Genomic DNA, 68435 nt, shown 5'->3' with positions numbered 1-68435 from the left:
AATCTGGCCCAAAGGGTGAAGAGTCGGTTGAATTCGTTACGGCTCGGTACGCGCCGTTCGGGTAGGTGTAGAGAGTGTACCTAGATTGTATGCATATCGCTCGATAATTTTTAAATAAATTTCTATCCTCAGACATATAAATAAGAAAAATATACTATTCTTCCGCAATGTGGGCACTATACCTACCGATTTCCAACGACCGACAAAATAGTTAGTGTATAGGTCTGCATAAGATATAGACGCATTTTCTTTATACCTGTGCAGGACCAAGTAAAATTTTAAATTATTGTGATGGCTAAACGGAAATAAGCATTTTTTCTTCGATTTGTGTCACCTCCACTTTAACATCTGTGTAGACATATTATTAAGGATCTTGGGTTTCCCAAATCAAACTGTCTTTGAAATATTTTTAGAAGGAATCATTTTGGAAACATTTTGAAAAATATCCTAGGAAACCCATTATGTTTTCAAGTTTACTGTTTTATGTAAATATATATATGTTGGGCGCAAAGCTCGAAAACGGCCGATGGTCGTTTTATTTGCCGAATGTTAGGATTGGGCTATTTAGAATGACCAAAGCTCGAATTGTATTTCAATTTCGGGCTTTGGCCGCCTCGAAGCAGTCAAACCTAAGATTTAGCAATTAGAAAATAATCAAAGCTTGACACACATTTTTAGTAACTGAATAGAAATTCGGTAACATTAGAATACGTGGAGGGGCAACCCATAAATGATGTAACGCAATTATTAAAAAATTTTGATCCCGTTTCCCTCTATGTAACACTTTTGCCGACCCCCTCAAAATTGCATTAACACTTTAAAAACCAACCCTCCTTTTTATATGCAAAAAGTTTGCACAATTTTTTTATTTTGATTTCATTTAAAAAAATAGTTAAAAAGTGTCGTTCCGGAGAAATTTTTTGGCATAAATTTGGCAATAAATGATTTGTATGGAGAGATCACCATAAAACGGACAATTAATTTTTACGTATGTATAAACATGATACATAGCATGGGTATATAAAATAAAAATAAATGAAATAAGTAACAAACATAACAGCATAAACTTTTATGTCAAAACATACATATATAATTATATGAATATATAGAACTAAAGAAAACAAATAGTCGTATTGTTAATTAATTATTTATTTCTGCAATTTGATGATGAGTGGCATTCTGAGTTGCATCTCACTTCTTTCTTTAAACAATTGCATGTTCTGGTTGCGCAATTATTTTTACAATTACATTTCACAAAACCTTGCTTTCACTGAGAGTGTTTAACAGCGACAGTTTTTAGTGTTAACTTTGTTTCTGGAACTATCCTTTATGTCTATAAACCTATGGTCAACCAGTGGCGTAACTACAATGTCTCAAATGTACACAATTAGGACGGGCTCCGACTTAAAAGGGGCCCTGGCAAAAATTTAATTTATAAAAAATCTGAAAAAAATTGAAAGTTTCCTAAGATTGGGAAAAAACGACCAATGATCGGGCTTTGCGCTCAACATTATATAAGGTTTACATGAACAGTGCAAGTGATATATTAATTACTTAAGTAATATTAATTCAAGTTAATTCAAGTTAATCAATAACTAATTTCCTGAATGATCCATCGATCCCAAGTTCATTATCTGTAGTCTTGGGCATGCCAGTTCGGAGACTTTCGTTTGTCTTATATTTAGTACCATCTCGAAACCACTCGCTGTAGGACTCCATTTTCTTTTTCCATATGACTAGAAAATACGTTTATTGCTGCACTTGAAATTGATTACCCACCTCCCAGTTCCTTCATTGAACCATTCTTTCCACCGTATTCTATGGGCATTAGTTCCAGCGGAATTTCCTTCTTCAAACCGTTTGGGTTACTGTCCGCGCTATAGACGTGCAACTGAAAATGGGAGTGGAAACTACATTTACCAACAATTTTGTAAGTCAGACGTACCCGTTTACTAATTTTCCCATTTAAGTAATTTCTAAGAAATCTCACCGCAGCTTCCATGGCCGCCGGGCAATTCTCGACCTGTATACCTTTGAGTCTCAAAGGGTACCCAGTTTCCATGCAGTAGACGTGCTTCGATATGTAAGACGGAGTAAACTGTAAGATATAATTAAGAGCGCATTTCGCCGGATCTGACAACAGATAAACACCGGATACAACAGTGTTGAGGTCTTCAACCATTAGTATATCCAAAAGCATGAGGCATGCTTTTATCAACGTTGTGTACGGTACGAGATCAGCATCATAATCGAATGCAAAGAGAATAATTCTAGGTCCACAATCACCAATTGTGTTTGGCAATGGAACCATGGTACTTTAATAATACCTAATAAATAGTACCTCTAGGGGACTCTTTGTAACTTACCCCACGCGTAATAGTTCTTGTATATCAGGAGCGAAAGGATCGCGGTTGGCAAAAAACTCTGGAAGCAGCGTGACCATTGAGTAGTAATTGTCGAGTTTTTCTTTGGCACGTTGAATGCTGTATTTCGAGCTTCTCAAAAAGATTAAAAGGGATGCATCATCTGAAATATTTTGATAGCTAAGCTTTTGGGTGGTTTAGGAAGACTTACCCTCTCGAACTTTTAGATGTGGTTGTTTCCTTAACCAATCGCGAATCATCTGCAAATCATTCCCAATGATTTTAGGATCTTCATTTAGATCTGTTTCCTTGCAACACTTCATGTTATTTATTTCACTTGCGTCCATCGTTTTGCCGTGCACAGGGGAAAGTAGAATGTGGTCCGGGTTGCGGTGCTATGATAAGGGTTTTCATTCTCCATTTGCATACAATTCGCTGTTAAAGCGTGAGAAATCTTTATTGTTTTAGGTAATTTGAGATAATACTACGTGTAAATGCATAGATTAAGAATGTTCGCTCGTTAACGCAGTTTTTTTATTATAGACATAAGGTCAAGTGGAAATGGTGCTACCAAAACAACATTATTGCTTCGCAACGCAACGATCTCACAAATAATGTTGAATATTAGAGCAAGTGCAAAAGCACAGAATCTGTATCCAGAATATTCTTCTCCGGAAAGATCGTTGCTGGAATTCCTTCTCCGAGATTTCGCTCCCATGGAAATCGCGCGCAAGGAAACTTAACTCCAAAAGCAAACTCATCTCAAGCTAAATTTTCCCTCGAGTTATTCGCGTTCAAAGAAATTCTGCCTGCACCGGAATATCCAGCGCCAGAGAAAATTTAGCCCAATCAACTTTACTATATTGGGCCTTTGTGCCGATACTAAAGAGAGAGGGTTCATACACATTTTATTAGTTTACACAATTCTGGAAAACATAAATTGAGTTGTTATTATTGCTGTTATAAAAAAGTCAAATTCCGAACTACACAAAACATCGCTAATTTCTTCGCTTCATATTGGAGATTTTTCAACGTAAACTGACGGAGATTAGTTTATTGAACGCGCGCAGTGTAACAACTGAGTTAATATATCGCTTGCGATGATAACAGTTGAATATGTTTACGCCTGCACTAAAGCAAAACGTCTTTATCGGAATTTCGTTAACATTGAAACTGCGTTACGTATTTCGCTTTCGACTGGTTATTTGCGCAATTTTGTACACGAGTTTAACTAGGGCCCCTGCTCCACTTCAGACCCACAGACGCTTTACTATTGTTCCGCGATTTACAAAATTTGCGCGGACGATTTTTGAATTTCTCTTGAAACCACCCGCTGGAATTTGCGTGATCGCAATTTGAACTCAAAAACTTACAAGGAATTGCGATTGCGATTATGTATTATTACTATATTATTATGTCGTTATATTATTTAGTTACATTATTTCCTCAATGGGAACGACATTTTTGCTCTACATTTTTACTTTTTTGTTAGAAGATTTCTTTTATCACAACATATAGACAAATCGAATCATTGGCTCTACGTAGGCTTTTAGGTTCCCTCTTATAATAGAACATATTCTTGAGTCGTATGCTAGAAATTCGCTATCAGAGGATTTTCGAAATAATGGATACGAAATCATTTTAATATTACGTCCTCAGATCAGGAATTGTAGTCAAATCATTAATGATTCAATGATTTTCCTGTTGGACAAAAGACCCAGGCAGATTGTCGTCACTACCTATCTATAGATGCACCCCCTTGAGGTAGTTGGAATGCATGTAAAGAAAACTAAAATTAAAAAATGTTTGAATGAGCCTTTGTCGAAGCAGTTTCCTTTGGATACCTATATACATAACTAGAGCTAAATACAGGAAGTGTATGTATCTACGTTAGTCAATGTCTAACTTTCTAAAAGATCCTTCTACTCCAAAGACGTCAGAATCTAAAATTTGCTGACATTGTCGCAATTTTTCGTTGGACTTTCGCTGCTCTTCTTCAATAAAGAAATCTCGGTAGCTTTCAACTTTTTTTTTCCATATGCCTAAAATATGAGAAAATGATTCCTTTTTTAATATATTAACCGGTGTTGTTACGTACTGGTTAGTTCCTTTACTGATCCATTTTGACCACCAAACTCCTCAGGTAATGAAATTTGTGGGATCTTCGTATAGAATTGGTGAAGGTTATACTCACTATATAGAAAAGTCTGAAAAGGTTAGTAGCTTTCTAGACCTGTCGGTAAAACAAATACGTACTCGGTTGGTAAGTTTCTTTGAGAAAAACACCTTCACAATATTGTATATAAACTCCAACAACGCGGGGCAATTTTTTGTATATATTCCTTGAACCCTAAAGGGAAATCCGTTCTCTGTAACGCACGTTGCCTTCTTTAAAAAAGAAGGTGTGACCTGTTTGGAAAATTCAGAAGGGCAACCTTTACATTCCGCCCAAGTCTTTAAGCCATTGACAACCACATCGTCGTCCTCTCGCAACAGAATATCCAAAACCATACAAATCACCTTGACAATAATGCTGCAATGCATCGTATTGGCGTTGAGGTTGGATCGATAGTTACATAGAATTATTTTACAACCATCTTCATCGCGATTGGGCAGGGGAAGTACTACGCTGTAAGTAAACCACGATTAATGTGTGCAGAAAGCCGTTGACGTATACCCGGCGCTCAAAACGGCTTGTATTTCTGCAGAAAATGGATCACGGTTACATAAAATCTCTGGCACAAGTGTCCTCATAGTATAATAGTTGTCAATTTTCTGTTTAGTGCGTTCAATGCTGAACTTGGTGCATCGCAAGAAGGACAAAATCAGTTGGTCATCTAGAAAGGCGAAAATTTTACAGTCTAAGAGCAAGTATTGGGTTACCCACCAATGGGAAAATTTAAATGCGGTTGTTTCCGATGCCATTCATGTATAAGATGAATGTCGTGCTTCGCCCTTTCTGATGCTTCATTTAAATTATCTTCCGAAAGCGTTTGAAGCTCTCCTGCCAATAAACGGCAACACTGCATTTTTATTTCAAATCAGCAACTGTGGTTTGGCGATTCTCTCGAGAACTGTTCAGTTTGGACAGTAATTAGGTGGTCTTGGAAGAAAGAGCAAAAGTTTTACTTACCTTAGGATCAGTGCACTATTTATGCACTTGTTTTCGTAGTTTAGTTTACAGTAAAAGACAATCTGTACACTTTGTTCGAATGGAACAGATACTGATGTTAAATATTTGGAAGAATGATTATGTGTCATATAGTTTAAATAACCATTAGACAACAAAATTCCAGCTATAATTTTCTAAGAAATTGAGGTATTAATTAAAAACACATTTCAATTAGTTTCTAATTTTTCCTTAGCATAGGAAAAATTCAGTACTCCTTACATATTTTCACAGTAGATGGTAAATCAGCCGTTTAAATAAAAAAATTTCCCACTAATTCAGAAAAAGAAAATTGCTCGTAATTACATTGTGTTCTGAAACCTACAGCTGCGGATCAATTACGTTTCTTTGTGTCGTATGGTCCTCATTTTGAATTTTTAATTGCAAAAAAATACTCTGGTATATAGTGGGTACCTATGTACTAACATAACACGCACAGAGGATACCCTCAATCAAGGTCATGATCAGTTCTTTACTCAGTATAGTACAAATCGATTATTAAATGCGATGTACTGGTTTATCTCTACAGAAAACGTATGGTTTATGACAATGTTTTGACTCCACCATGGTCCAAATAGATTTCAATAAACTGTACCTTTTCTTGAAAGCTGATTGTAAACAGGAACACAACGGGCCAATGGTAAAGACGAAAAAAAGATTGTCTTGGCGAAAAAATGTTAAAAACGCATAGAAATTATTCTAGAGTACCGCGATTTTCTGTACTTGAGGGTGGTTGCAGTACGAGGTGCTGGAGATATAGATAATGCGATGCTGAATAGAAATTAGTTGGTATAATAATTGATAATAGGGGTACGGTTCGGGTTGCATCAGGCTTTTTGCCGATAAAGGGGTTGAGCATCCCTTCTTGAAATAAAATTTTACTTTTAGATTAAGACATCTACTTTATCTCTAGTTACAGCGACATCTCGTCTCCAGACATCCGGAACCCATTATGAAAACAACGCTCTACAGGAAATTAAAAGACGCAGAAAGGACAATCTTCAATTCCCCAAATGTTTACAGTTTTTTTTCTTGAAATTTACCTATCACTATACAATTCGAAAAAATGAATTCCAAATTTTTGAACTACCGTTACAGGGTCTTTTACCAGTCGCAAAGGGTTCTGTTTTGATTTGGGAGAAAAAATTTCAGACTTTTCGCTTTTATCGTTAAGCAAAAGTGTAGAGCAGCTGTTTCGTTTATTTTATTAAGCGCATTAGCTCAAGGATGGGGTCGCAGACTCTAGAATGATCTCGTGTGTTTATTTTTTGTATACTCTCGGATAATTAACGGATCGAGGGGGCAGGAGAGTTGTCTACGCGATTATTGCGAAATCTAGGAGTGGTATAAATAAGGGTTTGTGTGATTTATATTATTAAGAAAACGTATCACACCGCGTACTTTATGGTTGGAGGCACCTCGATCGGAGGGAGCATTTTAAACACATGTTGTAAACAACCCTTGACACTATTGAATGGGTACATAGCGGCTGTCACTTGCCTACAGTGATGTAGAAATGTGACACCATTCGTGACTCTGCAGACGAGAAATTTTGAAACGAAGCTTACTTAAAAACATGCCTTATTTCGGTATTCAGTACCTTTTGTAATAATTTGTTATAATTTTTTTCTAAAATAAATTATTTAACCTTCGGCCAGTCCCAAAACAAATTCAAACGGCTTTACCTTACGGATGTGTGCTTTTTTTTCAAAACCTGACGACCTGACGAACTATATAGTTTGCTGCTATTTAAACATTAATAACAATTTTAAAAAATGGCAACCTTTATACAAAAATACACCTTATGGCCAACAAGAAAAGGAACTTATTTAAAGAAATAACCTCATTTTAAATGAATATACGATGCCTAAAAAATGAAAACAGCCACAATTCCTTGAGATATGTTCAAATAATAGATATGTCTTAGAGTAACAATATTTAGTTTTATATTTCCACCTTGTATATCGTTTGCGTTAGTTTTATGTAGTTATTTAGTTTATTTAGTTTTTCCAATACGTAATCCTTCATATATTATTTCTATCTTTTATAACTATTGTAAGTTATATATCTCATAGTTGTTTGACTCACTTACGCACTGCTCTCCACGTTTCATTTTTCTTATATGTATTAATGTGGTTTTTTTCTCTTTGTTATATAATGGGCAACCGTAAATAAATAAATAAATAAATAAATAAATAAATAAATAAATAAATAAATAAATAAATAAATAAATAAATAAATAAATAATAATTATTAACTAATAATATACAGACTGGTTTCGTGCGCGGTCAACTTACACCGATCGATTCCTTTAATAATATCCTGAGTACTTTAAATAAAAAATTCGCAATTTCTTCGAAAGAACCAATCACAACTTTTTATACAAACAAAAAGATTACGTCACCTTAATTAAAGCGTTTTCTAGAATCAGTGGCTTCTCTAGGGCACAGCCCTTCCTTGAAGAGGTGGCGCCTTACAGCTGGACCGTATAAAAATGATAAAATCGGAATTCCTTGGCAAAATACCGATAAATACAACCATAAAGTTGACTCGAATCTTCGTACGATTACGCTTAGTTATGTAATGGGGCAATGAAGTTTTTTTGTTTATCTCGACTTCATTCAAACTGACATTAACTTCCGCCATACGGATTATTATTGGAGCATACTGAAAGTGGTTAAATTGTCGCTTTGAAATAATAGCAGTTTCTTTTAATTTTCAGGGAGTGCCCCTGAACAGTGCGCTAAAATATTGAATATTGAATGATTCTGCATTTTTTCGAAACTCTGCCAATCTGTCCACTCACGCAAAATTTTGACTTATAAAAAAATGAAACACAGAACGCAAAAAAGGTGCAGTTTGTACACCTCTGGTGGAGCAAAGGGTAAAAGTACCATGGTCTCAAAATACGGTTGATGTTTTTTTATTTGTGTCTTCATACATTAGCACGTTAATTGGTTTCCCATACACTCGTAAAATGTTTTGCAAACCACTTTATGTGCTATTATGACAAAAAACTGCTTTCCAACTTTTATGATGGTAATAAAGCTATGTACGTTGATGTGACATATTTTATGGCTGTAAAACACGCCAATGTGATTCAATTTTATGGCTGTTGGTAGATAATTAAAGTCTTGTTCAAGGGTTTATTATTTACACAGGTAATAAGGTGTGAGTAAGTTTTTAATTGTATAGTGTACACATGTTTCTCATGTAGAATATAATATTCGTATTTGAATCTCCAGTACAGCCCACAAGGTCACAACTTGTGAGCTACTGCGATAATGGCATCAGGTTCTGCTGTGTCTTCCCTGACAAATATTGTTCGTAATGACTGTGGTCATTATCAAAGCGTCATTGTTTTTTTTTAATTGGCTCCAATCGTCAGACTCGCCCGGGCGCCTGAGATAGGGCTTCGTTTACATCGGTTTTAATAGGGATATAGTATCACATTAGTGTGCTCATCATGAGATAAAACCACTAACTCGAGAAACGCTGATCGCGTTATTGTTGGAATAGATTCACGACCTTAAGGTCATCTAGGATTGGTAGTAAGAAAGGCACTAACCAATGAGAAATTAGACACGACCATTTTAAAGGTAATCCGCCATTGTGGGTGTCCAAAATTTTGCTCAGTAATTAAGAGGGGGTTGGTTTTTGAGAAGATTTTCGTTCTTCTATTCGCCGCGATCAGTTTACACAAAAAAAATAAAATCATTTAATTACAAAAAGTTGCTACAACAAACTCAGTTTTTCTATCCTTGGCTTTAGCAAACAGTTGTCTGGCGTGTAACAGGCTACTTACATTTACAGAGATTCAAGACCCCACTTGCATAAAATAAAATTAAATCTCCACGGTACTGGCGGAAATCCCAATATAACAGTTACTTTTTAATTGACTCACGGTTATGTCTGTAATAAAAATGTTTTTATACTCCTTACCTTGCCCAAGTTTGGCATCTTATCGAATATATTAATAAACACAAATACGATCGTATTCCGTGTTCCGTTTAATCCAACCAAAGGAATAGTATTACTGAAATTAAATGCAAATAAAATTCCCAATAACTGAACCAAAAATAACCAAAATCCTTTGTTTTGATCTGACCACTATCAATGACTGAAATATACAGAATCTCTTTATACAAACGGTTCTCATATGTCCATTTCTTCAGGAATATCAAATTTCACTAAAATCAATATGCAAATTCTTAAAAATAACCGTAGGCTGTAGGTAACTTAGTCTTTTAACGACGTTTGATAATGAACATTTGGGATATCTCCGTTACCGATTGTGCAGAAAATTTGCATTATACGGCAAGAAATGGCTCAAAATGAGCACAAAATAATGGGATTCTAATATTTTGAATTCGACTCCAGCGTGAAGTTGGAGATACCAATCGAAACTTTTGAATATCTCCGCTACGGCTTGAGCACAAAGTTTGCTATATACGGCAAAAATTGCTACAAAATGAGCACGAAATTATAGCGTGTCGTTGGCTTGAATATCTTCATGTGGTACTTCCAACTTCACGGACCGTAAATCAATGATTATTTTGTAGAAAATTAAAAAAATATGTGATTATTCAGAAGTATTGATTAACCATGATTCTGTCATTATTTTAATCAGCGGGATTGTGCTATTGTGACTATTCTACACAGTCAAAACATCCTGTAACCCGAATGAATAGGACTGTATCTGCTTAGTATGCACATCAATCATTGGCCATATTCAATTAATGTATTTCAATTCCATTAATTTATTGTGTTCAAATGCCTCACCTCGTTTAGACAACGGCGGTGGTTACGTGCGCGTAGACCTTGATGGAGTTTAAAAAAATTAACAAAATTGACTAACGCCATTATTTCCCCACGCTTCATTAAACTAATAAAAATCATTATTTCTGGAATTACAACTGTTTTGTAGTATTCCCGCTATGTATGTTATTTTACATGTGAACTTGTCGGGTTACGTACGGAATGTGCTCTAAAGGTCTGCGTCAATTAGTTAATTAAATTTGTGGTGCCCAGCCATGAGCCCTAGTAAAAAATCGCCGCTCAGGTAATTTACAAAATTGATTTTTTTTTAAATTTTTAGTTAGCAATTATTTTCATTCCGGTGATGGTCAATATTAGCTATTTATTGGAGGAATTTCATTTCAAAGACCTGCTTTATGTCAGCCTGAGCACAAATACTCAGCCGGGTAACTTTCTTTGCAATGCATTTTTCTTATAAATTTATAAATATGAAGATCAAGTTCCAATAATATCGTATCGTATAGTAATTATAGGTATATGTACATCAGTAATAACTACCTATTGCGTAACAAAAGTATATTTCCATAATCAAAGGAAATCAACAATTATAGTCGTTCTAAGAACATCTTCGGCTATACTAATTTACAACCACCGACTATAATCTCTAGAACTTCCCGTTTTTCATACATTAACTGCTACAATAACATCCCACGTAATTAAGTTCTAGAGTTATTAATTCGGTTAATTTGTCGTTTCGTACACAATCCTACAATTGGCGGAAACGTGCTTGAATCATAACTAACTTTGTTCCATGATACAATTTCTGAAATTTAACTTTTTCTCTTTATTTTTTTTTAGAATCGAATGGTTGGAAAGGAAAAGCAATTCCGAACGTCATTTGATCCTATTGACGGCCATAGTATGTGTGGTGGCCGTGGCTTTGGCTATAGCGCTTGGGGTGGTTGTCTGCAAAATGAAAAGCGATGCAGAGTAAGTACCTACCATCGTGACCGTGCAAAAATGATTCTTTACTTTTATGGAAAATACAATGTGATAATCTATCATTTATGCTAACTGTATGGTTGTTGTAATTACGTCTGCTTGATCAAATTTAGGGGATGGTTTTAAATTTTTCTTCTATGCAATTTCATTTTTCTATTTGATTCCGAAACGTATAATCATCAATCAATAACTTGACATTTCCTGTACGTTTACTTTGTTTGCATATGAAGTGTTTTATCCCGAATTTCGACAAGACCTCCTAAAAATGTTGTTATGAAGTTCACACGAAAATATCTATTAAAATTGGCTAGGTGAACTTTAAAGAAGACTTGTGAAATGATCTTTAGTAAACTTCCTATAGGCAAATGAGTTTAAATTTACCAACAGACTTTCTCGGGCGGTTTCTAAGGTCGTCTAAACTAACTTTTGTAATGGTACCTCACTGTAAATCCACATTCTGGGGGGTGTGGGTAAAATCCGTACCCGGACCCGGACTCGGACTTGGTTGGTAAAACCGGGACCCGGATTCGGACCCGGGTGGGTAAAAGCCGGACCCGGACTCAGACAGGGCTTAGTTAGTAACCCCGTACCCGGACCCGGATTAAGTTTGAAATTTGGTTTACAGCCATAACCGACCATTGCGAATTGAAATATAAAATAATTTCAAGATGGCGGTCCTTCCATAAATACCAGAAGTGGTGCCATCTTTGTGTTTTTTAATAGAAACATAGCATTTTCTATTTTCTTCTAAATGCGTTATAGTTTATTCTGACGCTCCTGCCATAAATACCGGAAGTGGTTGCCATCTTGGTTTTTTTAAATAGAAACATAGCATTTTCTATTTTGTTCTAAAGGCGTTAGTTTATTCTGAATTGAACGCAATTAAAATTTAAGTAGGTACACTACCTATCTGTCATAGTTTTTGACATGTCAATTTTTCTCGAAAAATTTGAAGATGCATGAGTCCATTCACCGTTTAACATAAGTGATCGTCCTATTTAATAGTGAAATCCTTAAAGTGTAAGGAATTTTTTGAGTGGCCGCCGAAAGTCTTGAAAAAGTTTCCAGAGCTGCTGCGATGTTTCAGTTACCAATCAAAAAATGGCAAAACTTCAGTTTTTCAAATTACAAGTTGCAACTACTATTTCTGACGCCAGAAATGAATGTAGAGGTAAATTTTAGGGCCACTTTTATTAACATTCTGTATGCCCATATCGGGTAGTTATTGAGCTATTAGTTTAAGATTTTTGAATGAACCCTCCCTTGCATTGGCAAATTGTTAGAGAACAGTTGACGTTATGTTATATTTATCGATGTTTCTTGGTAGATGATTAATGGAGAGGGGATTCTTTACACATAAACAGTTAAAGGCCGCCTGGCATACTTTCAAAATGTATGCTATATAATACAAGATCTCTTCTCCTTAGAGAAATTCTCCGAAATATTGCATTTTCTGCGGCCGCTGTTAAAAAGAGTATTGCTCACACGGACTATCGGTCGGAAAATAATAAAACTGTAAAGGATCACTACAAAAAATCCATAAAAGTGATCCCTGACCGTGGCTTAGTTCGGGTCCGGGTCCGGCTTTTACCCACGAAGTCCGGGTCCGGGTCCGGATTCGGGTTTTCCCGCACCCACATTCTGGCGGTATATTCTATTGGTAGTTACAATTTTAAGGCCTCACCTCGGAGCGTCATATTATAACGTTGTTTTCTTTATCTTCTTGTTTTGTAGCACGCTTGGGGACCTACCTTTCGTACATCTACTTGCTACCTAGCTCAGGTAAAAATGAGTTACAAAAGGGACAGAATTCAATCAAGTTCTTTCTCACTGAAAAAAATACTAACTCGAGATTTGCTACTCTAATATGTTTATACAACTTCCATACTGAGATCTAAAACTTTTTTACTTCCTCTGTAGGACCACTCTAATTCCAAAAAGCGCATTACATATGAATACTGAACCCGGTTAAAAAATTAGACAAAAAGAATGAATCCTTAAAACCTCTCTAAATCGAACAAAAACCTATTCCTAACTGCAAGAAAATATTCCTGTAAATCAATAATAATTAATTTTATATTAGAAATTAGTCTAAACGGTGCCCCAAATGAACAAATTCTGATAATCAAATTTAAATGACGAAATAATAGAAACAAAAGTTATTTGTGCGTCGGTAACCGACGAAACCATACCTTTGTTTCTATTCCGAGTAGCAAACATTTTGATTTATGAAAGTATTTAAAAGAGACTTTATATATAAACACCAAAAATATAAGTAAAACTCCGTGAATTCCTATGATATGAAATGCTTATGTTGTTCTATACTTAGAAGTTCAAACATTTCTAACTTCGCAACGAAATTTCGAAAAAATTTAAATGCAAATTTAGAGCTACCGTTACGTTTTGTAGAAACCCCAGCTTAAAATTGGAATATAATTTGAGACGCTAATTTTCCAGGAAAGTTTGTGCTCTATAACCCTGTTCTAGAATTCTTCAAGTTCACAATTGCAAAGCAGTTGGAGCTGTCTAATACTTTTAGTTTCGACTTTGTATATGTAATAGTCAGTTTGATGTGTAATTTCCCCAAATCTCTTAATTTTCTTTACTGTATCCATGTGTATTTTTGCGTGCTTGGAGATCCCTATTTCTTTTTATCTCGCCGTGGGATTGGTATCTGCTAAACAAATATGAATACGTACCTACCTAAAATAACTAAGTTTCTTTGGTTTACACTTCTGTCAAACTTGTGTGTAAGGGGGGTTGCATGACTGTCACTCATACTGACATTGAACATAGGAGATTTGTATGTTCCGTGTGACAAAAGGTTAATTTTTTAAACCACATTTCTTGAAACATGTATGCTTTGATCTTTCCGCAAAATAAGCACGTCAGGTTTCTGTTTTAGTGACGTATGTTTAACACCGGGCTGCATCGCGGCGGCAGCAACAGCGATGTCCTACATGGACACCACTCAAGACCCATGCGACGACTTCTACGAGTTCGCCTGTGGACATTTCATCAAAGAAACTATAATACCGGCGGACAAGTTCTCCGTTAGCACATTCTCGCAACTAAGCGAAGTGGTCAGAAGTCAATTGCAATTGATCATTACATCGGAAGTTGAAGCAAATGCCTCGAGACCGTTCAAACTGCTAAAGAAATTCTACGATATATGCATGAACACCACTGCAATAGAGCAAGACGGTCTGAAAACGATCAAAAGAGCTTTGAAAGATTTAGGAGGCTGGCCAGTGTTGGAAGGGCCACTTTGGAATGAAGGTGCGTTTGATTGGAAGCTGTCCACGTATAAATTTAGGAAGTTTGGTTTTAGCACCAGTGCGTTTCTTTCGTTCTACGTCACAAGCGACGACAAAAATTCGTCAAAGAATGCTATTACTGTAAGTATCGATTTGAATTATGCACAATTTGACAGTCCTCACATTCAAAGATTGATGAAGCGAGCTTGGGTTTAAGTAGGGAGTATCTCGTCAAAGGTTTGGAAGACAAAATAGTGAAAGCGTACTATGAGGTATTGGTGGACATCGCCGTAATATTCGGCGCGGATAGGGCGTCAGCTGTTCGAGAAATAAAGGAAGTGGTAGAATTTCAAATAAAATTGGCAAATGTATATCTGCACTCTAATGTTTGATAATACCGTAAGTTTTTAGATCTGCCTTCCTCGAGAAAAACGTAGAAATGCAACTGCACTCTACAATATCATGACAGTAGAAGAACTGCAGCATGATTTCCCCTTTCTGAACTGGATGGAGTACCTTCAAAACGTCTTTGACGTCCCAGGAATTGAAATTCCATACGATGAACCCATTATTGTAACCGTTCCTAAATACTTTCCTGAGTTAGAAAATTTACTTGGCAAAACTCCCAAACGGTGAGTACCAAACCACTAGCTTACAGACTAAGACCAAAGTTACAGAGTTCTGTCAAATTACATGATGTCGAAAATTGTACTTCCTTCAACCCACTTCTTGACGGCCCAATTAAGAGATCGCATGACTGAATACCATAAAGTGCTTAGCGGGCAGTTAGAAAGGCCGCAAAGATGGAAGGAATGTACTGCTTTTGCATCTGGAAGGTTGTATCTCGATTGAAGTCACCACTTCATTCTTAAATTTCAGCGTTTATTTAATATCTTCAGCTTTGTACGTTAAAAAATACTTCGCGGAAAAGTCTAAGATGCACGCGGAGGAAATGGTGTCCGACATTTTAGTCGAGTTTAAGAAGATCTTAAAAAGCGTAGATTGGATGGATGATGTTACGCGGGAGAATGCTCTGGCTAAAGCAGACTCAATTACTACTCACATTGGATATCCTGACGAGCTACTCGATACCAAGAAAATAGACAAGTTTTATATGATGGTAGTGCATAACGGGATAACCGACACAATCTAATCTCCCTTTTAGTTAGACGACTCCTCTGATAACTATCTGCTGACAGGAAAAGCGATAGGACTCTTCTTTCTGGAATACCGTTTGAAACAGTTAAGAGAGCCTGTCAATAAGACTCTTTGGATTGATCACGCGAGAGCAGCAGTGGTCAACGCATTTTACTCGGCTAGCGAAAATAGTATCCGTATGCATTGAATATTTGAAATAATTTGTGACGCACAATTATACTTTGCAGAATTTCCCGCTGGTATCTTACAGGGTATTTTCTTCAGCGATAGTCGACCGAACTATTTAAATTACGGAGGGATAGGTTATGTAATCGGTCACGAAATTACGCATGGTTTCGACGATGAGGGTCGTCAGTACGACAAGGACGGAAATCTGAATGGCTGGTGGGGTGCATCGACGCAAGAGGCGTTTCTGAAGAAGGCCCAGTGCATTATTGATCAATATGCTAATTATTCCGTGCTAGATCAAAACGTAATCGATTGCTAGCAAAGATCAAACGTTATATCACATTCATTGTAGTTAAACGGGGTGAATACACAAGGGGAAAATATAGCAGATTGCGGAGGGGTGATTGAGGCATACTTGGCATACATGAGTTGGGTCGAGCGTAATGGTCCCGAGAAGAAACTCCCCGGGTTGCCGTACACTCCTAATCAGATGTTTTGGGTGTCGGCAGCACACTCGTGGTGTTCCGTAGAAACAAAGGAATTCCTTAAAATGCAGGTAACTACAGGTGTACATTCACCTGACAGGATCAGAGTGCTTATTCCCTTTAAAAACTCTGAATATTTTGCTAAAGATTTTAATTGTCCCTTGGGATCCAATATGAATCCTGCTCATAAATGTAAGGTATGGTAAATAATACATTTTTGATACTAAATGTAGTTTGTGTTAAATCCTTCCCCATAAAATTTGAATTAATTCCCTGCGCGTCTCCTAATTTTGGCAGAATATTTTCCTTTTATATGCTAGCAATTACTCATAAATTTCGTTTTTGGAAAAAATCGCGCATTATTATCTCTTTTTTTCGACGTTCAACGCGTAAAACCAAAAATTTTCACTCTGTGTTGTACTGTTAATGCTTCCACAGCCCATAAACGAATTACTCTTGCGTTTAGTGATCCAAATAAACTAATATTTTGGACCACGCTCTCAACTATCGCGTAGCCCAAGACCGAATACCTGCCAAATCTCCCCATAATGATCCCTACTTCCCTTTTTGATTTACTGCCACATACAAAATGGCTTCCTATTTGCGTACGCGAAGTCCCGATTCCGAAGAGAAATAAGCCCCGTGCCGTATGTCAAGCGTAATTTTTAAAAAATCGATTGTTTGACTAAATAGCATGTTAAGGTTACGACGAAGAATAAACATTGTTAATCACTGAGGAAGTATCTATTTGTGTTGGTGGATACCCGCAAAAAAAATTGTATCCGTCAATCGTATGTATTTCAGTGCACGGTAATTCTTCGCAGCGCATCGGTTTTTCGTATCGGAAAATATTTCCTACAAAAACTTCAATTACGGAAAATCAAATTTTTTTGTAATTTAGAATAATAGGCTGCGCACATTCACACACGCGGCGCTCGTTACATAACACACGCCTTGTGTTCTGTTGAAATTACTAAAAAATTTGTGTGACGTCATATATGGTTCGTATGTTATCGTACATTGCGTCAATATGTGTGGGCGCATTATTTGTCAATAGAATACAAAGAGTGTGTGAGTGTGGCTTGTGTCTCAACGTGCACCCAGGTTATAAAGTAAAAGGAAGTTGTAGTATAAATGAATTAATATAGAAAATTGCAGTATTAAAAGGATAAAATAGCCGTCTAATATAATCGCCATAAACTTTTCAAAACAGTGCGTATATTTAAGAAAGTTCATCAACATCGCAAAGGCGAACTTCTCCTTTAATAGCATTGACTCGATTACATGCTGAGATTACTGAAACGTGGGTTTAAAACTATTTAATCTTTTCCATTTCCTGCAAAGAAACTGCACATACCAAAGAACGCTGATACTGTCCTAGGGGAATTTTCCACTAAATAGGAATCTCTGGATCTCGAAGACATTTCCAAATAATATGAACTAAAAAGGTGTTGCGATTGTCATACAAAAACCGAAAATTATTACGGTACTATGTCAGAAACTTCAAATAGAAAATTCAGTTTCATAATTTTTTATGTTTATTTTAACAAAATTTGTTTAGTTTTTCTTTGAATTATTATCGTATTATCGTCTATTATCATATATTTAATATGTCAACATAATTATAAATTAGGTCAAATAATACAAAACGAAAGTCAGTTTTGTTGTAAAAGTTACCACTTAGTGACATTCTCTTTTTATTACACTACGAAGTCTTCAGGGTCCTTTGTAGATTTTATTTTGACTAATATGTCACTCCAAATCATGATAAGGGCGTTAGAATATTGGTATATGTAGACCAACAAGCGGAGGAAGATTATTTATTTAACCAATTATTAAATTGAGACACAAAACATGAGACAGAAATTAGTTCGGTCTACTGAATTAAAATTACCTCGCGCGCGAGGCAGTCCAATCACAGACCTTGTCCTGCGCCTTTGCATCCAACATGGAACGGTGCTCTTTTAAAAGCTTCTTCATGAGTCCAAAAACGTGAAATCGCACGGCGACATATTAACCAGGGTGATGTGTCTGTTGGCCTCATCCACGCGGATAACGTACTCCTTCGGAATCTTCACATTGGATTGTTCAGGGCGCTCATTGTCGTACAAAGACAGCTCGAGGCCCTCCGATCCCATTTTAACGATAATGTAGCTGAAACTATTGTTACCATACATAGCAGCCATTTTGCCATGATCTCTATTCATCCCTTCAGCTGTCGGAAAACGCACAAATCACTTTTCCCCCTTCGACCCTATGCCCATATCATCAACTTCCAGAATTGGAACTGCACTGAATTACAAACGAAAATGTTTGTAATCGCTTTGTAATTTTCACAAAAATAAAAGCCAATAGAGGTTGAAAATTAACATGTAAAATCCTATGGTCAGTCTTAAAAAAAAAATCACTGTATGCAAGAAGCTCATTCTAATGTTTTGTTCAAATTGTTTTGATCTGAACTCTCAGCGTTAAATGAGACATGTCTGACACATGTTATCAGAATCGTAATTGGAGAACTCATCCAAATTCTAAGGCAAAATTTGCTTGATTAAGAAACAGGGCGCATTCCCTACTGAAATCTCATTTTAAGGGTGTTATTTCAAACGTTACGGTTTTGAACGATCATTAACGATTATGTCCGCTCTAATAAATTTCGGTAACGTGCTTTATTACTACGAAAATTATCGTAAAAGCTGGCAGTTTTAAATTTTTCTTTCCAAGAATACTTAATCATACAAATAGACGCATAATTGCTGTTGATCTCTCCGAAGTTGTGAACTGGGGGATCTGGATTAATTATTTTATAAATCCAAATTTTTGGGATTTAAGCGTGGAATCTTTGCAAATCATGGACATTATTATAACCATTTGAATCAAAGGTATGGGTTTTTTCAGTAAGTTTACAAATGCTCAGTTTAATTGTTTAGGGTTTTTTGTATATAGATTTCAATATTAACTATCTTCATTGGATGGTTTTTGGGTCATTTAATTTCGGGCATCATCAAGAATTAACAAATAGAGAAAAAACTGTTACGATCAATTAATTACGTAGTCCGCTTAGCAATATGGTCGCTCACAATAGCTGCTTGAAGATAAGAGTTTTTGAAATTTTCTAATCCACGTTGTACATTGTAAAGACACTTATGTAATCTGTCTTTTTCATACTAATTACGAACAAATTTTTGATTGGTTTCCAAGTTCCGGTAATTCGACAAGTATTAAAAGAAGTATTTTAGAATTCTTAGAACAAAACACTGGGCGTCAAAAGTGGAGTACTTAGAAAAATTGAAGTTTCTCTTGGACGATCAATACCATGGTTTGTTTGCTCGTTACACGCAAAGGAACGTTGGGTCATTTAATACAACATTTGGATGGCAAAACTATTGCGCCTAAATGATACTGCACCGAATTTGGAAAATTTTGGAAAACTGTGAAAAATGCCCATTCAGAAGGTGTGAAAAAACACCCTGGATAGGGATCAACCTAGGGATCAACAGTATCTGTATGAAAGCTGCACTGCAATTTCTACTAGAAACATTTGCTTAAATTTGTCGCAGAGGGGATCAGAGAAATTAAGTCATGGCTTACCACTGCCAATCCGATTTCAAGATTACATGTTTCAACCGACAATCCATCATTTAATCTAAAAATTGTAACGGAATATGTTATAAAAGTGTATGCTGCTTCATAGTTGAACATTAAAAGTAAACATTCTTGTAGATATGGCAGCAAGCATTTTTTTTGGAATAATTCAAAAATCTAGATTCTTACCACTAGAAATGTAAAACATTGTCGATCCCATACTTCAAAGAAATGGGTACCTTGCTCATTCGGAAAACGTGTAAGCTATGTTGGCTGATAGTCGAAACCTCATAAGAGAATGTCTAAGAAGACTGTTAAAATGTAGGAAAGATGAACAATTATTATAGTTAAAAGTACGCAAGTTTAGGTATCTTTATTAAATTTTGATGCTACAGGCTATTTTGACTTGGTCTAAAAAAATGGGCCAAATTTTAATAGTAACTCTTGGACTTTTGGCGAAGAAATTAGCAGCAATATAAATCAATCAAACCATAATTTTGATGTAACGGTTTTATGATCTTATATGTCTATTGAGACATGGTTTACATAGGTACTGGAATTCAAACATAGGTAAAACAAATTTAATTCAACATGAAATGAAAACTTCATTTCCCCCGGTAAAACAAAAATATTATCCGGCGTTGCTGTTATGCAAAAACAGGCGGAACTAAATTTATTGTTAGAAAACATTGTTGAACCGTCTAACACTGGATGAGCATACCCGATATTATTATAGTCAATAAAGAAAAAAAAATAATTACAGGTTCGTCGCAGATTATAGGAAACTAAATAAGTCATTGACGACATCGCGTATGGTATAAAAAATGTTTCTCGAAATTTTCAATGATCTCTACTCCCCTTTATAATTTATTAAAAAAGAACACAACATTTGTTTGGGGCGCCAATTGTAAAAAAAAGCATTTCAGCATCTGAAAAATAGTTTAGTTACAGCACCAATCTTGTGACATGTGCAAACTTTGAATATCCGTTTACCTTACAATGTGATGCTTCGAATTATGGAATTGGAGGGAGAGAACATTATTTGCTATGTAGGTACAACGTTGAGTAAATCTGAAGAAAATTCAACAACTACTGAAAAATTATTAAAATCCTTGGACGAGAAACCTAATAAGTATCAAGCATGGCATAAAGAGCGGTTCAACCTATTCAAACGGTGATAAACAGAAATTTGCAGAATTAGCTACGGTTAGGGATTATTGGAAGAGGTTGTACCAAAAGAAAATCGGTTAGTAATCATAAAACACAATCATGATAATGAATTAAGCGGTCATTTAGCAGCATCAAAAACGGCTGCAAAAACTTCGCAAAAATATTCTCGGCATAAACTTGGAAAAGATATAACTAATTACGAGTATATAGCTAAATGCTCAATTTGTAATCAAAAAAAGGTCGTGCAAAACAAGCCCATCTCTCCGTACACGAAATGGATTTTCTTACATATTAGTTATTGCCGATTACTTTTCTAAATTTGTCTTAACATTTAAATTACCTACCGCATCATGATTATCGGATTAGGTCAACAGGACTTAAGAAAGAAGTAAATATTATTATAATCTTAGCACAAACATGATACATTTTAGTATACAAAAGATATTTTGCTTTATCATTCTAGTGCTATAAGATATTATTACAATGCCAAATTATCCCCAAAGTATGTTGGGCCCAAAATTGTTTCAAAATTGTCTCCTTATACATGGATTAGGAGATTTAGTTGGTAACAATAAGGGTGTTTGGAATTCGAAAGATTTAAAACAACATCCAACGAATTAAACATGATTTTTAATTGCGCGTATAAATAAAATACTCTGATCTAATGTTTGGAGCCAATTCCAGAATTTATACTAAAAAGTTGCAATTGCCATGACCAGTTTTTGTATAATATTAATGTGTACATAAAACAGAGTAAAGGCGTGCCTGCAGCCCCGCTGCCCCCCTTGCGAATTTCCTTGTAGCTCTTACCATCTAATATTAGATTTAAGTTGTTTTCCAATTATCATTGACAGCAATACTCGGAAAATTCTAACAAGTTAAAAAGTAATCGTAAACGATTTACATAAAGCGCATTTCCACTTGCATTCATTTCCCATTTGTAAGATGCAACTTCTGTTAAAATCGTAAAAATCCGCCCACAAATATGAAAGATAGCGTTGCACATGGGCAATCCATTGTTGACGTGCTACTTCAATTTCAGTTTATGCGAAGAATTTCATTTCAATGCTTTTCTAAACAAGAAAGTTGGAACTGCGCATGCGCAAACCTAAATTTTAAAACTAATGTTAGATTTTCCTTTGTTCCAAGCGCCTAAGTATCAAATTTCACTTAAATAGTTCCATAGATAAAAAAGTTGGCACTGCGCATTCGCAAAATAAAATTTTGAAACTAGCGCTAGATTTTCCTTTATTCCAAGTGCCTATGTATCACATTTCATTTAAATTCTTCCATAAATAAAAAAGTTGGCACTGCGCATGCGCAAAACCAAATTTTGAAATTGGCGTTTGATTTTCCTTTATTCAAGTGCTTATGTATCAAATTTCGTTTAAATTCTTCCATAAATAAAAAAGTTGGCACTGCGCATGCGCAAAACCAAATTTTGAAATTGGCGTTTGATTTTCCTTTATTCCAAGTGCCTATGTATCAAATTTCATTCAAATACTTTTATAAGTAAAAAAGTTTGCAATTCGGCTTATAAATGGTCGAGATGCGAAAAGGGCACTGTGAATTTTGAATCGATTCGATTGAACTTTTGGCATTGCGTATTATATGGCTAAAGCTATGCCCATATTGAATTTCATGCAATTCAGTTCATAACTAACGGAGATGTAAAAGCGATCGAACATTTCTAAACAAAGTTATTGTTCACACGGACAGATAGATGGACAGACAGACAAAAGAACAGACGGACAGATCAGCATGCAGACGACAGATAGCAATGCAAAATTATAAACGATCTCTAGGATCGTTAATAAACGGCAAAAGTGTAAAATTATGGAACATGAAAAAACGGTTTTTTGTTTTTTTACAATAACTTTTTTTGTAAACGGTACAGAAAAAATTCCTTCCTTGGTACAAGACTCGACACCATAACGAACCAAATAGCGAAAAAAGTAGAACAATAGTTCTTAAGATAAAAAACTAGTAGCGTCGCAAAGTTAGCGGACGGACGGACGGACGGACGGACGGACAAAGTGGCCACAATAGCGCATTTTTTTTTATTTTTGTGGAAATGCGCTAAAAATACAAAGAAGAGCACAATTTTTACATCACCTTTTTGACCTACGTCAACGTTCTTTTTTCATATGAACTATGTAGTTAGGTTCATTCTTTTCCGTTATGACAATTTTTTTTTGTATTTTTTTGTTTTTTTGTATAGGTGGGGAAATGCTCCTTATGCACACTCTAGAAAGAAGTTCCAGAGTAGTGTGGGGCTCTCCCATTTGCTGGGAATACCCACTAAAACCCCACCTAAGGCTTCGGCTGCTGAGGCCATTTGCCTATCACCCATTTTTATTACTTTTCTTTGAAGAGTTTTTACACAGATATAGACAAGTACGACGAACAAGAACTAAGCAACATACATACATACTAATATCACAGAATATCACATTTCATTCAAAATTCCAATGCCTCGCATAATATCACAGATTATCACAGGTTTTTACATATTTTTTGAGATTTTCTGAGAAAACACTAAGGTGTTAGTTAACGATACAAATCTCAATGGGCTAAATTATGACATTCATTATTTGTAAATATGAATGTTAAATGCAATTTAACTAGTTCTGGATCATCTTCATCTTTCAACTCATTGTCTGGACCGGTGCTTTCTATAACAACAGTTAGTTCTTGTGGAAACTGATCACCTTTAATCCAAACAAATGGAAGTCGTCCATTCCTGAACTTCCAGCTTTGTCTTACCAGTGTTTGTATCCCTTAGAATTTCATTGGCGTACCTTAATAACAACTTGAAGACATATGTGTCTGGTTATCGAATTCTTATAGACAAATTCTCTTCTAAAGCATTACCTTATTATTTCATTTCATTAAAGTCTCCTAATTTCCAAAGATTTGTATGGAGTACCAATTACGGAAGACTTGAATTGAAAATGAGGGAAAATATAAATACAAAATACTGTTCAGAAATGTACTTTCTTACGAAAAATAATTTTGGAATAGTAGAAGCCAAGAAAAATTAGTTACAAAATAATTCCACCGTAATAAGTTGTAGATGATAAGCTGTAAACAACTAAGGCCCGGTTGTACAATGTCAGGTTAAACTTCAGTTTGGTTTAACCGACAGATTTGAGAAATACGACTGGCCAACTTGTGAAATATTAGCCAATCAAATCCTTTAACCAACAATTCAACTGTAAACTGAAGTTTAAACTGACATTATACAACCGGGCCTAACGCCTTTTGCTAAGGCCCGTAATAGTTATTTACATAAAAGTCAAGAAAATGATACATTACTGGCGAGGAAATATTGAAGTGCGAGGGCCCTTTGGGGCCGAGTACTTTAATTTCCGAGTCAGGTAATGACAATTTACTGACGAGTTTTGTATTAAATTTTACCCGAAGTCGTATTTTAATATAAAATTTCAATTTTTATATAGAACTTTTGATTAATGTCAATCTGTCAATGATGACAGGACTCATTATAGACATTTGGAAATGACACAAATGCGGCCGGTAAAGTGACGGTGCGGCCGGTAAAGTGACAGGTGCGGCCAGTAAAGTGACGAGCGGCAGGAAACGTAATCTGCTCTGCCTCTCATGAAAACTTAAATTTCCTGACAGAAAGTAGGCATGAAAATGACGGTTTCAGGACGATTTTGGGTAAATATACATTTCATATAAATAAATAACTTTTATATCGGAATATTATTTGTTGGGAGAAGCACGTTACAAAATAATGCCATAAATCTAAGTCGTCTTGACTTCTGCGGAGTTTTGCTGGGTTATGCTCTAATGGACAATAAGCAAATAACTGAAACTTTAAACTAGATGGTAAGAGCAACCAAATTTGATGGGTGTAGGAAATTCTCACGCGGGGGAGGGGGGGTCACTCTTGGGGCCCATGGTCTAAAAGTGTTGTCCATATTTCATTGTATTAATTTGAAGTGGTCTTTTCGCCCTCTTTCGACAGGTTTATTTTACTGCCCTGGAACTAGCCAGCTAATTTTTCTTGCTGTGTTTAATTTAAGAAAAGTGTACGTAAGAAGGGGACACCCACGGCAATGTTCATTGACGACAGTTATGAAATTCTGCTTGCATAATTTATAAATTCTTAGTAGCTAGTGACTGTAATAATTGTGGCCCATTGGAGAATAGTGGATCAGTTTCACTTGATCAGGTGTTGTAATCAAGTAAGTGAGCTTTTGAAATGATTTTACATTTTTTAAATAGAGGTATACACTTATTGGCCATTAAAGGCTGGGATGTCTCGTACAATATATAATAGGCACGCAGATCTTGAGGAAATTAAAACCCCAGTTGCAAGAAACCCCAAAGTTTAAGGAATATCTGAATATGTTATTCGCCAAAACTTTCTCCGAAACGTGCCAAATGTGCAAAAAGGTCGCGTGCGGAAGTCAAAAACTTCGAGAAATCGTTGTTGTACCTATTGACCGCATAGTATTTGACTAAAAATTCACACACGAATTAAATCTTTGTTCCTTGGTTGTAATTAACTAAGATTTCTATTTTTTTAAGTTTGTAGTATACTTTGAAAAAATTCAAAAGGTAGTTTAAGACTCGGAGACACTAATTGGCAGGCTGTTACCGTTACGCAACGGTCAAGCACAGTAATTAACCTACGCGTTAAATACGCGATATGGTAAACACTTTTCACCTTCACCAGCAATTACTTAAACAAATTGCGGGTCCATTGCAACGCTGCTCCCATTTAAAATAGCCCAAATAATGTGGGACGAGTTTGCGTTTGTCTTGTCGCTCGACAATTATACAAATTTAAAAATATGCACGTTAATTGCGAATTCCTGTTTTGCGAATTTTTGCTAATTTATTCCACTTGTGTCCGCTCGTTCGGTATGACTGTCAAACCTAGGCAATAGGTAACAGATCGGTCGAAATGGATTACGATGGCGCAAATCACGTTGTAATCAAGTAAGTGTTGCAGTATGTGTAACGTGGCTTTTCAAAGGTTTACAGTGACTATAGGAATCCGCAATGGTGGGACAGGCGCACAAATTTGGAGAGAAGAATTATGGTGGTATCGATAGTGTTGTTTATTCTTGCTGTCGCCTTAGTCCTGGGTATTACAATAATTTTGCTATTACAGCAGGACACTGAGTTCTATCCGTAAGTATCACCGATTATGATCCAATGTTTGAAGCTCCCGTTTCAGTTACTCGTACGAGGGTGAAATGGACTTCTTCCAAGAACGGCCAACCGTTCTAAGAGAAACCGATTCCGTGTGTTTGGCACCTGGATGTATTCACGCTGCTTCAATGATACTAAAGAACATGGATCGCTCCGTGGATCCCTGCGACGATTTCTACCACTTCGCATGTGGTGGTTTTCTAAACCAAACCAGTGTTTCGGGTGGAGACTCTTACGTGGATCCATTCACCATCGCAAATCAAGAGCTCCAAGAACAGCTAAGGGCAGTCATAGAGGAACCTCTCAAACGTAGACACGAAAAACCTTTCAGCCTACTAAAAAGACTGTACGACATATGCATGGACACTACCTCCGCCGAAACGCATAGTCTCCAGCTGATTCAAAACCTTCTACAAAGTTTAGGGGGTTGGCCAGTTTTGGACCAAGAAAGTTGGAATGAGCAGTACTTCGATTGGAAAGATTCCATCTACAAATTTCGGCGTGCAGGTTACGACGTTAACAGCTTTTTGACAATCGAAATCGTTGCCGACCAGACGAATGCCTCCAGAAACATTTTTATTGTAAGCACTTCCAACACGGAAAACCACCGTTAAGTAAGACTTCCAGATCGATCGAGCCCAATTAGGAGCGGAAGAACAGCTGTTACTTCGAGGCCCTGACGATGAAAAAGCTGGTGCATATTTTTCGTATATGGTGGATGTCTCCTTGCAGTTTGGCGCAAATTTGACTTTCGCGGGCAGTGAACTGAGATCGACTTTTGAGTTTGAAATCGCACTTGCAAAGGTGGTTGTGTAATAACCCACTAAGCTATAGCACAGATTATTGCAGATTTCAAACATTTTGGGAGCCGAGCCTGGACTACACCAAACGATTAGTATAGCAGAATTGCAGCGGAGGTACCCGAGCTTTAACTGGATCGAGTACATCAACGGGGTGGTAGACGCGGTTGATTACACTGTCTTGTTGGATGATCAAGTAATTATACGTTCGCCTTTTTACCTCACGGAACTAGAGAATCTCCTACAATGGACCTCCAAGCGGTATTCTTTCTAATACTAGATGCGATTGGGTTTCACATACAAGGTTAGGGTTTTAGCAAACTACATGATGTGGAGGGCTGTGAAGTCTTCCGTACAGTTCCTGACTGAGTCACTTCGGAACAGAAGGTTCGATTACTTCCAAGAAGCGTTTGGCATCACCGATCGTATGCCTAGGTGGAAAGAGTGCGTCAACGTGGTCACGAAGGGGTGAGTTTGCTCGCTTAAAGCAATTCCTGAAGGAGGTGTTGCAGAATTCCGTTTGCGGTGGGAGTGTTGTACGTTCAAAGATACGTTGACGAAGACACAAAGGAAGTCATATATGAAATGGTTGCCAGTATACGAAGTCAATTCATGGAAATGATAAAATTAGTCGACTGGATGGATGATGTTACCAAAATGAACGCGTTAGACAAAGCCGATTCGCTCACCGTTCACACTGCGTACTCTGATGAATTTCTGTCAGTGAAGCGCCTCGAACAGTATTATGCCGAGGTTAACCATAGCGCGTAAGCGTGTTAATCTAAACGATTTGTTTTAGCTAGAATTCCCCCGAGAAAATTACTTGGCCTGCATTCTAACCCTAAACCTTTTCGAAAGGGATAAATACTTCCAAAGACTTCGTTGGGCACAACCTCAAGATAATCGCGAAGAGGATTTATACACAAATGTGGTTCATCCATTCTATGAGGCAAATCGCAACATTCTAAGTATGCGGGGACTGCTAACACGAATACTAAGAGTCAACTTGTAGATATCCCCAGTGGAATACTGCAGGGAAACTTCTTTGGCGCCGACAAACCGCAGTGCTTGAACTACGGATCTTTGGGCTATCTAATCGGGCACGAAATAGCCCACAGCATCGACAGCACAGCCCGACATTTTGATAAAAACGGTAAAGTAGTCGAATGGTGGACGGAACACACGAAAAGGGCGTACAAACAGAAAATCCACTGTATCAGTCGAAGCCATAAATTTAGCCAGACATCTCCCGAACTTCAATCCTTGGTATGTACCAAAAATGCCTGCCGGTGATAAGAGTATTCTTGCAGCAGTCGGACGAAGAAGCACGCGAATGTAACGTAGCGGATGGCGCCGGGCTTAAAGCGGCATACTTAGCCTACCACGTGTGGGTGGAACGTTTCGGTCACGAATACCAAATACCCAGCTTGAACTTTTTCTCGCCACTACAACTGTTCTGGATATCGGCGGCCCAAACCCAGTGCACTAAATACACGCAGGAGTTTATTAGAGATGAAGGATACGTCGCACCGTTCACTCCGGCGTACTTTCAAATTTTAAATTCATTTGCTAACAACGAATTTTTTGCGAGAGATTTTCGTTGTCCGATAGGTAGCACTATGTATCCTGCCAATAGGTGCAAGATATGGTGAATTGACGTCTATTAATATTATAGTCACATACTAGTTTGTAATCTCTCTATTACGATTTAAGATCACAACTTAAGTACGAATGTAATTTTTTATCACTGAAGTAGAAAAAGTAAAAGTAGGTTCTTCTTTAACAAGATGTTGAACTTTTAGTGCTGTCAGTGCGTCATCTCAATGAAAAGCAACTGAATTTTGCTGATACTTTTCTGTTATTAAGGGTCAAGGCTTCTCCACTGAAAATGATAGATGCCATACTATCGTCCATTGACAATCATTTTTCAGCATTTTTTGAATTTTCAGAATTTTCTGAATTTTTAAGTCTCTTTAAATTTGTATATTTTTTTTATGAATGAAACCATTGAAGTAGATACCACGCTGTAGAGAATTTTTAAAGGCCACACATCAAAATATTCACGTTCTTAAAAGATGTTACAGACCCCTTTTTGAGATTTGAATACCTTACCATGTTACAGATGTTACCTATATTACGGATGTTGCAGATGATACCAGATTTTTTTAAGAAACATGCATTTGGTAAAATCGCCTGTAAATAATTCTTCTATAATTTCAAAGTGAATTTTTCCTTGACTGCAATGGCTCGATTTCGGTGTTTTCTGCTATTAAATGGAAATTTATTTCAACCGGTTAATCTGGGTACATTCCGTTTTATAAACTTTGTTACTGTTTAGTATAATTGAAGAAAATCCTTAGTAGGCACATACACAAAAAGTTGATACAAAGACGTCTCTCGCAATGAGACCGTTGAAAATAAATTTTTTGTTGAAAATATCAACAGTTTTAGTGACAATTTCGCCACATTAAACCATTTAAATATATATATATCTCGCGTATAGCCACGAATCCGACAGTTTTTTCGTTAACGCGTAATGAACTGAACTTCTCTCGAGCTGCCGTTCAACTATATTGTTTGGAACTGAAGGACGATCTCACTTCGCTGGCTGAGGGATTCCATCTATCTCTTTTCTCAACTCTAAATACTCTCCGAGTAAATTATTCACGCCCACAAATCGCGGATTATCTTCAATATTATGGGGATGTCTAAATTTTTGAATTGGTTATTATCCCTTGCACCAAGAATCCCAAACGGATGTTAATCTATTCAGAGAACAGAGGAATCAGCACTTTCGAATGTAGCTTTACCTCATAAATGGTTAAGATTATTAAAAACCCTGCAATCTTATCCTTACGCCCACTATCTAGACGTCAAAAAAACAATTAAAGAACAAAAGCTCATTGAAAATCCCTGCCTAAAAGTGACGCAATTGACTCCAATGAAGTTCAAGCCCTTGTCTTGAAGTTGAGAAGAGTGGTTCCAACTTTCTGTGTAATAGGTATACAATTTAGTATAAATACTGTAATGGCTTTTAGCCATTTATTTACGAGTGATAAAATTTACGCGAGGGAAGATTTTCGAATCAAAGAACGGTTTTTCAAATAAAAAACGGGATGAAATTACAGACACGAAAACTTATTGCGATAAACAACCCTAGCAACACAGTTCCGTATAAAAAGCGTTTATTAAATTATTTTATTTTTCATTTGCCTATTATATGCCAATTATATCTGTCATATGTGATATATGAAGCAGTCTATTACGCCCAAGGGCATAATGAGAGGGCATAATGGATTGTCATCTCATTATGCCCTCAAACGGCCTGTCAAATTGATTGACGGAGTTATATTATGTCATAAAAAAGATGCAACTTGATTCGTATGGAGCACTTTAATGTTGGGCAAACAATAATCATGACATTTGTATATTGGAAATGCATTCTTTGGAATGATGAAAAATAAAATATTGTATGCACCTCAGGCATTACTCAATATTTAACCCTCGGGCGACTTACAATCCCTCGGGCCGGAGGCCCTCGGGCTCTGTCGCCCTCGGCATAAATATCGCCTTAATGCCCTTGATGCATAAATAACTAAAATGTCCGCCGGATGTGGCTGTATTCTTGTAGGAATATTATGAGTTTATTATTTCTAATTGATATACGATTTATATTTATATGCGTATTTATTTTAAGGAATTTGCATAATTGTAATATTCCTAAAGGAATCGACTCGTGAAAACTGCATGAAACAGATTTTGTATTGGTTTTATTGCTAAGAATCGAACCCAAGTAAAAGTTTTTTTGTTATTATCTTTCATTGATTGTAGAATTGCATTTAATTTCGGTGATTGATTAAAATTTGTTCGGCATTAGGACGGTTCCTGAATTTTGAGCACAATATACCAGTTATTTATTATGTGGTAAAGATGAATTTTAGATAAGGATCCAATTTAGCATTGACACGTATTCACGAAACGGGTATTGCATTTTTTGTACTTGATTTTATAAGCAATAAACCGATAATTTAAATTAAATAACTTTGGTCGCCTTTGTTGTACTTTCAACTAAGTTCAAGTGCATTAGATTTTGAATATCAGATTTTAAGAAGTGATAAGGGGCCAAACTTCCGCAATGTAAGGGGTATTAAACACATTTTTATTACTGAGCTGTCCATGGGTATATTAAAAATTAATTGTTACTAACGTAGAGGTTCAAATTTCTTCAATGCAGTGTTTAAGCCCGTTACCAACCACTCTCAAAGCGATTTAGAGGTCCTTAATAAAGGCTCTAGAAGACACCCGATTGTGCCACTTCAATATGATTGAATGAAAACGTGTGATTGGTTAAATTTGAAAAATTATCCATCGTTGATCTATCGTAATCGAACCGGCCCTTAAAGGTTCTCAATTCCTTTAAAAGCCTTTAATTAAGACATTGTAAGCTCTTAGTTTGCCCCTCTAAAAGGCTATTAGAGGCCTCTCAATACACTTACAGCCTCTGATAGCTCGTAAAATGCCCTAAAGGTCATTTATATTTAATGCTCTTAAAGGGAAAGCTGCTGAAAACCCTTACGGGCGCTTACCATCATTATTTAAAAGGCACGTTAAATGCTATAAAAATTACTAAAATGTTGTGGAAGTCATTTCTTATGGATAGAAAACACTTGCTGACACCCCTTAAATACCTAACCGTTTTTGAAAGGATTTTAAAACCTGTTCAAGGTTTGTATGACAACGCATTTAAAAATTTTGATTAATTAAGAATTAAACTAATTTTATTATTTTATTTTATTTTATTATTTAATTAATTTAAATTTAAAAATTCTTAGCGACTAATAAAACTGTGATAGGACTGAATGATTGCAAATGTCGCAATCTCATTATGAGTGTACTAAGAAGTCACAACGCGATGTGGAAAGTTTTTTTTGCCAAATTAGCGCGTTTGTTCTTTAAGTCTAACATTGATGGTCTTTACCCTAAAAATCCATGACGTTTTATGTAATTTTTTAAGATCCCTTATATGTTGAGGGGTATTACATACTATCCAAGTCCCGTATTTCAGGCTCCGTTAACTTGGCCCCCCCACTGAGAGATTTGATAGTCGTATTATTTTGAAATGAATGCGCTCGTTATGCGCTCATATGCGCCACCGATAATAACTCTTGCGCCATTATCGTTTTTTAGAAATCCGAAAAAACATTTGGGGGGGCCAAGTGAACGTAGCCCCCTCCCAGTACGTATTTTGTCCCTTGTAACTAGGTCACCTGATACATTTGGTTATGCGCTCAATTGCGCCACTTGAATTAAAGCTAGCGCCATTACGGTTAAGCCGTGACAAATTTTCAAAAAGTGGGGGGGCCAACTTAACGTTTTTAAAAGTTACTTTTTTTTAACATCTTTTCATACGAAATTGTACTCTCAGGTATGTGCTGAAATGCGCCGTAAACAGATATCTTTGCGCCATTATTGTTTTTTGGATATCGTTAAATATATTTGGGGGGGGCCAAGTGAACGGAATCCCCCATAACGCATTTTGCTACCGGTATTTGTGCCACTTGATACAACTGGTTATGAGCTCAATTGCGCCACATGAATTAAAGCTAGCGCCATTACGGTTAAGCCATAAAAAAATTTTAAAAAGTGGAGGGTCTAACTTAGCGTTTTCAAAAGTTATTTCCGGAAATGCGTCCGTTTTGAAAATATTTTACATTCGGCCTTCGGAGTAACTCCTAAATACAAATTTTTAAAAACCTACCTATCTTACTTTCCCAGAATCGTTTAACTAAAGCTCCCAAAAAAACACCCTGTATAGTGTTTCTGAAACACTATAATGGCGCCAAGATTTTGTTTACGGCGCATTTTAGCGCATGATGAAAGGTACGATGTAGTAGAAAAAACATGTTAAAAAACGTAACTTTTGAAAACGTTAAGTTAGCCCCCCCACTTTTTAAAATTTTTTTATGGCTTAACCGTAATGGCGCTAGCTTTAATTCAAGTGGCGCAATTGAGCTCATAACCAGATGTATCAAGTGGCACAAATACCGGTAGCAAAATGCGTTATGGGGGATTCCGTTCACTTGGCCCCCCCAAATATATTTAAGGATATCCAAAAAACAATAATGGCGCAAAGATATCTTTTTACGGCGCATTTCAGCGCATACCTGAGAGTACAATTTCGTATGAAAAGATGTTAAAAAAAAGTAACTTTTAAAAACGTTAAGTTGGCCCCCCACTTTTTGAAAATTTGTCACGGCTTAACCGTAATGGCGCTAGCTTTAATTCAAGTGGCGCAATTGAGCGCATAACCAAATGTATCAGGTGACCTAGTTACAAGGGACAAAATGCGTACTGGGGGGGCTACGTTCACTTGGCCCCCCCAAATGTTTTTTCGGATTTCTAAAAAACGATAATGGCGCAAGAGTTATTATCGGTGGCGCATATGAGCGCATAACGAGCGCATTCATTTCAAAATAATACGACTATCAAATCTCTCAGTGGGGGGGCCAAGTTAACGGACCCATTTCATTAGCTGTCGCTGCAGAGGGTCATTACAATTGCGCTTATTTTAAGCTTTTTTTGGGGCGCTGAATTCAAATTTCGAGGGTACCGGTCCGAATATCTAGTCAGTTAACAATTTAAGTTGCAAAATTGGAGTTTTTCGCGTTTTCAAGAAGAAAACGAAAGTAGGTATAGTTTTGATCTCAAAATTGAATTCTACGGAAAAACATATCCTGAAAACTTAACCTAGATTGCAAATAATTGAAAAATTTTAAATCGCCTCCAGCGTCGCAGTTTACTGGTGCTACCTGCGATGTGACTGAATTTCGTAATTAGCATAATTGTACGTCGGCTATAAAAGTAAGTGCTCGTACGTGTATAATCACTAAGGTGAGATGTTATAATCAACTAAAGTAAATGTACACGTACACAGCTTGTCAAGTTGCATTAACAAAATGAACGCTTTCCATTCATTTCCCAAAATTAATTTTCCAATGGAAAATCTGATTCATTTTGTTAGCTGGAAAAATTTGCGACGTCACATTAAAAGTGTGGTTTTTACCTTGGTAGCTTTAGGTACAATACTATGTATAGTGATAGTAGCTTTAAACACGCAATCAAAAGAAGCTGTACCGACGTGAGTATTTTCCTTTCCTTTTCACTATTACAACAAATAACTCAGTATTCCGGCGATTGCAAACAACGTGTGTTTGGCACCCGACTGTGTGATAATGGCGTCGAAAATTCTCAACAATATGGATTTAAAGATAGACCCGTGCACTGATTTTTACAGCTTTACCTGTGGGAACTTTATGAAAAATACTCCAGTTCCAGCGGACGAGTATATAGTTAGCTCATTTCAAGATGCACAGAAACAGGTGCTTCTGCAACTGAGAAACTTATTGGAAGAGCGGTCCACGTCAAAGGAGCTGCTTCCATTTAAACTGGTGAAAAACTTCTACAAGTCCTGCATGAATACTACCGCAATCGAGGCGGATGGTTTAAAAACCATTAAAATCATTTTGAGTAGTTTAAACGGATGGCCTGTAATTGAAGGGGACGAGTGGTACTATGCTAAGTTCGATTGGAAGCAGGCGATGTATACGCTGAGAAACATTGGATTTTCGGCCAATTACCTCATAAAGTTGGACGTAATCATCGACTTACAGAACTCGTCGTTACGAGTGATTAGTGTAATTAAACCAATTTCACGATTCGAGTTTCGATCGGCTAATTTTAGTTAGACCAAGCCGACTTTGGAATAAATCGCCGGAATTTAATTAATGGCTTCAACGATTCGGTCGTGCAAAGCTACTACAACTATATGGTTGATGTGGCTGAAATACTTGGTGCCAATCGATCACAGGCACTTGTAGAGCTGGCAGAAAGCTTGAAATTAGAGATGGAGCTCGCAAAGGTACGTAAGCCCGAAATACCTCTATAGCATGCACCTGTCTTTAGATTTCGTGGTCTCCGTCTCAACGGCAAGAAGAAAAACTAATGTACAATCCAATTACAGTACTGAAATTGCAAAACGAATACCCTAACACGAATTGGAAAAAATATATCAAATACATTCTGGACATACCTGGTTTTCAGGTATCCGACGACGACATCGTGGTTCTACGAATACCAAAGTATCTCAATGACTTGGAAGATTTATTACAGGAAACGTCGAAACGGTAAATGCCAAAGCAATAATACCTAGAGAGATACCTAATTTAGCATTTTTAGCGTACAAGCAAATTATATTATGTGGCGAGTGTTGCTCTCTACCACACAATATTTGAACGTCCAGTTACGTAATAGAAGGTTGGAATTCTATAAAGAAGTATATGGAGAACAGAGATCAAAGTCCTTGTGGAAAGAATGCGTTACCAACACTATACTTAAGTAAACTCTACAGAAATGCAACTTTTGATCCTATCATTACGCCTTTGTAGCTTTTGGGAATCACTATCAAACTTGTATATGAGGAAACACTCCCACAATCAAGCCAAAAGGACCATAAACACGATGTTCACAAAAATTGGTGCCAACTTTGTAAATCTAATAAAGAAATCCAAGTGGATGGACAACGAAACGAAGGAGCACGCCTACGAAAAGTCAGCCGGAATGCCCTACTACACGACGCACTCTGACGAAATGGATGACAAAACCCTACTTAACTTCTACTCAACGGTACGCACTCATTTCCAAACAAAACGAACATGTTCACCTAATTCTAGCTGACGTTCACGACCAACAAGTACCTGAGATCCGTACTAGATGTCTGGTTATTTAAAAGTAACAACCACTTCAAAAAGATTCGCCAACCTGTTGCAAAGGAAAACAGGCAGTGGGATGTTTCATTAGTTTACCAAATGGGTAAGTTTACTAACAGGCGAGTGAAATCACCTTCTTGTTCTCTCAGGGGTTCCCCAAGGATTATTCCAAGGGCCGTTCTTTAGCAAAGATCGGCCCAATTACTCGAACTTCGGCGCGGTGGGTTCAATAATTGGCCACCTGATTACTCACATCTTCGACAGTCACGGCAGGCAGTACGACAAGGACTTGGAGCTGTCAGATTGGTGGACGAATCACACGAAGGAGGCCTATAAGAATGTTACCCGATGTGTTGTAGGACAGTATAATAATTACACTATCAAGGAAGTGAATATGAAGGTAAAGTAGTATTTTTGCAATTCGTAGCTAACGAGCTTTGGTAGTTGAATGGTCAGCGTACTCTCGATGAAAACATTGCCGATGTGACCGGCTTGAAGGTAGCGTACTTGGCGTATACAGGTTGGGCAAAGAGTCGTCCGCCCGAGCCGTTGCTGCCCGGTTTGAATTACACCCAGAACCAGATGTTTTGGATCTCTGCCGCGAGCATGTGGTGTACGAAGTACAGAAATGAGTATCTTACGTTAATGGCGCTGTTCTTTCCTTTTCCTCCGGCGAGCTTGCGAGTTACCGGGTCGTTGAGTAACTTACCCCAATTCGCTGCAGATTTCAAATGTTCAACAAAGTCTGTTATGAATAAGGGTAAAAAGTGCGTTGTATGGTGAATTGGATCTATGTTGTTAAACTAAGGGAAATAAAACTTGTTCAATTATTTTGAGGGAAATGTGTGTGGATCTCGGGCTTTAGTGGTTGAGCTGACGACCTGTGGGGTGCTCAGGCTCCGGCAAACCATCTCATGTTGACTCATTTTCATAATTTACGACGCTATGACTTTGACTAACTAACAAATCTCCCAAATAGAATACTTTACAAGTAAAGTATCAGGCGATCAAAAATGGATGACTGTCTAGTCGCCTTTGGAAGTTCAAGTTAACTACGATTTCCCAGTAAACAAAAATTCCAAAGGTGACTAGACGGTCACCCATTTTTGATCGCTATGTATGTACACCACAAATTTCGAGGAATTCTCTCAATTTTAATTGCCCGGCCAAGAATTGCAGTTGAATATTTTTCGAATTTTCGAAAACTAATTTCAGCGTCTTGATTTTCATGTTGAAAAACCCCCAGATACCAAATTTCGTAGAAAAGCTATTCAAAGTCTTTGTGCTCTTATGGTTACTGAGAAAAGCATTAAAGAAGAAAATAATGCAAATATCACCGCTTTTTGCGGTTGGCTCCCAATCAAACACCCTTGATTTATTTGGAAAAAGTGCTTGTTTTGATTCCCTCTAACACCCAACTTTTTTTTACATACATATATGTAACACCCAGTATAGCACCTCCCTTAAATTCTAATTAGTCATTACTTTCAGTTCTATCGCACTTGGGGGTTAAATACTTTTAAGTTCCGAGTCAAAGTAATGCCATTTTGCTGACGAGTTTTGTATTTTAATATAAAATTTCAATTTATATATAGAACTTTTGATTAATGTCAATCTGTCAGTGATGACAGGAGTCATTATGTCATGGAAACTAAAATTTCCCGACAGAAAGCAGGCATGAAAATGAATGTTTCAGGATGATTTTGGGTAAATTCATTTTTCATCCGTACAATTTCAATTTTGCTTTTGCATCAAGTTACCGCGCCATATTTATTGGAATTTGCTTTTAGCGAACTTTTCCTACCGCTCCCTTAACTTCAAGGTGAACTTTTTGTTACTTTCGCGTTTTACTAATTATAAGGTTGGGAATATTCTTTTAATATAAGTTTGAATGATTGGGTCAGGCCTCCCTTTAACAGTAACACTTTAACGGCAAGGGTAGATAAAGTGAAACAAATGATTGTGTATTCTAATGACTGGCGTCATTCTTATTAAAAATGGAACGGAGAGCACAAAGTAAAATGAAGGTCAGAACAGAAAACAACGTTGTTTCCATGAAAACGACGGGAGAACCTTTACTAAATTAAAGTCAGATTGATTTAGGAGTGTATGGTATATGGAGTGTACTTGTGGAATGCGATTTCCCGATAATGTAACTAGTGAGTGACTTTGTTTGTGTTGCTAAGATGTTCAAAACGAGTAAAAGGTTTTGGTTTCTTGACCTGATGAAGCCCATTACGAAAGTGGGCAAAACGTTGACTTTTCGCTCAATATAGACTCGGTCCTATCCCGGAAGTCGGTCGCATATTTATGTCACTAACCATGGAAGCCTCCGCTTTGAGAGATTTTCAATTAATTAGAAATTGGGTGATGATTTCTGTAACACTTGTAAAATGTTGAGTTTTTTTTTTAATTTTAGGAACATTTTTGAAAATACGCTTTCGATATATAAGGTTTACATGAAACATGTCAAGAATTTTTTGGGGAATCCGAAAGTGCATTAATATACGGATATTTTTTCTATCCCACTTTTTTGGAGCACCCTGTATATCTACCTTTTGTGTGAAAATATGCGCAATCTAAAAACAAAACCGACAAAATCAACCCTAAAATCACTTATTCAAGTGCAAAATTTCGAACTCCTAGCTATCAATGAGGGTGCCGAGTTGGGACGATGGAAAGCATTGCAGCCAGGCACTTCCTAATGGAGATTCTATTGCAAGGAGGTCGGTTTCACTTTAACCTGCGAAGACTCGATAAGATCAACATTGATACTATCCCAGCTCTGTTAAGCGGAAGGATGAGGGGCTACATTAAAATTGGCCCCCTTCGTAAATTACCTTAATATAAAACAAGATACAAAGAATTGCATATGATTTTCAATAGGGGGAATTTTTAGGCACCATTCGAAACTAATCAAAACAGCGGAAAGACGACTCTTACTCCGGCTCATATTCAGTAGCACTGATCTCTGAACTGATTCGCGAAGGTCGGACATTGCTCTTTTCGTTCTCGAGTTAGACGAGGAACAGGCTGATAAAACCATCACATAAGGGGGATTTTTCTTTCGAAAAGAAAGCAGATGCACTTTTGGCGGTTGTATTAACTCTGAGGTGTGTGGAGACCTGAAGGTTTGTGTGAGCGGCGTTATTGGCGGAACTGTCACGCTACTTAAGAAGTGGCAGCCCCAGAGAAGAAATGCAGCTGTCTCCTTTCAAACGGCGGCGCCCAGGGCACGCGCTCTGCCTGTCCCATCCTACCTAAGCCTCTGGCGTGGAGTGCTATCAAATGGCTTTAAGGGAAAAAAGTGTTCCCAATGACAATTGAACGAATTCCACGTCTTTTAGAGCACTTAGAGTGGCACCATAAATGAGTACTTCTGGCTTGACGTTGTCTTCCAAGAGAAAATTGCCCAATTTTGTAGTGGCGTAGAGTGCCCGTGTCCAGCTTCACCGGCACATTTCGACGTAATGTCTTTAAGGTATTGTGGGCCGACAACCGGCTGGGAAAGAGTTGATCCCCTTTTGTATCTCTGTATCCAGCAGGAAGAGTCGATCCAAGGTGCCTTCTGGAACGGGAGGAAACACCCAATATGTTAGCTCCCACTGCCCGGGCCGCTTTTGGGTTCCTGCGGACGGTCCTGATGTTTTTACGGTGGATTTTCAGTTCCTCAGCAAGGATTCTCGTATCTTGGAACGATTTGGGTTTATCGGAATGATGGGTATCTATGTCTTTGGAGCTTCTTCTTTTGGATAAAATCACGCATGGGTTGCAAAGCCAAGCGATGTTATTTTCTAATAAGTTGACGCCGACCCCATGGAACCATTTTGAACACCTTTTACATTGCACTTGCGCGATACTTTTGCCATCGATTAGTTTCCTACATAATTAGAAAATGTTCTCGTAGGTAATGGATGCGGATCTCGCCCTTCCGGAAAATTGAGGGACCGCTGAAAAAGTAGACCGTTGGCGAGTCGACATCCGAAATGATAAATCTTTCGCGGTTGTTCTCTGTTTAGTATCATTGGGACCCTCAGATTTGGCGTCTTAATATTATTAGATGAACAATATAAATTATTAAACGAACACCTCGAATTTTTAAGTCAACTAATTTTCGAAAATCAGCACTGAGTCGATAGTAACCTTCATAGTTTCAAAACTGGACCAGTGAAAGCTAATTTGATTGTACATTCCCAAAGAAAACGATCTGTACCCATTTGTAAAAGGGAAGGGGTTAATAGGACTCGTAGATTCACCGAAACTGTTCTTTATTTGATGAGCTGATAATAATATAACCACGATTAATTAAGTAGAATCAAGGTTTATTACGTGTACGTAAAACCTTTCGACAGTTCTCTATTTCTTTTTGCCTTTTAATTAATGATTGGGCTACTAGTTCAAAAGTTACAGCCCTTTGAATTTTCTTTCGAAATTGGTTTCTAGTGTATAACTTTTGATTGAGAGGTCTGATAGAAAAAGTACGAATTGTTTTGGATTCTACGCCCCAAAATTAATAAGAAAAAATGTTTTCCCGAGAAATTTTGGTGCAGTCGATTTTTGGTAAAAAAGGAAGGTTATGACTGCCTTTTTTTGAGGCCCGGAAAAAAAATTGTCCCAGATCGACCCGGAAAAAATATTCTTATAGAACGTGGCCTGTAGAATCCATAATTTCAAACAGTTTCAAGATTGGGCTACTAGTTCAAAAGTTACAACTCTTTGAATTTTCTTTCAAAATTGGTTTCTAGTCTATAACTTTTGATTGAGAGGTCTGATCGAAAAAGTACGAATTGTTTTGGATTCTACGCCCCAAAATTAATATGAAAAAGTGTTTTCCCGAGAAATTTTGGTGCAGTCAATTTTTGGTAAAAAAGGAAGGTTACACACTGCCTTTTTTTGAGGCCCGAAAAAAAAATTGTCTCAGATCGACCCGGAAAAAAATTTTCTTGTAGAACGTGGCCTGTAGAATCCATAATGTCAAACAGTTCCAAGATTGGGCTACTAGTTCAAAAGTTACAGCCCTTTGAATTTTCTTTCGAAATTGGTTTCTAGTCTATAACTTTTGATTGAGGGGTCTGATCGAAAAAGTACGAATTGTTTTGGATTCTACGCCCCAAAATTAATAAGAAAAAGTGTTTTCCCGAGAAATTTTGGTGCAGTCAATTTTTGGTAAAAAAAGGAAGATTTTACACTGCCTTATTTTGAGGCCCGAAAAAAAAATTGTCTCAGATCGACCCGGAGAAAAAAATTTCTTATAGAACGTGACCTGTAGAATCCATAATTTCAAACAGTTCCAAGATTGGGCTACTAGTTCAAAAGTTATAGCCCTTTGAAATTGAGTTGAGTGACGATACCTAAGCAAATTTGAGGAGTGGCTAGCCGTATTGTTGCAAATGAAAGTGATGATCACTACGTACTACGACAATATTTGATTTTTATATTTGAAACCTTAAATTATCAAATATTTTCCTTTGTTAAAGAGGTGCCAAATGAATCTTTCCTAGCCGGCGAAAGTGCCGGGTTATACAATACTGAATATTAAACATCCTTAATTTTGGTTTTGGTAATATACAGAGACAGAGTGTGTAAAGTGACATTTCATGTTCAAAAGGTCCAAGATTCTCTTAATGCCATTTTCGATTTATACCATTTTTTCGATCCGTTCCAATTGCGCAACAAGAAAAGTTAGCACGTGTTTTGATTTCGCAAAGAAGCATTCAATGTGATGATATGAACATCAGCGGATAATAAACAATATTGGGTACTCGATCAAATTGTAACACAAACATTCCGCCGCCTAAAACTAACATAATTATCATGTAGCAACAGTGAATTATGCGCAAATCTCATGGCCAAGTTCGGCATATGTACTTGACGTCTTGTTATACCGATTTAATTAGCTTTGCTAACATTTCAATTACCTCCGCATAAATTACCATGCAAAATGGGATTTTACCTTTTTGTCTTGGAACCCCTGCAGCGCGTTCACTGTAACGTTCCTGAAAATGAACTTATTTGAAACTTTGGCGTCCATCAAGATGGAATCGAGACACACCCTCACGCAAAGGCGTAGGACAGGATGTAGGTATTGTAATTTCATTTTTATTAATCAATTTTTTTTTAATTTATGGTTCAGTAAATGTAACCTATTTTGACCTTAATAACGTGCCGTTATCATTCGATGCGATATACTATTTTAAAATTGAATGAAATACTGCGACTTGAAAAATACTTATCTATTTCAATACGATTTACTCCAAATATACATCATGGTAGCTTTCTGGTGAGGATCCAAAATGATGGTGTGTCTAAAATTGAAGTGTTTTGTTTAGGTTACGAAGGCACAACAGGTGGGTGCGAGCGTTGTGCCTACTATTCCTGGTTCCACAATCTGCCTATGGTCATGAAGGGAATAGACACGAGAGGTAAATGTTCAAAGGCGAGTATTGGTAATAAAGGTGTTCCTAGGTGCCTAACGACAAATAAGGAGGCTGTGTGTTTAACACCGGCGTGTATTCACAGTGCTTCGACTATCATCTACAACATGAATGCCTCGGTTGATCCATGCGAAGACTTTTATAATTTTGCTTGCGGAGGTTTTGTAGCAAGGATGACCATCCCTGACGATTATGCGACAGTTAGCCCTTTTACAATAACCCAGGAGAAGTTGCTAACGCAATTACGGGCCGTTTTGGAAGAACCCGTAAGCCCAACCGAACCAAACGCTTACAAGATCTTAAAAAAATACTACGCATTGTGCATGGATACAGCCACTATTGATAAAAACGTACTGAGCGTTATGACCGGTATGCTATCGAGCTTTGGTGGTTGGCCCGTGCTTGAGAATGATTGGATGGCAGAGAACTTTGACTGGAAGGAGACTATGTACCGGTTCCGGAAGGCTGGAATGCCAGCCTTTAGCATTGTTTACATCTTCCCTGGTACTAATACCTATAATACATCTCAAAATATTATGAATGTGAGTATTACGTGGTGAAATCCCGATTACAATATTCCATTCTTAGTGCGACCAAGCCAAACTGAGCTTAGATCGAAGGCACCTCGTAAATGGCTTCGATGACAAATTTGTACAATACTACTACCAATACCTCGTTGACTTAGCCGTAATGCTTGGCGCCAACAAAACCACAGCCGTGAAAGAGATGGAAGAATCTGTTAAATTTGAAGTTGCATTAACAAAGGTTAACAACGATAATAACTGGTGATCATTCTCTAACCCTCTTGCACAGATCACTTTAGCAACAGAGGACCGCAGAAATGCTACCGCCTTAACTAATATAATGACGTTAGCGGAAGCTCAAGATAGATTCCCAGTGATTCCTTGGGTCGAATACTTGGAAAACATGGTCGATGATCCCAGTATTAACATTACCTTAGCCGAAGAAGTTGATATTGGCGTACCCAATTTTCTTACAGACTTGGATGGGTTGCTGAAACTTACCTCCAAAAGGTAAAAATCCCCACTTTAATGGTGGCAGTTCAAGATTCTTTCCTTTTCAGAACTTTGGCTAATTATATAATGTCACAGTTTGTTTACACCATGGTACCGTTTACTTCAACCCAAATGAGGTCGAGAAGACTCAAATATATACAGCACTTCAAAGGAACTTCTCAGATGAATCCTCGATGGAGAGAGTGTACGGAGCAGGCTTCTAAAGAGTAACTAAATCCTCAATCACACTGTTTAAAACCCAAAATGAATTACAGGTTGCCTATAGCGTCCGGTTCTTTGTACGTGCAGAAATATTTTAGCGATGAAGCGAAAAGGGGCGCAGAAACTATGGTAAATTATCTAAAAGACGAATTTCTACACATGCTCCAAACGTCCAAATGGATGGATGATGCCACAAGAAAAAAAGCGGTCAAGAAAGCGTTGAAGATGAGTTCACAAATTGGATACCCAGAGGAATATTTGGACGACGCCAAAATTGATGGGGTCTACGAGAACGTAAGTGAATTACCGTTACTAGTCGTGCTAATAATGTAACTTACACAGTTAAATGTCGATACAAACGATTACTTAACCTTAACCTTAAACATCGAAAGAGTGATTAGTGATAAATCATATAAAGAACTTAGAATGCTAATGAACAAAACAGATTGGACCCAACAAAGTTCCGTGACAGTGGTAAATGCCTATTACAACCCAATCGAAAATGGCATCGGTAAGTGAGAACCTAAAATGGTTTCCCTCTAACAGCTATCATTAGAACTTCCCGCTGGCATACTGCAAGGTGTGTTTTTCGACCACCAAAGGCCGAACTACTTAAACTTTGGGTCAATTGGTTTTGCGATCGGTCACGAAATCACTCACGGGTTTGACGACATGGGACGACAGTACGACGAGAACGGCGCCTTATCGGACTGGTGGGAAGAGCATACCGCGAACCAATTTTTGAAGCACGCCCAGTGCATTATCGATCAATTTAATAACTACACTTCTCCGATCACGAACCAACAGGTAAAGTTATCGCGGTAGGTCGTGGATTTGAGCTTCAAATTCTTTAGATCAACGGTATAAACACACAAGGTGAAAACATAGCCGACAATGGTGGAATACGAAAAGCGTATTTGGCTTATCAAAATTGGGTTAAGGACAAGGGTGTTGAACCGAAACTGCCAGGTTTGCAGTATACGCCCGAGCAGTTGTTTTGGATTTCGATGGCAAACACTTGGTGCGTGAAAGAACGAGAGGAGTACTTGATACAAGAAATATTGACTGACAGCCATCCTCCATCGGATATACGGGTTTTAGGATTAGTAAGCAATTCTGAGTATTTTAGCAAAGATTTCCATTGTAAATCCAATTCGAAAATGAATCCTGCACATAAATGTCAGGTTTGGTAATACGTTATACTAATGTAGTTAGTTGCGGAAACGTAGGTAAATTTGTTTGTTATTAAAATACACACGTCTAATTTTTTATAAAATTATAAAGTAATAGTAAAGTGTTTCAGTTATATGAAATAAATATAATTATGTTGACGACCTCTGTGAGCAGCACAAATGTTCTGCAAACGAAGTTGTTATTGATTGTGCTGTCCTCTTGTTATTTGCGCAATAACTTTCGTTTTACAAAACCCTGAGTCAGCATTTCGTTATTGATCGTATTGTAAAACGGTTGCTTCCTTGTTTTACATAGAGGACGCAACCGTGTCTCTGACATCTTTTATTTAATTTTTTGTTTGATTTTCTGTACACGAATATAAAAAACGAAATTATCGCTGCGCCGCTACACGAAATCACTTTGGAGATGGAGATGGATGTAATGGAGATGAGCCATATTCCCAGTTGATTGTAGAGTACTTTCTGTAAGTTTGGATAGAAACAGTTTCAGTTTCTCCTTCCGGAGCGGCAAAGTTGCTTCTGTTAAAGGGGTGCCTTAGAGACTCTTGGATCAAGATACCGGTTAGCTAATTTTGTACAGAATGACGATGATCTCGGGCTTGATGTCCGAACGGATGTCCACCAATTAAGGTCAACGAGAATTCCAAGCAAATGAAACAAAACATACCATTACAGAAAAAATTTTTGTCTAAGAAGCACTTAATAAACTGATTAATTATTCCAGTTAATTATTTATTTTCAAAAAATCTGTGTACAGGGCCGTAATAGGAATGTTAATTAATTAACACCGAAAAACAGGCTAAACCGCAATTAAATTAATTAAACTGAATTCGTAATAAAAACAATGAGTTATGATATAGGAATATCAGGGTCGTATTTAAAAAAAAATGAAGTTGCTGTGGTTAAGCGTCATTAGTTTTGCTCTAGGTGAAATATTAACTACAGAAAAAAATAGTCCGTTAAATCATTTCAAAAACCAAAGAAATGTTGAGAAATATCTAAACCATCTTCTCAGTCCTTTGATTGCGCAACTTTCCTCTCATTCATCCAAACTTGTATGTTTTACCCTTTCTAGAATGCCCACAGTGGATCTCCTTATCTCAGATACAGTGTGTAAATATGGTCAATGTTGAGCAGCTTGAGGTGTATTTCAAATACATTCAAAGTGGGTAGGCAGGTATTTCCTAAAACTCCATTCATAACAGTAAGTCGACGAGAAAATGGAAAATAGTAGCCGAAAGCAAAAGAGACATGTACTTTTTGCTTTCTCAAATGGTTTCGCTCATTAAAATTGCTACTAATTAAATTGATATCTGAACACCCTGGTATTTTCAACACTCTCGAGCTGGGCTGGTATTGTTTACTAGGAAATAACCGGTGGAAGGAAAAAACACCCTCTCTAAGTTAATGAGAGGACGTAGAAACCAATTAATACGAATAACGATGAAAACAATTATCAAATTACGTCGGCTGAACCGTCAGATGTTGGAGATCACGTGTAAAAAATCCCATTGAAATCTTCAATAACGAAATAAGTGCAAATCGAATCAAACCTAATTTCGAAACCACAATTAAAGGTGAATCGTTAAAGATAGAACAGCTTCTTATTTAAAAGTTTAATCCACCTTAAGGGAATTAACCATTCGCTTTCGACTAACTTGTTTAACGGAAAAAAACGACTGGAAATTTTAGCAAAATGCCTTGTCAATTCTGCGCCCAAAAATCGCGTGATTAAATTCCATCAATAGTAGTAGCCATCTATTAACTCGCTTCAAATGTTACGGAGGTTCTTCAACAAGTAGTAAACCGTAAACAATAATAATGCTACCTAATGGAGAAAATAAATCATTACAAGATCATCTATGTATATTCCGCTTCCCTTTAACTTTTCATTTTCCTTCATAATCTCCCTCTTTTTTCCACATTAGTTGCGCAATTACTAACTTGTTTCTCTTTCCCTTTTTCCATCACTACTCCAATTATCGTTATGTTTTGTTCTATATTTTTTTCTTTCCTTGCCTTCTTCGAGTTTTTGTTATCCTATCTAGTTCTTAATAATAATAATAACGGCTTTATTTAGGCGGGGTGTCAGCCAAAGGCTGCTATTAATCCCAACCTTGATACAGAAAAAAGTACAAAAACATGATGGAGTATTTAAAACAATTTATGATAATTAATATGGTATGATAGCCCAGGTGAGAACAAGTAAGCATACAAGTAAAGCAAAAAAGAAAAAATAAATATAAATATTCTTTTCTTCTTTTTTCCTTATCTCTATTACTCTTCCTTTCTCTTCATTTCTTTCCTTAATCCTCCTATTTCCTCCCTCATCAGTTTTATTGCATCTGTTCTTTAATTTTACCATCGTCGTATGTTTTATGGTGTCGGGGATCCCCATGATAGACATTCTTATCTTAGACACAGTATAATATCGATACTTTAACAAGATCGTTACGCTATCGTTATGCAACGTTAAACCCAGGCGTTCGTAATGTGTTGCCTATCCGCATCACGCGTCGGAATGGTCCAGTTTTTCACATCACATCTCCTTGAACCTTTTCTCAATATCGATGACCTTTGTTTACTTTAGCAATGTAAATACTACCTATAATAGTTTTGATACTATCTCCTTTAAATGCTGCTCTATATAGCTACTCCTACCTTATCTCTATTGTTATCCCTAATTCAGCGCGACGCCTGATAACTGAAAGCACAGACATCATTCGCTTTCCGTTTTTTGTGTTATTACTTAAGTTTACTTGCAACTTCATTTGAAGTATGTAGAGGTTTCTACTGTATATTTGTGTAGCGGATATGTGGGCAAGATTTAGTATTTAGTGTCATACCTCTAGTGTCATTTTTGGAACTCTTGCTATTGATGAACATAATTTATTTACTTTTTGTTGTTATAGCGTGGGAAACAGAACAAGAGTGTAAGATGCAGGGTGTCCCAATCCTAATGGGATGGCTTTTAACTTTCATTATTATTTAGTTAACACGAAAATTATGCCCAAGCTTTTGCAAGTTTTTTTCGCCGGATATTTTTACATTCTAGTAAAATAATCCTAATTAATTTAATAATGCATCCAGCAGATAATCCTCTTAGCTCACTGTGGATAAAAAAATAAAAGGGAAACATGCTTTAATCATGTAAATGGATTTAGTAAACATATTTGCCACTGCTATGTTAGTAACAACCATCAAGTTTTGTCTCTATCTGTTAAATTGTTTGCCATAGCATTTCTGGGAGCGATACGTACCCATACATAGGAAATTGGATTTTTTCTTGACCTTTCAAATCAAATGAAATAAGAATCAGTACATTAAAACAAATTTAATGTAAATTCTATGCTCAATAACAGTAGAGTTGTCACCCAGTCCTATTCGTTCCAAAATACACTTGCATAGATGCGGAGATGAGGAGCACCTTTCTTAAAGTTGCTAGTGAATAAAGTATTCCAACAAATTCCACTTCTTGCTTTGTATTTGCAGATGTAAGAATTAACCTAAATGTGTTTTTGAATTTGTATTTGCTTATCTGTCGGAATTACACGTAAAGTTGTGTCACGAAAGATTAAAGTATCCTTGAACTTGTAACATTTCAAAAACATACAAACAACAAAATTAATACACATTGCTTTTTCAATATTGAGAACGAGTTTATTATAAGTGTATTATAACTGCCTTCTATTCATAGAATCTTTGTATAATAAGTAAATAAACAAAGATAGATTTAAGCAATATTGTATCAGCATGAACGTATGGCAAATATTTCGATTATTCTTTAAAAAATTCTCCATTGATTAATCAGTTTAGTAACTGGAACATTATGCAAGTACCAAAGCGAGAGTAAGATAATCCTTTGAAATACCAACATGGCTCCAACCTTTCACTTATTTTGTTGTGATGAAGTTTTCCCTTCGGACTTTGTCATGATGAATTTGTATTAGGCCACCTTATCAATAAGTGTTAATTGCTTTTGAGATCAAAACTAAAAGAAAAATAAAACTTACGCTTAATCCTACGTACTTTTAGAAAATTTCTTCCTCCTATAAAGTGTTCATTGAACCTATTTAAAGAGAGTTTTAGACCCCAAGGTTCTACTAGACCACGGAATAACCCTTTCAATTAACAATTAGTGATTTATGATGGGTGAGCTTGATCGAGTCGTCGGTTAACCCTTACAAAGATTTTTATAAATAAACTTGCGAATTCACCTTTGTTAAGGGTTTCCGCTGTAGATGAAAGCAATCTAAGTTCAACCTCAAAAATGCTTTATGTTGCACAAATGACTGACGACATCTCTAAACCCTCTGTTCAATGTAATTTATCCCTAATTTTCGCAACTAGGTATTTACATACAATAATTAAGTCCTAAGCGCTTCTTGAAATCACTTCAATTGAAGTGGAATGTAGAGTTTCAACTGAATTATTACAAATAAATCTAAAAACTTAGGTAAATTTTACTCTCCAATCCACAGAAGGAAAGGCTTCATTCGAGGCCAGCAGTATCTTCGTGTTTACAGGGAATAAGTTGACCTATTTTCTACTTACAAGCGATTGGGACAATTTTAGGATCATCATGCGATTTGATTATTGGCCTGATTTTCCCTAAGGGGCAAGACAAAAAATATTTTTCGTAAGAATTCGATGGAAACAACAAAGCTCGTGCGAACAACAACCCAACGAATATTTACGTTTTTATGTGTCTGTATTTGTTACTTTTCACAAGAGAATCTCGGCGTTGAAAACTTTCCTATTAATACATTCGTAAATTAGTCACTGCGACATAATTTAAGAAAACTTAGTCCCATTGTTTTTTAGAATCATAACCCGGAAGGAAATTTTATATAAATTAACTGTTTCTAACCCTTTTCGGGTCTTTTTCTGAAGAGGACCTCAGAGATTATCGAGTAGTCCAATCATTAGAAAAAATAATTCGTGTAGTTCCAACTTTTTCGGCTATGTGTGATTGAAGTTCAGAGCGATTTCGGTGCCGCCTGCGGAAGGGAAGAGGGTTGAAGGTACAGTTTTGCGGTTTTTAGACTATATCTCAAAAATGGTGGGGCGTAGGAAAAACTTTATGCTTCAAAAGTTCGACTTTACCTACAACTAAAATAAAGTGAAATGAAGATAATGTTCAATACAGAGGTACGTGTAATTCCTCTCCATGAAGATCGTCTACGACCTCTTCATCTTCTCCTGGGATTTGGTGGCACAGTCAATGGTGAAAAATATGCCTGCCTTCTTGCAGCCACACATACTCCCGCAGATGGTAATTGAACAACGGCAAAAAATGGATTGTAAAATTTCCTGGGGGGCGAGTGGAGCTGTGTTCCTTGCAGTGCAGAGTGAAGGTGTCACTTCCTTTCCAACCTCATTGTTCTGTAGAGGAATTTTATAAACCATTTTTTGCCGTTGTTCTATTACCAACTGCGGGGCTAGCTGTAGGTACAAGAAGGCAGGCCTATTTTGCACAATTGCTAAGTGCCAACTGTTTTAATTTTAACCTTCCACCAATCGTAGCAGCAGATACGTCGATAATCCTCATGGGGAGGAATTGTACGTGCCGGGCGAGGTACCGGGTGACCCAGTAAGACCGTTTCTCGGTCATATCTCGAGAACCGTTCGTCGTGTGGGGGTAAAAAAATTATTGTGTAAATCGGTCATGAAGAATGGCTGGAAAATATCATTTCAAGTTCTAAAAATGACCACCAGAGGGCGCAACCGCCATCTTAAATTTTAAAATTGCATTTTCGCATAATAAACTAATTTTTTTTTCATATTTTTAAAGCGAACCAGTTTATCTATCATTTTCGTAAAAAATTTATTTCAAAAACAAAGATGGTATGGGGCGCAATAACCTGCATTAACTTCTTAACGGTTTGACCGATTTTAACAAATGTGGTATCGTTGAAAAGAGCATTCTTTGGGCAATAAGAATCAAACATATAAAAATATAGTTAATTTAGTTGAATCCTTCTCCGCCAGGGGGCCCAAAATCCTAAACAATCAAAAAAATCAAATGGAATGATATGACTTTTCTTTATGAAAAAGTAGCCAAATAACATCCAACGAGTCCAGTGACAGCCGTTTTTCAAAATCTCGTTCCTAACCGCAAATATAATAATAATAATAAATAATATAAATTGCATTTTCCATTTCCCAAATCTAAATTCATCATTCATCATTTTGAAATATACCAAGACTATACTTCCATTACCCTGATCGTTTTCTGCTAACAAGCCTGGAACAATGCGCACTCCTAAATGATCTCCAATCTCCTAAATGACCGCTTTCTTAAAAACATTCGAAATCAAATCGAATCCAAATTGGAAGCTACCGTCATAACCTTTTATACGCTTTCAGTGTTAATCCAAATTTCAATTTCTCCAGGTGTATACGTTCTAATGTATAATTTAAATTTAAAATTAAAATAGCACTTTTTTAATCCACCACGAAAACGTCTGGGTCCTTTCTATTGTAAAAGTTTTTTCAAGCAAAAAAAAACTGGAACCGGAACCGAAAAGTACTGAAGCCACAGAACCGGCACCGCTACCGGAACCCTTAAAAAATAATTCTACCTAAATAGTGCGGAAACGGAGCTTATATTTCGTATATATTGCGTATAGATATATATATATTCATAATATGCATTTGATACCTTTTCCATAGTGTAGAATGAATGTAAAATCAATAAAACCATAACGAACAAATTATAAGTTCTCAATTTCTTCTTTAGGTGGATTTCGGCAACAACATTTTTTGTTGATAAACCTGGAAATGGTTCTTAATTACTAAAAAAAATGGTTGCATATGGTGCCAGACTGACTCTGCACTTGGACTTAGAAATTTTGACTTTTATTCAACAAAAAATCCATAAATTCATGACCTTCACCTGCCTAATTCGAATAACTTGCATTTGAATGACCTAGTGACTGACTGTACTGCCCGGTGTATAGATCAAACCAAATTGTATTAGAAATGTGAATTTTGGTGGTAACTGGTAACTAATGAGATGGGGCAGGGATCGAGCGTCTGTTTGTCATTTTAAATCGTTTCCATCCCGTAGCAGGGACCAGAAGCGACGTGGTATTAAACTATCAAGCAAATCAAAACACCGGTCTGATTCCTTCTCTGCACCCTTCCAGTTTTATGTACTCCAAACTGGAGTGCTCAGATGCAGGGAAAGAAAAATTGAGGAGGTTCTCATAATCACCTACTTATTTAATTTGTTTTTGGTCAAGCCATTTCCTAATCTTTGTGATGATAACCTCCCACTCGTTAACCCACTTATTAGATATATAATTAAGGGACAAGGTATCAATCTTCTGGATAATGTATTCGCCAATTACACGATGGTATCTAAAATACCTTATCTATAATTAACCAAAAAACAGCTCATCGATCAATAAACGTGTTGTTTTGTTTGTGCAAAATAAATTTTTAACTGTGATAAACGCATCGGAAAGGATTACAGCAAGTTCCTATCGCTTAGACTATGATACTTCTTAAAGGTTATCTGATATTTTTTATCTGCGGTTTATGTAACATCGCTAGGCCCTATATAAAGTGGGACCGCAACAAGGGAATTTAAAACAAAACCATCATGGCGCAAGTGGTCTGGATATTTTTGGTTGTTTCGTCAGCCTTAATATTAACGGCGGCCGCCCCCTCGGAGGAGATTGTAAAGTAAGTAAAAACTAAAGCTTCTTTTTTGTTATTGATGATTTCATTTTGCAGGTGTACAGCCGAGAACACCGATAATTCAGACAGTGCTAAGAAAGCAGCTGATGAAGTATCGAAGTTTATTGACAAATCCGTCGATCCCTGCGATGACTTTTACAATTTTGCTTGCGGTGGATTCATAAAAAATCACGAAATACCCTCTGACGGTGAGGAAATAAGCCAATTCATCAATGTCAACAATGGAGTTTTCGAACAACTACACGTATTAATGAAAGAACCAATCGGTGACCAAGAACCAAGATGGTCAAAACTGACGAAACAGTTTTTCCAAACTTGCTCCGACACAGATGCAATAAATAAACGGGGTTTAAAATCGATAAAGGAGTTGATAAAGGAATTAGGCGGGTGGCCTGTGTTAGAAGGCGAAAACTGGAAAGGAGATGGTTTTGACTGGAAGAAGTTAATCTACAAATTTAGGGAACTTGGAATAGGTACTAATCAGTTTCTTATGACTAGGGTGGATCCTAGTCCAAAGAATTCTTCGACACGAGTCATTGCCGTAAGTTACTGGTGGTCTTCTGTAATCAAGTCTATTGGGATTTATTGTAGATCGGACAAATTGATACGGTTATTGATCGAATCAGCCTAGGTAAAGGTTTTGATGACAAAAGGGTTCAGGCCTATTACAAATACATGGTTGATTTCGCTTCAATATTTGGAGCAAACAAGGATATTGCACTTGCCGATATGAAAGATTTAATTAACTTTATGAAGGATTTATCAGACGTAAGAGCACGAAATTTTAATCTAAAATTCATTATTTTTCTGTAGATTACGATACCACCGGAAGAGCAACGTGATTTAACAGCAATGACAAATATTATGACAGTAAAGGAATTACAAACAAGGTTCCCTTACATAAATTGGGAAGAATTCCTCAGTAGTGTGATAGGTCCCAATGTTAAAATAACAGAAAATGATATAGTTGACGTCGGCATGCCTAAGTATGTTACAAACCTGGAATCCCTGTTAGAAAAGACACCAAAAAGGTATGGAGACCCGAATGACAATCTTTGTAAGCTGTATATTACAGAGTCGTAGCGAACTACGCCATAACGTTAAGTTTAATGTCCACTGCGACATATCTAAGCAAGGAAGTAAGAGATCTGGAAATGGAGTTGGGGAAAGCGTTAAGTGGTACATCGTCGGTACCTCCAAAATGGAAAGAGTGCCTAGGAGAGGTATCTGAAAAGTAAGTATGCTTCTTTCAATGATGACATCTTAAGTTAGCCTATGAATAGCTTCAAAATTGCGACAGCGGCCTTATATGCTCGTAAGTACTTTACGAAGGAAGCCAAGGTCAACGTAGCTAAACTAATAACAACCTTACACGAGAAGTTCATAGAAATGTTGCAAAAGGTAGACTGGATGGATGAGAAGACTAAAAATCAAGCTCTAGAAAAAGCCAAAGCTATAAAGGAACACATTGCATTTCCTAATGAACTCTTGGACGACAAAATCTTAAATGATTACTACGAGAGCGTAAGTTGTACCATTCACAAAGCATCCTTCAAACAAATTCAAATTTAGCTAGAAGCCACGGACGACTATTTACACTTCAGTTTAAGTATTGGCAAATTTAGAAGGAATAAAATGACTGAAACCCTATTCGAACTAGTTGATAGAAGCGATTGGAAAGAACACAGTTCATCCCATGAAGTAAATGCATTTTATCACCTATCCGAAAACTCCATAAGTAATAAACCGATTATGGCGCTTTAAACAATTTCAAATTGCCGTTTTGCAGTCATACCGGCCGCCATATTGCAAGGTGCCGTTTTCAGGCACGGCCGTCCAAATTATCTGAATTACGCCGGTATCGGTTTCATAGCTGGACATGAATTGACGCACGGATTCGACGATAGAGGAAAACAAATTAGCAAAATCGGCGAATTGGACAATTGGTGGACAGACGAAACGGAAAAGGCGTACGGTGAGAAGGCGAAATGCATCCTGGATCAGTTCAACAATTTCAAGTCGGAGAAACTGGACGCTCACGTAAGTGATTGATTCGCTACTAGATTTAAAATTTACATTTTTGATGCAGGTGAACGGTATTGTGACTCTTGGAGAAAATATTGCTGATAACGGTGGCCTTAAGCTTGCATATGAGGCTTATGAAAAGTACGTTGAGGAACACGGGCCGGAAAAGTGCCTACCGAATTTGGAATATACCCCTAAACAATTGTTTTGGATATCTATGGCGAACGTATGGTGCACGAAGAAAAGAGATGAAAACTTAAAAGTGGAAATGGAAACCAGTGATCATTCACCGTCAATGTATAGAGTATACGGAGTTGTAGCGAATTCAAAAGAGTTTGCAAAAGATTTTAATTGCCCTTCGAGTGCAAAAATGCATTCAGAAAAGAAATGTACGTTCTGGTGATACTAAAGTTTAATGTTCCAATTATACGATTGAAAGTCGTGTGTAGTTTTCTAAGGTCTATTGCTGAAATACCTACAAATTATGTTCCATTGAAATATGCTGAAATGTTTTTCCTATAGAAATGGTTAAGGAAACCCTTAACTCAACTTATCTAAGGAAACGCGACCCTCATGACGTATATGTCCACCAACAACAACAATTCAAATTTTGTGCAAACGACATTTAGAAACAAATCTGAATGATTACAAATAAAAAAAATTCGTTAAGCCGCTTGTGAGCAAGAGGCGAAGAGTGCACTTTCAAATTTGTTTATTTCGATTTTAGTAGCCCTTATCAACATTTTATGCCTTAAGGAGAATACAAACATGAAATAATTTTTAATTTCTGAATGACAACAATACCAAGTCTGTAAGTGGTGTAGTTCCGGAGCTTTTGTGACTCAGACAGACAGACAGACAGACAGACAGACAGACCGATATCAAGAGCGAAAACGTGCACTTTTTATTTTTTGAAAGTGAAAGTGCACTAAAAAACGCCTTTTATGTCTAAATCCCCATTCCTTTGTGTGGGTTAAATTGCATCTCAAGCACTTGTAATAATTACAATTCGACTGTATCGAAAGATTTGTAATCAAATGTTAATCAAGGAATCGGCGAAAATAACAAGAAATACCTTTTGAACTTCAGGTCGCAACGGCCTTGTGAGCTCAAGAAGGGCGCGTTCTACAAATCTGTAACAGACAACAACACATACACAACACAAATAAAAGGGGTTAGTGAATCGCGCTGTACATGAAGTATTGCGAAATAGCAATGCTAATGGCTGACACTAAGTAGGTAAGTCGGATATTCAAACTGTATTAGTAATCAAAAAGGATCAATAATTGGAATGACTTTACCTTAGCAAAAACAAAATTTTCATCGACTACGGTTGTCCTGACAGTCCAGGTATTACAGGATAAATTTTTCTAAGTTCTCTAATAAACTTGCGGTTACAACTCAGGAACAATATTGATGTGTAGATCAACAAACTTCATGTAATTAGGTTACAAGTAAAATCAGCTGTTTAGTAGAATTGAAGTAGAATTTTCGTAGCCGGTAATGTAGAAACATCTACGCGTCGTTCGACACTTTTGCGAAAATGGCGGGTCCAAATAAAACTGCTACTTACTGGGTCGGTAACGCGTAAATATCCAAGTAGGTCAAACGTAAAGAGTAATCCAAAACAAATAACATTAAGAACTTAGAAAAAAATTTGTGAAAGGTGAGAAACATTAAAATCCTTAAGAAAAGAACTGCGTAGTAATATAACATATCTCGAGTTCTCTAACTGCAAAATCCGTAAAAACGTTTCGATGGAGTCACTAAGACATCAAAGAGAAAGAGAAAACTACTCCAAAGATAAATATGGTAAACACGTAGACAGAAAAGTAATGGTTACCCATAGAAATTTGCGTCTAATTACGGTTACAAATATGGATGGCTGGCTGTATACATTTTTGTAATAGGTAATCTTCTTTTTCTCTTTGTTGTAGTACTTTTGGGACTTACCTATTGGTGTACCTCCAGGTGTATAAATGGTCTATACATTTCTTCACCTGTCATTTGAAGGTCCCAATGACTAACTGTAGGACTTGACATATATACTCCGTTCAATACTTATTGTCCTGGTAGGTAGCATTGGAATTTTGTTTTTATGTTTAATAAAATCACAACCATCTATATTTACAACCAGTGCTAAGAATTATGGCAACACTGCAGGTAGGACCGATTTCCTAATACAACTTTGTAGATTTCCCGTGCATTTTGGGTGTAATAGTCTTATTTACCAGTTTTAACAGAGTGATATTGCGAATTACTCGGTATTGAATTAACAGAAATTATTATTCAGGTAAGATGCTAAATGAAATATATCGATTTGTTGTCATAACCTCTAAAGCAAGTACTGCCGAGCAGTGGCAACCTTCTAATGAAAAACCAAAAAAACGTAGAAAGCGAAGGTGCTGGGGCGTGTTATCTCACCAACATATTTTGCACACTGGATAAGTCACGTAAGGGGAATAGTCATTTACATATTTTGGATAACAATTGTTCATCGCCTTCAACTACATATACCACGAATACGAACTTCGACCTAGGGGAATCCTGAATTCAGAAAATTTCTATAAGATGCGAGTTTAGGAGAAAACTAATTACTAATTGTTTTTCAATCGCCGTGAATTAGAACCTTAAGAGTATCGTTATAATTTCGTGTTGTTAAGTAGATTATTCTGTTACATTGATTTAAGTAGATTAAATTTAAAAATCTCTGGCTACGTGTAAATGTTCAATTAGGCAAAAAAGTTTCTATTTTACACTACCAAAACGTGCACTTCTTTTCAGGGTTCATTCTCGAGTTTGCAGGACAATTAAAGTCTCTGGCAAAGTCTTTAGAATTAGTTACAACACCGTTCACCCGAAATATCGACGGTGTATGACCGCTCGTCAACAGTTCCATTTTCGTTTGCTCCTCCCGTTGCTTTGTACACCAGACGTTTGCCATACTTATCCAAAATAGCTGTTTGGGAGTATACGCCAAATTCGGAAGACACTTCTCAGAACCGCGATGTTTTTCGTACGCCCGGTAGGCAATTTTAAGGCCACCGTTGTCTGCAATATTTTCGCCCAGGGTAACAATACCGTTCACCTGGAATGAAAAGGTAAGCTGGATGAAATGTAAATGCTACATTACATGCGCGTCCAACTTTTCCGACTTGAAACTGCTGTATTGGTCCCTGATGCATTTAGCTTTTTCCGTGTAAGCAATTTCGGTTTCGGGACTCCACCAAGTTTCTAATTCTCCCATTTTGTTCAACTGCTTTCCTCTATCATCAAATCCGTGTGTCAACTCGTGACCAGCTATGAAACCAATACCAGCGTAATTCATATAGTCCGGCCGGCCGTGCCCGAACAATGCGCCTTGTAAGATTCCAGCAGGTATGACTACATAAAGCAATACATAAAAGCGGGGCTCATGCCGCTAGCTCATTTACTTATCGAGTTATCCGATGAATCATAGAAAGCATTAACTTGATGCGAGATGCTTTGCTGTTTCCAATCGCTTGCAACAACCGGCTCAAATAGGGTTTCAGACTGTTTATCCCAGCTAAATTTATTTACATTTAAACCTAAATGTAAATAGTCATCCGAATATTCCAGCTAAAAGTCGTCATTGCTGGAGTATAAGCGGATATTAGGTACGTGAACTTACGCTTTTGTAATATTCATTTAGAATGTCGTCATCTAGGAGTTCCTGTGGGTAAGCAACATGCTTCCTTATAGGTTTAGCTTTGGTTAAAGCTTCGTTTCTAGTGTCCTCATCCATCCAGTCGACTACTTTCAATATATCTATGAACTCCTCGTGCAAATCCGTTATTAATTTTGCTATATTTGCCTTTGCTTCTTTGGTAAAGTGTTTACGAGCGTATAAAGCTGCAGTCCCAATGTTTAGGCTGACAAATCGGCATAAGTACGCACAATATTTTTTACATTACTTCAACTTACTGGCTTGAAACCGCGCCTATGCATTCCTTCCATTTAGCCATAACCGATGATACACCCGTTCTCGCTTTTTTCAACTCAAGTTGAAGGTCTCTGATTTCACTACTTAAAAACTGTAATCCCGACTCTACAGCTAGAGTGACAACATAGTTCGCTAGCACTCTGTAATTTACGGTCAAAATTAAGGGATGCGTCTGTCCACCTACCTTTTCTCAGTTTTGTTTAATAAGATTCCCAAATTGGTCACATAGGTCGGCATGTTCACGTCAACAAAATCTTTCGCAGTGATTTCAACGTTGGGGCCAACCACCTTGGTGAGGTACTCAACCCAGTTCAGGTAAGGAAACTGTTTTTGTAATTCCTCCACTGTCATAACGTTTGATAGTGCTGTTAAATTACGAAGTTTTTCAGGTGGCAACTTAATCTAGATAATAGGATATGAAATGCTAGTGTTCATTACTAAGACCCAATTACTTGCGATATTTCCCTCATAAAATCTACGAAAGCTTTCATTTCTGCGAGTGCCATATCCTTGTTTGCACCAAAAGCAACTGCCAAATCAACCAAAAATTTATAATAGCTCTGTACTATTTTATCATCAAATCCTTTCTCCAGGTTTACGCGATTAATAAGCGTTCGAGGTTGCTTGATCTGCAAAGAAATCTAATTAGTCTGCTACCTTTCGATTCGTATAACCCACAGCGATCACGCGCATTGAAGAATTACGAAGATGAATATCGACTATTGTCGCAAGAAATTGCGAAGTTAAGAACCCATGTTTTCTAAACTTGTAAATCATCTCTTCCCAATTAAAATCATCACCACTCCAATGATCACCTTCAACTGCCGGCCAACCACCGACCTCCTTCAACAATGCCTTCATCGTTTTTATCCCATGGTTTTTCTTTTCTGAGTTGACACACGCTTGGAAAAACTGTTTTGGGATTTTTGACCACCTTGGCGCATCACTGTCAATCGGTTCTTTGAGTAACTGATGTAGTTGCTCGGTAACGACATTGTTAATGTCGCGAAATTGGCTCACTTCAACATCGTCGGGAGGAATTTCCTTACTTTTTATATACCCACCACATGCAAATTGATAAAAATCATCGCAAGGATTCACCGACTGATCTATGAACTTTAATATGGCAGCAGATGCTTGCTTGCTCTCGTCTGAGGTATCCGTGGTTTCTGCTGTACACCTAAAGGTTGAAACGCATCTTAGGAAAGAAAAAGAGATGAAATTTACTTACGTAGTGACCTCTGTGGTGGGCGCCGCCGCAGCGGATAAAAGGACGAACGCACATGTCACAAATAAAAACACTACTTGCTCCATTACAGTTTAACAATAAACTACCGTGTTGTTGTGCATTATTTATAAGGAACATGTCTCTTACTCAATTGTAGATAACTTTTGGAAAGGCATGATAAATCATGGATAGGTTACGGACTTGTTTTGGTCAACCAAGTATTAAAAGGTGACCTTTGACACAGTTGGGCTTTTTAGAACATTTATCTACATTAATTCGCATATCCGTTGGAGTCCAACAGCATCTCAGTTATCTCAATTACAATTAACCAGATTGTTATTCTATGCGTACATCGTTTTTGGTACTCCGAATTTACTATTTTGTGTCGATAAATATTTCTCTGAGGTTACATTTCTAGAAAAAGGCAACGCGTGCGTGATCTACACTTTTATCCTACAGTTCCTGCGTTTTACAGTACGCTAAGGCAGTTGTTCGGATCGGCCGCATTCTATTCTTCATCTGATTCTAAGATCGACTTCTATAGGAGCCCAAAGCAAACATTTCATTTTCAAATAATCCAATGCAATGGTCCAGAACGCTTCTTTTCAGAGTTACTTCCACAAAAAGCAAACTTGGACGTCATGAAGGCTTCGCCAGAAACCTACCTAAGACGTTTAGAAGACTTTGAATACACTTAAAGAATCATAAATGCTATAAAAGTCACTAGAATGTTATATCTAAGGAAACCTTACAAGAACTTTAAAGCCCCTTTAAAGATGTGACATCTCGTCCAAGAAAAATCTTGACGTGATCCTAACTGCATGATGAATTATGGTAAAAATCTCAAAATCATCAATTTCAGATGGAAAACATCCGAAGGGTTTGTCTAGATTCTCCTTAAGTGCATTTAATGTATTTCCGATGGTAATGGGCAATAAATCTGGCTGTTGATATTTATCTAAACATGAATAGGTACATTATTTATTTATGGTACAGGCTAACAATACACTAGATGCGTCCAAATGAATGAATCATATGCAACCTTGGTACCTTTCTGGTCTTTACAATACCTACATAAATGCAAGTCGCTCTTACCACAAATGGTGCAAAGTCATTTAGGAGACTCGGACTTTAGGATATGCTGCATATTTAAAGTATACAAAATCATAAAGCGCAGCTTTGATGTGGTGGTCATTTGTAGAAGTTGGGACTGGCAACAGGTAATGGGGACATTTTACTATCATTCAGTGAGGACTGAAAAAACTGCTTTAATTGCACCTTTTGCGGTAATTTGCGACACGTGTGTTTAAGTTAATTATTCAACTAAGTTCAATGCATCAACATCATTTATAAGGAATCTACTCGTATTAATTGAATATCCGTCTTAAGTCATTCATGCCGCTGGCGGTAGAAAACTACGACATGCCTAAAGATTGTTTTTAAGACGATCCAGTTTATACGCGCAATTTGCACTTCAAACAAACAAAGTACGTTGTACGTATATTTGACTTTTCCGGTCTCTATACGTAAACTATGAATATATGTATAAATTTTTTACCCTTGTTACCTTTATTTTCTGGGAAGTAGATTACCCAAAACTGACGCAAAATTTATGAACATTTGTATTTTTACACTATTGTAAAGTATAGCTATTTACAACAGTCCGGATATTTTAGTTTGGTATTGTACTTTTATACGGATTACGGATGCTTATTTGGACTATGGTGGAGGCAATTATATGCGAAAGCATTACTTTCAGATCTTATATTTGACCAGATTGAGTGTTACTTTGAATTTCACCTTTATACATATACTATGCTACTGGAATAACCAAAATTCTCCTGTTTTCTTGTACCTAAATCACAAATTAAGTCGAATGGAAACAAAACATAGTTGCGACAATTTTCCAAACAAAATTCCAAACCGACAATTTGAGATTTTCTAAACGGTCATTCCAGATTTTTTTTGTGATTTTTTTCTAGAGAAAAATCCTGGATAGTTTCATACAATGTCGGCAACATCGCAAATCAGTTGTTCCATAACTGCACCTCTTCCATTCATTCCATCTATTCACTCAAATCGACCTTTCCCATCAGTTACTTTACTACTTCGTGCTTACTTTAACCACGTGAACAAATTTCAACTCGCGGTCACGCTCTTTCCTAACTACACCTATTGATATATTCAAAATAATGAAACTTTCTGCACAAAAAATACACCTTACTGTTTGCTTACTTGCTCGTGTGTTTTACGGACGGGTCCCTAACGGAAAAGGGAACGGGCATGGCGTCCTGCGGAATAAGGGAGTAACGAAAGAGCGGACGAACTGGCTTGTGAAGACAGTGGTAGGGAAATCGTCGTTCCCGAGCTTACCCTAGGAATTGCTCCCTCCGTTGTCAGGGCCAGAATTAAATACTGGGTGACCAGTCAATTCCAGGTCAACTGGACTCAGGCAGTCCAATGTTTTTTTAACGGAGCCTCTTGGCAAATGTGGACCTTCTAAGATTCTAAAACTGAAGAAAAGTCCTAAGGGGCCGCCATTTTATGAAATTGGAACACGGAGTCATTCACCAGATTTGATAACAAGATTCGATCCTCAACCAAGAAACAACTTCCGCAACTTTTTGCGTATTAATTACTAATTATTTTGGCTCTTCCGGATTATATCCGATCACTTGTAAGTAATTTTGTTAATATTATTACCTTGCGATCTCTGTGAAGTGATGATCGAATTAAACCCGCGTATGGTATTGACAACCCTTCAACTTCCTTCTGAAGCGGCTGGCCGATTAATTATCGTACTTGGGGTAGAAGATTACTACAAGTAAGGTGAGGCCCTATAGGCACTATTCAGTTTAATGCATTCCGAGCTCTGCAGCTTGAGAGTTTTCTTTTGTTGCAGATTTTATGGACATCCGGGAACTGAGCTCACTTCTCTGGATGACATCTAGGTTACATTAAGGTAGGCGTTGCATTTTTATGTTTTACTTGTATTTGGCCTGTACGTGCGCATGTGTTAGGAGCGGAACATCAATTTCTTGGTGGAAACTTGTTTTAAGATCGAGTAATCAATTAAATCGATCATTCCATCATTCATTCCAAGTTACTAAGATTTTTTGTGTAACGTAACTCAAAATTTTGAACATTTGAATATTTGCATGTTACGCTATCACATTGGGGAGACAATTTTAATTTCGCAATTTAATTACAATAAACCAGCGTTTAGTTTGGTAATTGAATTTATTTATTTATTTATTTTATACTGTTTTTAATCCCCTCATATCTTCTCAATTTCATGCCGGGGGAGTTAAGTTAGAAATTGAGTGGCGCTCAACCGTTGACATGTGCACGGAAGTTAAGAAGATCATTTTACCCAGAGCGAACTACCACTGTGGAAGATTCTCAAGCTCTTATTTTGTCTTTTACCCTGAGTTAGTTGGCCGTTTATGCAGCGGGTTTGAGGAAAGCAGTGCCAATGGTACCTACACGTTATAACTTATCATTCAATTCACTTTTTGCAGCATTTTCATATCAACAAACCGTTAATATTTTTAATAGTGTTTGGGAACAAATTCGAAGTTCGTACAGACCAGAAACCACTTTTGGGGATTTTCGACCCCAGAAATTAAATCTCGAAGACCTCTGCGATGCTCATTAGTTTGACATCGCCATAATTACACAGTTAGCCATGTTCCAGGTCCGACAATCGCAAATGCAGACGCATTAAGCATCGGCGGAATTTGCAGAATTCTCAAAGAAGAACAAGATCAGGCACAAAACTTCAGCGCCATATCATCCGTTCTCAAAGCGAAAAAAATGTTGAGTAAACTACCTTAAGGAGAGTGGCATACCAAATTGGTAAAAAAGCTTCTAAATCAACCTACAACTCCTTCAACGGTAACTGATAATGAATATGAGTAACCGCCTACGTATGTATATTCGGAATGAGGTAATTGAGTATGAGTCATTGTCAATTCAGTACCCGCAAAGAGCGTGTCTATTCGGTCCGAAGTCGGTAAAAGAGGAACACAGTACTTCTAACGCTCCGTCGTAGTGAGATAGGCGGAAGTTAATTACAGTAGATACTCAGAGAATGGGCATAAGTATAAGTCAATTCGTGTTCGGAAGTTAAGTGATCTCAGACGATGAACCTGCGCTAGTTACCTTGCGGAGCCAACCTGTGCGTTGACGAGCGGAAGCGAATCGTCTACGCTGTGATATTTTGAAAAACGAAAATTGTACCGAGAACCAAGTATCATCTCCATAGCAATACCAGGACCAAGTTTACAGCCTTATTTTTGGGAAAAATCGAAAACGCGAAGACTTCCACGAAACACATGCACATTTTTTTGGTAAAAAGATTAAATACAGAATACATCTTAGTTGCAATGGGAGTGTCCAAGATGCACTAAGTATTGGAAACTAAAATTGATTAAACATGTACTTCAATAATTAATTCAACACCAACAGCAACAATTATTTTGGAAGGTCGAACATTGGTGGATGATACATGTGCGAAATGTATAAACAGCATGGTATCCAAAAATATTAAAATTTAACAGATCATTTACAGAGATACCTACGGTATTGGTCGCATAATAGCGTACAATTCCAGTCACTCTTGTACCAGATACCATTTAGATACAAATGACATTTATAATTAAAAGTGGTCATCTAAAAATCATAAATAAACCGGGCGTATTTTGTAGTTTGTAATATAATTAAATTTACAATATTATCATGCCACTACACAGACAAGACGGGTACTGTTTCGCATAATATTGTTGGTACAGTAACAAATATATACCAGAAAAGTTGAATCAAAATATATGTGTAATTTGTTATCTAGCAAGTTTGTTGAATGGAATTCCTTAAATAAAATAAACTACCTTAACGCGTAATTTACGACTGGAATGTTATAATTGTTTACTTGTTAGGTAAATTAAATATAAACGCAGAAGAATACATAATGATTATGAAGACACGTGCAAATAGTACTTTACTTCCTGATGTGATCCACGCCATTACCCTTTATGTCAATGTTAATGGTACTAATAATCGGAAAACAATAAAAAACGTACGCTATTTTTTTATTTGTTGTATATTTTGAATTCGTGGTCATGGTCATCCTAAATAAAAAATCAGATAACTTATAGACACTCCTATTTTCTTATTACGATCGAAATAAACATAAAAAATAGGGAAAAAAATCGCACTTATTTCTAAGCACATCGGAAATTAACATTGGGAGTTCTCGCTTCACTGCCAATGCACTGCTGTACCGTGTCCTCTTCACCTTCGAATTCAGTCGACCGTGTTTTTGTTCAATGTTGGCCCACGAAATCTATACCAAGCAGGTTAGCTAACCTTTATTTGCCCGTTGGTCGTAAATTAATCACGCTTGGGGCAATAGCCAAAACGCTACCACACAAGTAAATATTGATGGTGTTCCTCGTGCAGCCTTTTTCCAAGAATCCCCTCCATCCAACTCAGTTTGTGGCAGAGTAGAGCCATGTAATTTATTTACATACATTACACAATTTTATGAACTCATTTATACTTCGTGCATATAGGTTCCTAGTAAACACTGGTGATACGCAAGCATTGAAGTAATAACGATTTAACCTCTTTCTGAAGTTATCGGTCTCAATTTTTTTTGTATATATATACAGTTGGTAGATATCTGGAGATTATGAGTTGTTTGGCTCGTTAGCTCATAATGGTGTTTAGTGTGATTTTTTTTGTGTCAATCTCAGTCGTTATTGACACGTTCGCGGCACCTGTGGATGATCGAAACGCCAAGTGAGTACTTTTGAGAGTAGACAATATCATCACATTTGTTTTCCAGATGTACGGAAACTTGCGCATCGGAGAGTTGCAAGCGTACCTCTGAAGATGTACGAAAATACATTAACGAATCAGTGCACCCCTGTGAGGATTTTTATAATTTTGCGTGCGGTGGTTACTTGTCAAATCACGTAATACCAGACGATCAAAGCGAAATAAGTCAACTGTTTGAGATTACCGATGTGGTATACAATCAACTGGGGGCAGCTTTGATGGAACCCGTGAGCGAAAATGAACCAAAATCCTCAAAGTTGGTGAAGAAGCTTTTCCAACTCTGTTCCGATACCGATACGATAGAGCGAAATGGATTACGGACAGCACATTCGCTAATTAAAAGTCTTGGTGGTTGGCCGGTAGTGGATGGGGAAGCGTGGAGAGAAGAGGAATTCGACTGGAAGCAATTGATGTACGAACTTAGGAAGCACGGATTACCTATAAAGCACTTAATGAATACGCGCATAGAACAAAATGTTAAAAATTCCAGCCGTAACATTTTCGTGGTTGGTAACCCCAAGCGATCATTCACTTGCCATTCTATTCTGTTTTAGTTCGACCAACCCGAGTTGCCTGTCAATCGGCTAAATCTGATGCACGGTTTTAATAACACAGTAGTGTTCGCGTACTACGACTACATTGTTGATTTGGCGGAAATTTACGGCGGGTCCAGGAGTTATGCCGTCGCCGAATTCAAACATTTTTTTGAGTTCCTAATCGAGTTGGCGATGGTAACCTTGCTGATGTTTTATCGCAGCTTTTAACGACCATTTTAGATTTCCGTACCTCCTGAGCATCTTCGAAATATAACCGCAATTACTAACATTATGACAATTGCAGAATTGCGACAAAGATTTCCGGGTATAGATTGGCTAGAGTACATCAACAATCTTATTGCGCTTCCCGATGTTAAGCTATCGGATCAAGATCTAGTCGACGTAGGTCTTCCTAAAGCTTTAGGGGATTTGCTGAAATTACTTGAAAAGACGCCTAAAAGGTAAGTGTGTTGTAGTTTTATATTACACTCCATCGACGTGCATTGTAGAGTAATAGCCAATTATGCTATCACCGTGGCTGTGGCATCTATAGGCCATGCATTAAATAGGAAAATAAAAGAAGTCGACAATCGCTTGGCTCAAAGGCTGTTTGGGACCAGTTCCGAATCCTTAAGGTGGAGGGAGTGTGTCACTGTTACAACGCAACGGTGAGTTCTTGATGTCAAAACTTTTTTTTTCTCAAGTTGTGCTTAGAATGAAGGTGGCAGTTTCCGCAGTGTACGCAAGGAAATATTTCAATGAGGAGGCGAAGAAGAATGTCGCTTCAATTGTGACAAATCTGCACACGAAGTTTTTGCAAATCTTGGAAGGGGTAGATTGGATGGATGATGCAACAAAAAATACAGCCCTTAACAAAGCGAAAGATATCGAAATGCACATTGCTTATCCGCATGAGCTAATGAATGATACAGTGCTTGATGATTATTACAAAAATGTAAACATTAAAGAATCTTACCTAGTAAAACTTCTACCGTTTTCAGCTAACTTCATCCGAAGACTATTTGCAATATCTCTTGGATATTCAAACTTTTGCAGCCGACAAAATGTACAGAAGTTTATTAGAACCCGTAAAAAAGAGTGATTGGGCGGACCATAGCGTTTCTCACGAAGTTAACGCTTTTTACCATTTTACTGAGAACGCGATAGGTAAATCGATTACAAACGTAGTGATAATCAGAATTTCTTCCAGTTATACCAGCCGCCATCTTACAAGGGGTTATGTTTAGGAACAATCGTCCCAAGTATATGAATTACGGTGGCATTGGCTTTGTCGTTGGTCACGAAATAACACACGGTTTTGACGACACCGGAAAGCAAATCAGCAAAGAAGGACAGTTGGAAAACTGGTGGACTTACGACACGGAAAAGTCATACACGGAAAAGGCCCAGTGCATTATCGATCAGTATAGCGGATTCAAATCCGAAGAATTAAAAATACACGTAAAATGCGCACGGAAAACTTCCAATTTTTATTCGCGCCCTTTTAGCTGAATGGAATAATAACTCAAGGTGAAAATATTGCTGACAATGGTGGTGCGAAAATAGCGTACGATGCGTATCAAGAATGGGTGGCAAAGAACGAGCCCGAAAAGTGCCTACCAAATTTAGATTACACACCCAACCAGATGTTTTGGATTTCGTACGCAAATGCGTGGTGTACAAAAGAAAGAAAGGAACAGTTGAGGTCCACTATGTTAGTGCGAACTCATCCCCCATCTATGTATAGAATTTATGGAGTTATAATTAATTCCAAAAGCTTTTCCAAAGATTTTAATTGTCCTATTGGTTCTAATATGAATCCGTCAAAGAAATGTACATTTTGGTAGATAGTATAAGCTATGTTAAAATAGTGTAGATCAATTAAAGAAGCATTGTATCCAACATTGTTCAGTTTAGCTTTGCATTTCCACGTGAGAACAACTTCAATGTTTAGCCTGCAGGGATTTCTAAAATTATGTTACAAATATTGATGTGTTCCACCTGATTGCCCAGTATGACCCACACATATACAAAATACTGAAACGTCACGTAGAACTTCCGGGCTAACATTAAGAAAAACAAAATTGAATACACAAACAGTTTTTAAATCACGCACTCGGTTTGTCCAAATAACACGAGTCTTTAATTTACTGCGTTCGTAAACACACGTGGTCGATAACAAAAATCCAAAAACAGAAAAGTTTGAGAATATTGATTCCAAAAATAAATTTTATAAGGTGTTTTATTTATTTAACAAGTATAACCACCTTCTTAATGTTGTGTAAAACAAGGTCAGATGGAGGTTCTTTAGGTTGGAATAATGTCGAAGATAAGGGCGGGCAATTCTGTTTGTGTGAATGTCTAAATTTAGTTTAATCGAGGATTTTAATACAAGTAAGCGC

The 68435-nt window shown here is 37.1% G+C and overlaps 9 protein-coding genes across 19 annotated transcripts; 6 read left to right on the top strand and 3 right to left on the bottom strand.

The window, feature by feature from the left end:
- Positions 1 to 1054: 1054 nt before the first annotated feature.
- Positions 1055 to 3639, bottom strand: LOC116170962 (retinol-binding protein pinta-like). The gene is made up of 5 exons (XM_031487551.1): positions 2575 to 3639; positions 2367 to 2526; positions 1946 to 2315; positions 1780 to 1891; positions 1055 to 1736 (listed from the first exon to the last, which is right to left on the bottom strand). The coding sequence occupies exons 1-5, from the start codon at positions 2708 to 2710 to the stop codon at positions 1585 to 1587; spliced, it is 930 nt and encodes a 309-aa protein (XP_031343411.1). The 5' UTR covers positions 2711 to 3639; the 3' UTR covers positions 1055 to 1584.
- A 133-nt stretch (positions 3640 to 3772) lies between these two features.
- Positions 3773 to 5641, bottom strand: LOC116170961 (retinol-binding protein pinta-like). 4 transcript variants are annotated; one of them, XR_004145351.1, is made up of 7 exons: positions 5497 to 5641; positions 5251 to 5437; positions 5041 to 5200; positions 4620 to 4992; positions 4462 to 4570; positions 4015 to 4405; positions 3773 to 3965 (listed from the first exon to the last, which is right to left on the bottom strand). XR_004145351.1 is itself a non-coding variant. In XM_031487550.1 (7 exons), exons 2-6 carry the CDS (start codon positions 5390 to 5392, stop codon positions 4254 to 4256), a joined length of 936 nt encoding a protein of 311 aa, XP_031343410.1. In that variant the 5' UTR covers positions 5393 to 5437; positions 5497 to 5641; the 3' UTR covers positions 3773 to 4152; positions 4208 to 4253. The 4 variants fall into 4 exon arrangements, 2 of the variants coding, with proteins under 2 accessions (XP_031343410.1, XP_031343409.1); XR_004145352.1 differs by having other exon boundaries at positions 3773 to 3954; XM_031487550.1 differs by having other exon boundaries at positions 3773 to 4152; positions 4208 to 4405.
- Positions 5642 to 10270: 4629 nt separating this feature from the next.
- Positions 10271 to 16588, top strand: LOC116170959 (neprilysin-2-like). Its single transcript, XM_031487548.1, has 10 exons — positions 10271 to 10594; positions 11149 to 11280; positions 14198 to 14690; positions 14741 to 14917; positions 14961 to 15181; positions 15227 to 15385; positions 15429 to 15669; positions 15715 to 15883; positions 15935 to 16179; positions 16228 to 16588. Exons 1-10 carry the CDS (start codon positions 10566 to 10568, stop codon positions 16564 to 16566), a joined length of 2205 nt encoding a protein of 734 aa, XP_031343408.1. The 5' UTR covers positions 10271 to 10565; the 3' UTR covers positions 16567 to 16588.
- An 8529-nt stretch (positions 16589 to 25117) lies between these two features.
- Positions 25118 to 28890, top strand: LOC116171183 (neprilysin-2-like). 4 transcript variants are annotated; one of them, XM_031487879.1, is made up of 10 exons: positions 25118 to 25326; positions 26124 to 26281; positions 26328 to 26883; positions 26930 to 27106; positions 27152 to 27363; positions 27412 to 27570; positions 27615 to 27855; positions 27902 to 28070; positions 28115 to 28368; positions 28413 to 28890. In XM_031487879.1, exons 2-10 carry the CDS (start codon positions 26187 to 26189, stop codon positions 28752 to 28754), a joined length of 2205 nt encoding a protein of 734 aa, XP_031343739.1. In that variant the 5' UTR covers positions 25118 to 25326; positions 26124 to 26186; the 3' UTR covers positions 28755 to 28890. The 4 variants fall into 4 exon arrangements, with proteins under 4 accessions (XP_031343739.1, XP_031343737.1, XP_031343736.1 ...); XM_031487877.1 differs by lacking the exon at positions 25118 to 25326 and adding an exon at positions 25373 to 26086 and having other exon boundaries at positions 26132 to 26281; positions 28416 to 28890; XM_031487876.1 differs by lacking the exon at positions 25118 to 25326 and adding an exon at positions 25375 to 26086 and having other exon boundaries at positions 26132 to 26281.
- Positions 28891 to 33845: 4955 nt separating this feature from the next.
- Positions 33846 to 36884, top strand: LOC116171186 (neprilysin-2-like). Its single transcript, XM_031487880.1, has 9 exons — positions 33846 to 34240; positions 34286 to 34796; positions 34844 to 35020; positions 35065 to 35285; positions 35338 to 35496; positions 35547 to 35784; positions 35832 to 35970; positions 36017 to 36267; positions 36312 to 36884. Exons 1-9 carry the CDS (start codon positions 34059 to 34061, stop codon positions 36648 to 36650), a joined length of 2217 nt encoding a protein of 738 aa, XP_031343740.1. The 5' UTR covers positions 33846 to 34058; the 3' UTR covers positions 36651 to 36884.
- A 4781-nt stretch (positions 36885 to 41665) lies between these two features.
- On the top strand, positions 41666 to 44845 carry LOC116171541 (neprilysin-2-like). Of its 5 annotated transcripts, none has more exons than XM_031488441.1 (11): positions 41666 to 41945; positions 42141 to 42147; positions 42197 to 42289; positions 42333 to 42843; positions 42890 to 43066; positions 43115 to 43335; positions 43386 to 43544; positions 43593 to 43833; positions 43882 to 44050; positions 44096 to 44346; positions 44394 to 44845. In XM_031488441.1, exons 1-11 carry the CDS (start codon positions 41870 to 41872, stop codon positions 44730 to 44732), a joined length of 2244 nt encoding a protein of 747 aa, XP_031344301.1. In that variant the 5' UTR covers positions 41666 to 41869; the 3' UTR covers positions 44733 to 44845. The 5 variants fall into 5 exon arrangements, with proteins under 5 accessions (XP_031344301.1, XP_031344302.1, XP_031344304.1 ...); XM_031488444.1 differs by having other exon boundaries at positions 41667 to 41945; positions 42001 to 42147; XM_031488443.1 differs by having other exon boundaries at positions 41667 to 41949; positions 42001 to 42147.
- Positions 44846 to 52102: 7257 nt separating this feature from the next.
- On the top strand, positions 52103 to 54905 carry LOC116172126 (neprilysin-2-like). Its single transcript, XM_031489272.1, has 9 exons — positions 52103 to 52424; positions 52476 to 52980; positions 53031 to 53207; positions 53253 to 53470; positions 53515 to 53673; positions 53723 to 53963; positions 54012 to 54177; positions 54229 to 54479; positions 54529 to 54905. The coding sequence occupies exons 1-9, from the start codon at positions 52342 to 52344 to the stop codon at positions 54865 to 54867; spliced, it is 2139 nt and encodes a 712-aa protein (XP_031345132.1). The 5' UTR covers positions 52103 to 52341; the 3' UTR covers positions 54868 to 54905.
- Positions 54906 to 57101: 2196 nt separating this feature from the next.
- Positions 57102 to 59951, bottom strand: LOC116172128 (neprilysin-2-like). Its single transcript, XM_031489274.1, has 9 exons — positions 59660 to 59951; positions 59107 to 59608; positions 58881 to 59057; positions 58613 to 58830; positions 58410 to 58568; positions 58117 to 58357; positions 57899 to 58064; positions 57598 to 57848; positions 57102 to 57552 (listed from the first exon to the last, which is right to left on the bottom strand). The coding sequence occupies exons 1-9, from the start codon at positions 59740 to 59742 to the stop codon at positions 57223 to 57225; spliced, it is 2127 nt and encodes a 708-aa protein (XP_031345134.1). The 5' UTR covers positions 59743 to 59951; the 3' UTR covers positions 57102 to 57222.
- Positions 59952 to 65213: 5262 nt separating this feature from the next.
- Positions 65214 to 67937, top strand: LOC116172127 (neprilysin-2-like). The gene is made up of 9 exons (XM_031489273.1): positions 65214 to 65458; positions 65505 to 66003; positions 66052 to 66228; positions 66274 to 66494; positions 66543 to 66701; positions 66748 to 66988; positions 67035 to 67200; positions 67244 to 67494; positions 67542 to 67937. The coding sequence occupies exons 1-9, from the start codon at positions 65376 to 65378 to the stop codon at positions 67878 to 67880; spliced, it is 2136 nt and encodes a 711-aa protein (XP_031345133.1). The 5' UTR covers positions 65214 to 65375; the 3' UTR covers positions 67881 to 67937.
- Positions 67938 to 68435: the final 498 nt, after the last annotated feature.

Source organism: Photinus pyralis, unplaced genomic scaffold (assembly GCF_008802855.1).
Source record: "Photinus pyralis isolate 1611_PpyrPB1 unplaced genomic scaffold, Ppyr1.3 Ppyr1.4_LG5, whole genome shotgun sequence".
In the NCBI taxonomy this organism is placed as follows: Eukaryota; Metazoa; Arthropoda; class Insecta; order Coleoptera; family Lampyridae; genus Photinus; species Photinus pyralis.
This window is presented reverse-complemented; position numbering and strand designations above follow the sequence as displayed.

Excerpts from the sequence above, each read along its gene's own strand:
- LOC116170962 (XM_031487551.1), bottom strand. The coding sequence starts at position 2,710 with ATGGACGCAAGTGAAATAAATAACATGAAGTGTTGCAAGGAAACAGAT. Across the intron at positions 2,316-2,366 it reads CAAGAACTATTACGCGTGGG|TACCATGGTTCCATTGCCAA; the intron begins GTAAGTTACAAA and ends GTATTATTAAAG. Across the intron at positions 1,892-1,945 it reads ATGGGAAAATTAGTAAACGG|TTGCACGTCTATAGCGCGGA; the intron begins GTACGTCTGACT and ends TCCCATTTTCAG.
- LOC116170961 (XM_031487549.1), bottom strand. The coding sequence starts at position 5,392 with ATGCAGTGTTGCCGTTTATTGGCAGGAGAGCTTCAAACGCTTTCGGAA. Across the intron at positions 5,201-5,250 it reads GCATTTAAATTTTCCCATTG|ATGACCAACTGATTTTGTCC; the intron begins GTGGGTAACCCA and ends TCGCCTTTCTAG. Across the intron at positions 4,406-4,461 it reads ATCAGTAAAGGAACTAACCA|GCATATGGAAAAAAAAAGTT; the intron begins GTACGTAACAAC and ends CTCATATTTTAG.
- LOC116170959 (XM_031487548.1), top strand. The coding sequence starts at position 10,566 with ATGAGCCCTAGTAAAAAATCGCCGCTCAG. Across the intron at positions 15,386-15,428 it reads ACTGCTTTTGCATCTGGAAG|CGTTTATTTAATATCTTCAG; the intron begins GTTGTATCTCGA and ends CTTAAATTTCAG. Across the intron at positions 15,670-15,714 it reads TAGACAAGTTTTATATGATG|TTAGACGACTCCTCTGATAA; the intron begins GTAGTGCATAAC and ends TCTCCCTTTTAG.
- LOC116171183 (XM_031487876.1), top strand. The coding sequence starts at position 26,052 with ATGGATTACGATGGCGCAAATCACGTTGTAATCAA. Across the intron at positions 26,087-26,131 it reads GCAAATCACGTTGTAATCAA|TGACTATAGGAATCCGCAAT; the intron begins GTAAGTGTTGCA and ends AAAGGTTTACAG. Across the intron at positions 28,071-28,114 it reads GGCAAATCGCAACATTCTAA|ATATCCCCAGTGGAATACTG; the intron begins GTATGCGGGGAC and ends GTCAACTTGTAG.
- LOC116171186 (XM_031487880.1), top strand. The coding sequence starts at position 34,059 with ATGAACGCTTTCCATTCATTTCCCAAAATTAATTTTCCAATGGAAAAT. Across the intron at positions 35,021-35,064 it reads TAGAGATGGAGCTCGCAAAG|ATTTCGTGGTCTCCGTCTCA; the intron begins GTACGTAAGCCC and ends ACCTGTCTTTAG. Across the intron at positions 36,268-36,311 it reads TCAAGGAAGTGAATATGAAG|TTGAATGGTCAGCGTACTCT; the intron begins GTAAAGTAGTAT and ends GAGCTTTGGTAG.
- LOC116171541 (XM_031488441.1), top strand. The coding sequence starts at position 41,870 with ATGAACTTATTTGAAACTTTGGCGTCCATCAAGATGGAATCGAGACAC. Across the intron at positions 43,336-43,385 it reads CTGAAACTTACCTCCAAAAG|AACTTTGGCTAATTATATAA; the intron begins GTAAAAATCCCC and ends TTTCCTTTTCAG. Across the intron at positions 44,347-44,393 it reads CTCCGATCACGAACCAACAG|ATCAACGGTATAAACACACA; the intron begins GTAAAGTTATCG and ends CAAATTCTTTAG.
- LOC116172126 (XM_031489272.1), top strand. The coding sequence starts at position 52,342 with ATGGCGCAAGTGGTCTGGATATTTTTGGTTGTTTCGTCAGCCTTAATA. Across the intron at positions 53,208-53,252 it reads TTATGAAGGATTTATCAGAC|ATTACGATACCACCGGAAGA; the intron begins GTAAGAGCACGA and ends ATTTTTCTGTAG. Across the intron at positions 54,480-54,528 it reads CGGAGAAACTGGACGCTCAC|GTGAACGGTATTGTGACTCT; the intron begins GTAAGTGATTGA and ends TTTTTGATGCAG.
- LOC116172128 (XM_031489274.1), bottom strand. The coding sequence starts at position 59,742 with ATGGAGCAAGTAGTGTTTTTATTTGTGACATGTGCGTTCGTCCTTTTA. Across the intron at positions 58,831-58,880 it reads TTATGAGGGAAATATCGCAA|ATTAAGTTGCCACCTGAAAA; the intron begins GTAATTGGGTCT and ends CCTATTATCTAG. Across the intron at positions 58,569-58,612 it reads TTAAACAAAACTGAGAAAAG|AGTGCTAGCGAACTATGTTG; the intron begins GTAGGTGGACAG and ends CGTAAATTACAG.
- LOC116172127 (XM_031489273.1), top strand. The coding sequence starts at position 65,376 with ATGGTGTTTAGTGTGATTTTTTTTGTGTCAATCTCAGTCGTTATTGAC. Across the intron at positions 65,459-65,504 it reads GTGGATGATCGAAACGCCAA|ATGTACGGAAACTTGCGCAT; the intron begins GTGAGTACTTTT and ends TTTGTTTTCCAG. Across the intron at positions 66,989-67,034 it reads TTGATGATTATTACAAAAAT|CTAACTTCATCCGAAGACTA; the intron begins GTAAACATTAAA and ends TACCGTTTTCAG.